At 43.2% G+C, this 72,089-nt stretch overlaps 3 protein-coding genes and 1 long non-coding RNA gene across 13 annotated transcripts; 2 read left to right on the forward strand and 2 right to left on the reverse strand.

The window, feature by feature from the left end:
• Positions 1-15,024: 15,024 nt before the first annotated feature.
• Positions 15,025-22,044, reverse strand: LOC108701216 (BUB3-interacting and GLEBS motif-containing protein ZNF207-like). 2 transcript variants are annotated; one of them, XM_018235546.2, is made up of 11 exons: positions 21,890-22,044; positions 20,729-20,855; positions 20,178-20,316; positions 19,806-19,973; positions 19,278-19,356; positions 18,711-18,784; positions 18,326-18,483; positions 17,709-17,801; positions 16,792-17,034; positions 16,299-16,449; positions 15,025-15,725 (listed from the first exon to the last, which is right to left on the reverse strand). In XM_018235546.2, the coding sequence occupies exons 1-11, from the start codon at positions 21,928-21,930 to the stop codon at positions 15,565-15,567; spliced, it is 1,434 nt and encodes a 477-aa protein (XP_018091035.1). In that variant the 5' UTR covers positions 21,931-22,044; the 3' UTR covers positions 15,025-15,564. The 2 variants fall into 2 exon arrangements, with proteins under 2 accessions (XP_018091035.1, XP_018091034.1); XM_018235545.2 differs by lacking the exon at positions 17,709-17,801.
• A 2,397-nt stretch (positions 22,045-24,441) lies between these two features.
• Positions 24,442-31,180, forward strand: c17orf75.L (chromosome 17 open reading frame 75 L homeolog). The gene is made up of 10 exons (XM_018235547.1): positions 24,442-24,731; positions 25,592-25,672; positions 26,406-26,531; positions 26,960-27,100; positions 27,564-27,621; positions 27,835-27,954; positions 28,174-28,238; positions 28,439-28,575; positions 29,059-29,162; positions 29,667-31,180. Exons 1-10 carry the CDS (start codon positions 24,457-24,459, stop codon positions 29,886-29,888), a joined length of 1,329 nt encoding a protein of 442 aa, XP_018091036.1. The 5' UTR covers positions 24,442-24,456; the 3' UTR covers positions 29,889-31,180.
• A 242-nt stretch (positions 31,181-31,422) lies between these two features.
• On the reverse strand, positions 31,423-53,928 carry LOC108701217 (rhomboid-related protein 3). 9 transcript variants are annotated; one of them, XM_018235548.2, is made up of 9 exons: positions 52,596-53,928; positions 49,674-49,697; positions 43,722-43,880; positions 40,852-41,076; positions 39,721-39,872; positions 37,134-37,246; positions 35,199-35,299; positions 34,560-34,620; positions 31,423-32,655 (listed from the first exon to the last, which is right to left on the reverse strand). In XM_018235548.2, the coding sequence occupies exons 1-9, from the start codon at positions 52,710-52,712 to the stop codon at positions 32,366-32,368; spliced, it is 1,242 nt and encodes a 413-aa protein (XP_018091037.1). In that variant the 5' UTR covers positions 52,713-53,928; the 3' UTR covers positions 31,423-32,365. The 9 variants fall into 9 exon arrangements, with proteins under 9 accessions (XP_018091037.1, XP_041433265.1, XP_018091038.1 ...); XM_041577331.1 differs by having other exon boundaries at positions 52,588-52,723; XM_018235549.2 differs by lacking the exon at positions 49,674-49,697.
• Positions 53,887-57,944, forward strand: LOC121398291. The gene is made up of 2 exons (XR_005964224.1): positions 53,887-54,021; positions 57,331-57,944. It is a non-coding gene; the product is annotated as an uncharacterized LOC121398291 (long non-coding RNA).
• Positions 57,945-72,089: the final 14,145 nt, after the last annotated feature.

The raw sequence follows: 72,089 nt of genomic DNA on the forward strand, positions 1-72,089 counted from the left end.
TGTGCATTTATATGGTCATATAAGCAAACACTTTGTGAATGAGATGCTACCAGTTTAAAGCTCTGTTCTTTAGCTCAGCTACTATTTAAAATAGCCGAGAAACTTGAGAAACCTCATACCATAAAGCTGTAATATGATGGGTCTGTATCCCTTTGCATTGACCTCTGTGGGTCAGGAAAACAACAGTAGAGAAGGTTAGGCTTTGCTTAAAGGAGCACTTGGTCCACTATATTACTATCTCTCTTGCAACACTATATTACTATCTCTCTTGCATCACTATATTACTACCTCTCTTGCATATATAGCATTCACTATGATGAGAAAACTCCATGCCCCTGTACCTTTGCCTACACTGGGAAAGATGGAATCCCAGTCATTGAGCTCTTGCTCTAGCAGTGCTGCTGGTTTGGAAGCAACACCAAGAATATTTGTGGATGCACAGAAATTATGGACAATGCTCAATAATAATTACCAGAAGACTTCGTATTTATGCACCAATAAAAAGGTTTATTTGGATGACAGGGTCTCTTTAAAAACATTCCTCTGTACAAACAATGAAGTACAATAAGTCACATGCAACAGTGAAAGAGGGTGAAGTGGAAGTAAAAGGGGGCACAACAGGAGTTAAAAGGACATCAGCTATATTAGTAGAAAATTACCTTGCTGAAGGCCACTCAAATAGGTTTCTAGGGGCTGCACTATGTGGCCAGAGACCTTAACCAGAAATGGACCTTAGATCATACATACCTGTGACACTTATTGCCTCAGAATAAACTGTGCTTTGTCATTCTATGTATTGTACTATTGTAAGTTTCATAACGGAACCCACTCCATGAAACAAATAAAATGGTCCGAGATCAGTTGCACCAGGGATTACTCCATCTAAATACACTTTTTGGGTTCATAATGTACAGCTAGTTACTCTATAGGAACTAGCATATAACAAGAATACACTAATAAAAATCTTACCTATTTCAGACGCACAGAACATATCGCTGTACTGGCCAGCTTCTCATGCATATCATACCCAAAGCATTGCACCAGTTTAAGGACTCTTCCTTGAATAGACATGAATTAACAGGTAAATAAAATGCACATAAACATATTTCAGCCCTAAAAAAAGATGTCTTGTCCCATATCAGGTGGACGGTGACTGTGTCACACACCATGTTCAGACACTTGCAGAGAAGACTGCTCTCCTGTCCAGTCCTGATTTTATTCAGGGCACAGTGGCATCATCTTGGGGTAACGGAACACGCATACGTGTGTGTGTACGTGTCAGATGCACCTCTTGCTCTTACATGTATGGGATCCGGAAACACGTTATCCAGAAAGCTCAGAATTACGGAAAGGCTGTCTCCCATAGACTCCATTATAATCAAAAATTTTAAAAATTATTTCCTTTTTGTCTGTAATACTAAAACAGTACCTTGTACTTGATCCAAACAAAGATATAATTAATCATTATTGAAAGCAGAACCAGCCTATTGAGTTTATTTAACGTTTCCAAGATTTTATAGTAGATTTAAGGTATGAAGATCCGTTATCCAGATCCCGAGCATTCTGATTAATAGGTTCCATACCTGTACTGGCTTATGAACATACTGGGGCTTATTTATAAACACTGGGGCAAATTTGCACCTGGGCAGTAACCCAAAGCAACTAATCAGTCAGCTTTTTTTCATCCAGCTGCAGGTTGAACAGTGAAAGCAATTATCTGATTGGTGTTCATGGGTTACTGTTCAGGTGCAAATGTGCCCAGTGTTTAGAAATAAAATGAGCCTTAGTGTGCACCTCCCCAGTGCAAGTGAAAGCTTTAAAGACAGCAATGGTCACCTGATCTCTGTGCTAATACTACAAACAGTGCTCGAATAGAATAACGGGCTCCACTGTGGGCAATCTCCATGGCTCTGACTTGGCATAGCTGCAGGGGCTAGCTATGACTCAGGGTGATGCAAAATTAAGCTTTAAATCTGTAAAGTTATAGTGAGGATAACTTTGCCTTTAATCATGGTAACGTGGAACTGCTCTGAAGATATAAGACTGACTTGCCTGCTAAATTTCCTAGGCCAGAGATCTACTTGGCAAAAATGCTCCCAGGTTTAAAGAGAATCTATCCTTAAGAAGAACCCCCTATTCCACAACGGGTATACCTACACCCTATGCTCCCATGAGAATAACTTCAGGAAACAAAACGGGTAACTAGTCACTACCTCTACACCTGACTAAAGAGCCAGGGAAATTGCCCTACAGCTGGCTAATAGGGCAAATAATGTATGGTAACCTTCTTCTCTGTTTGCCTTAAAACTTGCCATTCAGACAATGATTACAACAGAACAGACTGAATGGTTTGACAATGGGTTCTGGTTAAGTCAACCCTCGATTTTATATCCCGATTTTATGTATTCCTGTATTTAACAGTACCTTCATGTTCTAATAGATTTCAATGGGAGCATTTCACATTATAATTATGGACCATTTTCATTAAAAATCCATTCCTTCCGTCAATGCTAGTTTCCCCATATTTAAAAAAAAAAAAAAAAAAAGTTTACACTATTTTTACAAGAAATCCCTAGTTTTACATACCCTAATTTTAAGTTTTTCCCCCTGGAAGGGTTTGACACACACTCAATATTGCAGAGGTAACATACATCCATGAGCTCAAACACATAGGCGAGTCACCATCTGGCACTGCACTAGGCAGAAGGAATGTCTGACACTGTACTGCCAGTAAAAGTAATAATATTCCTTCCCACGTACTAGAATCCTTGGCATGGATGATGGGCAGATAGTACTGTTTTAGTGCTCTTTCTTAGCTTCAGTAAGTTTCTGGGGGGAAGGGGTTATCATACATACTGGCACGTAGTGAGTAGCAGAAGAGCTGTGAAGAGTCAATGCTTAGAGCGCAGAAACAAACAGCGGAAGGAACAAAAAGGCTACAAGTGCAACGAGAGACAGACAACATGCAGATGTTAAGGACACTCACTCCTGTCACACAGCCTACACTGCCCACTGGCTGTGAGTGAGATGGGGCACACTCTTTAGGGGTACTCAAAGTCATTAGGTGTAGCAGTGACACTGCAGAACAGACTGTCGTGTTTCAGCAAGACCCAGAGTTTAGGTTAGTTATAATAAAATAAAAATGAAGAAGGAACATGAGTACTTACAGGTAACAACTAACCTGCACTGGCAGTTCTGGGTACTGTCGCCTCTACCAGTGAGTAGCGGACATGCTGTTTGCTAGTTAACAGAAAAATAAATTGAATTAACTGAAGAGCAGCATCCATGGGTTCCCTGTAAAGCAACCCAGTTTTAACCAATCACAAAATACAATTGCCCAGTTTCAGCAACAGGACAGAATTTGTCCCCTCCCAAAATAAATTCCTTGACATGTAGCTTAAAGAGGAAACATTTTAATGCCCCACTTAAAAAATATTATAAATATGGCTGTTGCCAGATAACTGGATACCCAGCTCATCTTGCATTCATGATACCCTAGTGACCATCAGAAGAATATCTCCTCGAAGTGCAGGTTTCCACAGGTGTAACTGCATGGCCATGCTAACTGGGGCTTGCAGACTAGCTACATCATCATTGGCATCTAACACCATCAAATTCATACACAATGACCAACTAGAAACCACCAATCTGAGGGGGCAGGTTTAGGTCACAAGAAATGCATGATAAGGATAAATAGCACAGCTAGCGCAACACTCATATTAGGTCATTTCTGTGAGCCTACAATAAACGGAGGGATGCAGTTATGCACAGTCAGGGCAGTATTTTCCAGAACCACATTGATCTCAATTTCTAGTTAAGTAGAATGTGTTATATATGTTATATGATAAAAACCACTGACCCATCAGACTCCCATCTAAACATCAAAGAAGCGGCAACAATGCTTCCTTTCACTCTGATAACTGCCCCATTTGCAGATATAATATAACAGCTACCAATGGTCCATTGGAGCAAAGGTTCCATGGCAGCTGCAGGCTGGCACCTATCTAATGTGTGCCCACACCATTGTTTTAATCATCTGCATGATAAACCCTCCCTCTTCTTTCAGGGGTTTCAGACTCCTGTACAATATTGAGTGCAGTTTAGCAACTGAAAGTATAAAGATACAAGAAGGCAACATAAGTAGAGGTAATGCACATAATAAAGTGAATAAAGTACCCCTTAATGTAAAATATAAAGATATTATAAGTCACAGAGGAGTTCCATGACCATATAAAAGCATGACGCCGATGGCGGAGTGCTTTTATACAGGTCATGGAACTCCGAGGATACTTCTAATATCCTCATTTTCCAACAAGGGGTACTTTATTATAATACACAAGTTTTAGTGGGTCATGTGACAAAAATGACCACTTCTCACGGTTTATAATTGATGACATCACTAGTCACAGTTTATAAGGATACAATTTACAGGATATTTATGGCTTTTGTGTATTATAAAGGGATTTTGTACTCAACCAATATGTCTGCACTGACAGTTTGGACATGTCCAGGTTCACCTCTGGGTAGGACAGAAGAATTGGTTCTTGGCCCCTCCCTCGGGATATATTGTCTGGCTCCACCTCTGAAAAATTGATAAGGATATGAGGAGACAGCAAAGGAGGAAGGAAGGTCAAGAGACAACAGAATAGTGATAGAGAGATAAGATGGATACAGTCCTTTTACCCATACTAAAATCAGCCTGGATGGGACTAACTGCACTGACAGTTTGGGCCTACTAGAAAAGTATTTTCCGGTGAGTACAAAATCCCTTTTTCTCCAGTCAGCCCACCTGTCAAAGTGCAGACAAATGGGGACATCCAAAAGCTGCTATTATCTAATCCGGCTTTATTTAATATCAGAGGTACATTAGTGGGTAAAAACTAACGTGTTGTGCCTGCTAACCTGTGCAAACATCACATGTAGAATGATTAAGGGTAAGGCCACACTGGACGTTTTGGGGAGATTTGGTCGCCTGGCAACTAATCGCCTTGTTTTTGCGGCTACCAATCTCCCCAAACGCCTTCCCTGACTGCGCCAGCTAAAATGAAAAACTTTTTCCTTTTAGCCGGTGCAGAGTGAGGGAAGGCGTTTGGGGAGATTGGTCGCCGCAAAGACAAGTGTGGCCTTACCCTTAGTAGTGTCAGAAGTGCATATCATTATCACTTAAAGGTAAACTGGTACAAGAGGTGAATATCATTTACATTTAAAAGTAAAGATTAAACATGTCAAGTGATGTGTAAATATAAATTAATAGAATAAATGACTATATATCCATATTAATCCAGCATGTGCACTACTAAGAAAGAATTCATCATTATACATAATTTTATATATATATATATATATATATATATATATATATATATATATATATATATATATATATATATATATATATATATATATATATATAAAGAAGAACAATCAATATAATGTGTAAACAAACACTAGGTAAATTTCTTTGAAGTAATCCAAATAAATTTTTACACTCATTTTCTATATTATTCTGATACTTATCTAAAATAGGTTATTCATCCCTTTGTTAATATTTTTTATTTCAATATTACCTATAATGATTTAGTAAAACACGTCACATAATAGTTAATTCATAAAGCCATAAAAAGATGGATTATTTCATATAGCGCAATCCTCCAATTTCCCATATTAATTAAATTGTATTTATTTAATCTATGATTTAATTGATCAATTCCAGTTATCAATTTGAATTCTTAATATTTATGATTTTTAATTTTTTACATTCCACCAATCTATAATCCTTAACACTATTTAAAATTTACAGTAAATTAAACTAATTTATTATTTCTTATTTCTAGATGTTTTTCAACTATTTTGTTTCTTATTTCTAGATGTTTTTCAACTATTTTGTTTTAAGTATTTATAATTTGTTTTAATTCTTCAAAATGTTATTTTAGATTTTTTGTAAATTTTTTTACTCATTTCTTATAATTGGTCTTTTTGTTTGTTTCCATCCCCACAGTATTATTCATGTCCCCAGTATTGAGCACACCTCTAATCTCCACAATATTGTTACATGTCTATAATCCTCCCAATATTTCACATTGGTACAGCTCCTTTCTGATACCCATTAAAAAAGCATCCCTACCCTGCTTTATGGCTGAGATTATAGCTTGTTTATAGCATTCGTTCAAATTGGCATATTTACTCTTTGATCCCCATTATGAGCAACTGTGGAGGGGAGGGTTAAATATACTAATTGAATGATAATGTTAAACTACAATCCCTATAATTCATTGTAAATGGCAGGCTTCTGAAAAAGGGCATGTCTTTATGACATCAACTTTGGTGTGGGGGGAGAGGATCAACAGGATTGACTCCTCCAGGGGGATGCAGATCTGAAGTCATGCCAGGGGGCTGGACTTTGTCAGGAAGGAGGAACATACTGGGAGCCGATTATGATGACACCTTGTCACAGACTATGCTGCTTTTGAGTTTGGCTACACAGGATTAGCAAAAGCTCGGTTGAGGATGCAGAGATGAGATAAGGCTATTGTTTCACTATGTTATAGGTTTAACTCTGAAAAAACACTACTTTTTTTATTGTTAACTTTACTATGTAATACTTAAGAGATAGAGAACCCTATCTCATGACAGTTTTAATTTGGATTACTTCAAAGAAATTGACCTAGTGTTTGTTTACACATGATATTAATGATTGTTTGTTTTTCTTTCTATATATTTGATTATGTATAATGATATATTCTATCTTAATAGTAGAGATGCAGATGTTCCGCACACCATAAGTGGCAAAAGACCTGGGTGCTAATCCAAAAGATAAATGGATACAGGTGCAGGGTGGGACAGCACTCCAAGGATTTGAAGACAAGGATATAATGTCAAGAAAGTGAGCAGGTTTATTCAATCCGACGTTTCAGTTCCACACAGGAACTTTCTTCCCTGAAGAAAGTTCCTGTGTGGAACTGAAACGTCGGATTGAATAAACCTGCTCACTTTCTTGACATTATATCCTTGTCTTCAAATCCTTGGAGTGCTGTCCCACCCTGCACCTCTATCTTAATAGTACACATGATGGATTAATATATATATAGTCATATTTATTCTATTAATTTATATTATTTACACACCACTTGACATGTTTAACTTTACCTTTTAAATGTGAAGTATATGCATCTCTGGCATCAGTTTACCTTCAAATGTTAATATGCACTTCTAAAACTACTTAATCGTTTAACATGTGATGTTTGCACAACTCTGAGGAAGTGCCTAGCTTAGCAGGCACGAAACACTCGTTTTTACCCACTAATGTAGCTTTGATATTAAATAAAGCCATATTGGATAATAGCACGACTTGTGTCCATTGATCAGCGCCCAGAAGCAAGCGATATGAGGAGGAGGAGTTTGTGGTCGATATGGAACTTCAATATCACCTTTGATAAGAAGCCCGAACAGTCCGAAGGACTACTTTATCACTGTGGATGATTAGCCATGGTTCCTTATGTGAAAGGGCCGCTATTTCGGAAACTCTTTAGGCCGACTTTTAGGGTTAGCTACTTCAGGTTGCAGGATTGCATGGATTCAAAGGGTACACGCTGCATGGCCGATAGCACTAGTGTTAGGTCCCATGGTGGTGTGAGGGTCATGGAAGGGGGGTCCGAGTCAGAGAGCCCCTTTTAAGAATTGCTGAATATCTGGGTTTTCAGACCATTTGACCTGCGATAGCATGGACATGGCCAAAACTTGAGTCTTGACGGTGCTGGGTACCAGGCCTTTCTCAAATCCTAAATCTGAAGTGAGGAATTTGGTTATCATCTGTGATAGGCTATGTTACCAGGTTAGCCGATGCGCATAAAGAGTGGAAGGCTTGCCAGACCTTGTGGTAGGCTTTGCTGTGGACATTTTATGAGCCCGAATGAGGATGTTTACTGCTGGAGGCAAAAATCCCCTCTGGGTCCATAGCTTGGTCTCAAGTGCCAGGCCGTCAAACGAAGCATGGTTAGATTGGGGTGTCAAGCTGGCTCCTGGAGCAGGAGGTCTGGGCGTAGAGGGAGCCGCCATGGTCTGGATATGGACATGTTCACTAAATCCTTATACCACAGTCTGTTGGGGCAGTCTGGGGCAATCAGAATTGCCGTTACCTGTTGCCGTTTTATCTTGGCAATGATTCTGAGAAATATTGCCAGTAAAAAATGCATATACTGTCTTGAAGTTCCATGGGGGGGGCATGGTGTATGTGAATGCTGCCCTTGGGTCTCTGGTTCTGGAGCAGTAGCAGGGGACTTTGAAATTGAGCCTGGATGCCAGCATGTCTATGTCCAGCAATCCCCATTTTTTACCATCTTGGAGAAGAGCTCTTGATGAAGGCTCCGATGTCGCTTTAAAGGAGTTCACCAAGATAGGATAGCACATAGATTCCCATGGTCCTCAGGTGGGCTGCATGCCAGCATGTCTATGTCCAGCAATCCCCATTTTTTACCATCTTGGAGAAGAGCTCTTGATGAAGGCTCCGATGTCGCTTTAAAGGAGTTCACCAAGATATGATAGCACATAGATTCCCATGGTCCTCAGGTGGGCTGCTATAGGTGTCAGGATCTTCGTGAACACTCACGAAGCCGTGCACAGGCCAAAGGGTTAAGCCATGAACTGGAAATGTTGGTCTCCTGCTGTGAAACAGAAACGTTTGCGAACTTGGATGCATGGGTACATGGAGGTATGCGTCTTGAAGATTGATTGAGTTCATAAAGCTTTCAGGTTCCATGAAGCCTATGGTTGACCGGATTCCATTTTGAACTTTTGGTTGTGGATGAAGACATTCAGTTTTTTTTAAATCAAGTACTGGACAAAAAGTACCCTCCTTTTTTGTTACTAGGAACAGGTTGTTCTAGAACTGATGTAATGACTCCCGCTTGCCAGAGGGATTTTACAGTCTGGTGTAGTATGTGTTTTTGAGGAGTACTATTGAGGGAACAAATCGTCTTGGCAGAAGGGTGGTGAAGTGTATTTTGTAGCCTTCTTGAATTATTTGTAAAACCCAATTGTCCGCAGTAGAGGAATCTGGAGAGTCAACCTCCTACTTTGGGACTTGGGTTTTGTGGAGGGCAGTCATGTAGAAGTTCGGCTTTGTCGTGGGGACTTTCCTCGGTCTAATGGGTTGCTGCCACTGTTGTCTATTTCGCCTAGTAGTCTGGTCTGTGTTAGAGCTGGAAAAGTTGGTCAAGCAAAAGGATCGAAAGCTTGTTAGGTGTAGACCTGTTTGGTTGATCAATACTGCCGTTCTTTCCTTGCGGAAGGAAGGTACTCTTCCCTCCTGTTACCTCTGTGATAATTTGTTTGAGGCGCAGGCCAAACAAAGATTCCCCCATGTAGCATAAATGTAGCAGTTTATTCTTTGATGCTGTATCTCCCAACCAGTGACGTAGGCAGAGGGCGCGTCTAGCAAACACTGAATTGGCAGTAGACTTTGCCACTAGTCTGGCTTTTTCTAAAATGGAGGTGTCGGGAAGGAAAGTGTTGTATTCGGTCTATTGATGTCCCATGATAGTTCTTCAGCTGAAGAGGGTGGGTGGTGGGTGATCTATTGCACCCAATGTTTTGCTGTGCGGGCTAAGCCTGCTGCTGCTGGTCGCAGGATTGCCTTGGTCTGAGGGTTGCAGCTCAGAATCTTGAATTGATAGGGCATCAAGATTAGACGCAGGGCCTTCCTCAGGGTCCGAGAGGTCAGACAATGCTACGTTTTGTAGTCTGAGACTGTGGGTGAGATGACTGAAAAGTAGTCTTAATCCAAATTCCGTATTGGAGGATGGAGTTGTGGAGCGATTGGCTGATCTGAAGCAGTCATGTGCACTTTGTAACAGTCTTTTTGGACTGTAGGTAGCACCACATACCTATTTACTGTCTAGTATAAGTGCTATGAACATTTTGGGCATAACAGTAGCTCAGCATACTCTGCCCTTGGTTTAGTCAGAAGTCCAGGGAATGGTCGAAGCGTCGGGAGACAGCTCAGCATGCTTCCTACCCTGCGATCGTAGAATTTACAATAATAATGTTAGGGGGGAAAAAATTGGGAAGAAGAGATTTCTATCCTTCAGCTCCAAGGCAGGACAAATAATCTGGGAAACAGAGGTGGAGCCAGCCAATATATCCGGAGGGAGGGGCCAAGAGACCAATTCTACTGTCCAGCCTACAGAGGTGAACCTGGACATAACTCATATGTCTGCACTGACAGGAGGGCTGACTAGAAAAACTACAGGATATATTCACTGGCTGCTAAGGTTAATGCTTTTGAAGACTCTTGAGATAACTCCCGCCACTGAATGGGTTTATCATGGTGCTTATTGTATTGTACTGGGGGTGAAATTCCCACTGGTGGGTTGGAAGCACAAAACAATCCCTGCATGTGGCTCTTAAGAATATAAAAGGCTGAAAAGCCATCAGTGCTGCCCTGTGCTTTATATTCTACAGAATCCCTGGCACCCCTAACATGTTGTTCCTGGTTTGAAGCACTCATCTTTTCACAGAGTGGGAGTCTGGGAAAAAAAGCAAGTATGGTTTTATCAGCAATTACCTCCACACACAGTCCATTTCACAAGGAAAAACTAATCAACACTTAAAACATTGCATCCAGGCAGCCAAATGTATCTACATGTGTATGCCAGGAGATGCAGGAAGGAATATATTAACAGACAGCACATCCTATAAGCTACCAAAGGCAAAAGCGAGAAAAGTTACAAATAATAAAGGATTGGTACCTAGAAACCCAATCTGGGAATCTGATCCAGATATGGTAAGAGGCTGGTTGGCTGAGGATGTTACACGATGCATCTGTGAGCTTTGTAAGAGGCTGGTTGGCTGAGGATGTTACACGATGCATCTGTGAGCTAAAGGCACACTCCCTGCTCTGTCTTCAAACAGACCGCCACCCTAGCTGCACCTGCTCAAATGGAATCCAGTCCAGGTTTATGATCGCACTTGGCCTATAGTCCATTTTTATATGGTTTATTCAAGCATAAACTGTATAAAAATGGACTATAGGTCAAAAACTTCAGAGTTGAGATGTAGGAGCACGAGAAGCCTGTTGTCACTACATATAAAAACCCACCACATATGGGCACACAGGGCACTGGATGCTCATTATATATTCAGTAGGCCAGCCAAAGAGGGACCATATTTGTGGTCAATGCAATAATAAACTAAAGGCAATTTGAATGTCTGTCATCTAGTTTGCTATTAGCCAAAGAGAAAGGGCAGATTTCCAACCACACATGGCAATGTACACTTTGTCTGTAACATTTGGCTAGTGGCTTAAACACGCCGATTTTATCAGTCACAGGAATGCTCTGTGGTGCCTCTCGCTTCCATATCTTCCACTGCTTCATTCACATTCCTAGAAGGACAATCTCCTGTCCGTATAGACTGCCTGTGAGCAAAGTGGACTGTGTCAGTCTGTTCAAACTGCTTCACCAAGCCCAACAACTGCACAGATGTTCAGGCTATACCAGTCACACCACATATCCATAGTTTTTTTTTATATGTAAAACCAATTCAGTGTTCTCTCCAGGCTGTTTTGGACCAGCATGAAACACATTAGGCTTTTTTTGTGGGGACAAATGGGTTTAACGTTTATAGATGTGAGTTTTTAACTATAAATGCATGAGTATATTTTTGTGGTTTAATACATGCAGAGATATTGGTAGCTGAAATAAATCTTTTAACCTGTCTGATCAACTGAACGACCTATTGCACAAAAAATGTTGGGACACTCCATACACAACATACTCCAAAAATCATACAAACCTTTGTTTAGGATGGCATCTTTGCGTCTATGGCCAGGGCCAGTTTAAGAGCAAAGGAGGAAGTTGGGTTCTGGCTTTTATTTTAGACATCTGTCCACTCCAGCCTTTATAGATTACATGATGGTTGCTGCTTTATCTACCGGGCTTACATCACTGTGCAAAGGCAATCTTAAATTACACTGTAGAAAATATACCATCTTTCCCTCACCTATAAAGATCTGGTTCTTTTAACTGCCCCTTAAGTTCAGGTTCAAACACTGAAATAAAGTCTGAAATATTTTGAGGTTCTGGGCTCAATTGTTATGGACAAAAAATTAAAACAACCCCCCCACCCCAAATAACCAGATTCTTGGTTCAACCTTTATAAACAGAAAATGAACCTCATCCCCAAATCACCAAAGGGAGAAATAACTATATTCATTGCAGTTTAGCTTCTGGCAGCTGCTAGTTTGAATGAACCTGATGTGAGTGGAGCAGGAGTGGAGCAGGACACCCATTTCATATGGAATGGGTGTCAATGTATAACTAGAAGGGAAAAAGTTTGGATAGTTACTATAAAAATGAAGCACCCATAAGTATTTTTTTGGGGGTGGCCCAAACATACAAGGCTTCTGCCTACCATGGGAAAACTACAGGAATACAAGCAGACTTAAAATAAACATGGAATATCCTCAACCGCCCCCAAATCTGGTCTTAAACAATTAGTATACTATATAAATATAATAAGAACTGTATCCCAAGGGATGAAGTACTAGATTAGTGCTGGACCTATTATCTGAACCCGGATGTGAAAATGAAATATCACAAAGTAAAAGTAAGATGCCTAGAGGAGCACAGCAAACACACCAGTCTACAATTGGATAGCCCTGTTTCAGCACCCCCCTGCAGTCAGACAACACTACACAGCAATGAACTGAAATGTCCCTAAATGAAATAAAAGGGGCTTTCACCAAACTTGCTGCAAGTTTGGGGACATATATATCCAACAGCTAAAGCTGTGAAAGCCCCGGAAAGAAAAGAAAATAAATCCCACTTGCCTCAAACTGAACAGGGCAACACTGAGACTCAGCCTCAGCCTGTCCCATGGCAGTGCTATAAGGAGAAGAAAAATGTATATTTTAGAACAGGTCCTATATTGTTTTATCTGATACACATGCAAATGTCATTTTTTTCCAGGTCCATTAACAAAAGTCGAATCAATAGGATCTTATAACATCTAGAGACAGAGACTCATCAGTGGAACAGGAGCACTTCCTACCTACCTACACATATATAGCTGCCTTATCAGAAAAGGAAAATAAAATGTAAAACAAAATCAATAATTTTAAAGGGATACTACCACTACATTGTTGGCTTCCAACAGAAGCAGACCAAGTAAATAGGTTACGGCTGTACAAACAGCCCTACGATTCACAAGAAGCAGCTGCTATACTGGACTCTGCTTCAGGCAACTATACGATCGAGCCGAGGCCAGTTCGTAAAAATATCATTCAATGCGGTGCCTTACACAGCTCAGCAAGGGCAGCGATCAGAGACGAGAGGCCTAGAGCTAGGGTTGGGCCATAAAAATTTACAGTTCAGACTGTGATTGGTCTATACTAGACAATGCACCCAAGCAAATCATATTTACGAAAATGATTAGAAACATCATTTATGTCAGGACTGGAGGTTACATCAGGAGCTGTTGTTGCATCCAGGCCACAATATAGAAATAGTGTTCTAGCAGATACATAGGGATATGTAGTAAAAAGAGGGTAAAGCAACCAGATGCTTTCTTTAAAAACTCAACTAGTAAATGCTACCTGCTGATTTGTGGCTATGCGCTGCTAGCCTTATTACTGGCCCCCAGTGATCAGCACTGAATAATACCTCTATGAGAGAGCCCCAAATAAAAGGGTGTGCAGCTGAATAAATCACTTGTTTTGCTTCTGTTCGATCCCCATTTATGGTTTGGAATGGCAGAATCCCTTTACTCTTGCAAAGCAGCCAGACCTGTACACATATTCAATGGCTTGATTTGGGCAATCTAAGATATTGGAATGGCAGAATCCCTTTACTCTTGCAAAGCAGCCAGACCTGTACACATATTCAATGGCTTGATTTGGGCAATCTAAGATAGGGCTCTCTTTACCAACTTCATGCAAAGTCATTCCTTCATTTACAATGAAGTGACCAAAGCAACAGACAGTAGGAGCCATCAGGTTAACCTGAATAAACTTGCTAGTTCCAAGCACACTAAATAGTGACACAGTCACACAGACAACACACCACCACTGGCAGTTTGTACAGTGCAGCCTCTGGCAAATTACAATGCCACGGAACCCCAAATGTGTTTCTTTAATATATTCCCAGCCCCAAAACTCTGTCAGTCTGTATCAGGGCCACAATTACAAAATTCCACAGCTGCTTAGCGGAAAAAGTATCACCAAAAATAGATCAGGCTTAATACAACCGATAAATGCACCCTGGACTTCCCTGCTGTCTGTGCTCTTGTTCAGAATGAGGGTCCCTATTGGCTCACCAAGGAAAACGTGTGTACACCGATTGCTTTCACAATAGGAAGCTGTTTCTGGTAATGTGTTTTTCTATATCATAAAACAGTAATATTATAAAGAGGACAGACACCACTACATACCCTACACACGTTATCTAGCGGGGTTAATGAGGTTTGGGGGCTGGATTTGGCCCCTCCAAGATTTATGGGTCATGTAGTAGTGAATTATCAAGAGTACTAAATAGAAAAAGTTGGACAGCGCCGGTCTACAGCACTCTGCTTTAATTAGTATTAGTTAACAAATGAACAGCCAGCAGTTAAGTGCAGAAAATGTGACAGAATACAATAGACTTTAAATGGGGCAAGTTTGAAATATTTCTGTTTTGGTGATTTTTCCCTTTAAGAAACAAGTCTCCATGAATACATTGCAGGTGAGCCCAAGAATCACCAATCACAGAGTTAACCAATCATTGCTAAGGCACAACCACAGCAGCGCTAAGGTACACTTCATTCAGAAATGTGATAAACATTATTTTAAAAAAATTCAACGTGGGCAGGTCTGGCAACTTTGCACAAGATTTACAGGAAACATTTGCATGCAACTAAAGCATCATTTAAAAAGAAAAAAGTATTTAGAGCAGCTGCAGTTATGCAGCATATGTTACAGCAAAAATAGTGTGGCATGCATTGGTACAAACCTCACAGAGCTGCTCCACAGCTGGTAATGAATAAGAAGTCAGAAAGGTTTCGCTTGTTTTATTACACAATGAAGTTCTTTACATAACACATAAATTGGCTGAACTTTAGCAGGTGGGGAGTCAGAGACCTAAATACAGTAACTTAGGTGCAACAGATACAGCCCTCACCAACCACTGTTGGGGACCAAAGTCCAACAGCACCCTAGAATGCTGTGAAGGCGTTATAATACAGAGAGCAAAGTAACATTACAGAACTTGCCTTTAAGGTGGTATTTGGCGCCTTCACATTTAAACGAACCATATTTACTATACGCCACTTCTAAAAACCTAGATGAAACATGAAAAAGAAGCCATACAGTATAAATTGCAATATCAAGGATATTTCTGGTTTATTTTCCCACAAACTCCTGCCCACAAATAAAAATAACCCTCCCACAAGTAAAACAAAATGTCCAAAAGTTCCGGGTATGTAGGGGACACGTTTTAGTCACAATGAAGATCTAAGTGACGGAAGCTTGGCTATATACACAGCACAAGATGAGAAAAGGTTTAATCTCCAAACCTATTTATTGGTGCAGAAACATCAGTAACGGCCACCTTGAGACATTACAGGAGGTCTTATCCCCATGAGAGGCCTAGGGGGCCCACCTTGATAGGGTGGAACCATGGGGGGTCCTTGTCCATAGGGAGGCATTGCACCAGGATGATAACCGGCCATTCCTTGATGTGGGGCACCATACTGACCTGCAGAGATAAATAATACATTACATTTTCAATATAAAACCTAGAGTCAATATCTAGCGCTAGTAAAATTTTTTAAGGGCAAAAACTATAACAGTTGTCTAGTAATCTTCTATAGAAATAGAGCATATAAGCATGCAAACCCAAAATGATAATTGATATCTGAATAATCAAGTCACAACTGCAGCCCTGAAAGATACAGAGACCTATGAGAGGCACGGCTGTGGAGTCGGTACATAAAGCCTTCAGCTCTTGACTCCTCAGTTTATGGTACCTCAGACTCCTCTTTTTAAAGGAACAGTAACACCAAAAGCTGAAAGTATATCAGCTGTGCACTGGTAAAAGCTTTGTGTTTGATTCAGAAAAACTACTATAGTTTATATAATCAAGCTGTTGTGCAGCATAGGGGGCAGACATTCAAGCTGGAAATAAAGGAGAAAAAGCAGGGTGACTGTGAATTTGAAAGATTGAATTAGTAAAGCTCAGCTATGCTATGAGTATAAACATCTTTGCTTAGCTCACAATTTCCCCCCGGCTTTTGAAGACAGTAGACTAACACTAGCACAAGATACTAACCGTGGGGTGGCAATGGATGCCTCATTCCAGGCTGAGGAGCCATCATGGCTCCCAAAGGCCCTACTGCTGCACTACCCAGATTATTGATGGGAACCTGACCAGGCCTGGGTAGGTTACGATGATATTTTGGAAGCTGAGCACGCTTCTCCTCCTATGAAATGACAAGAAAGAAATGTGCACACATAAAAATTTACAGCAACTAGAACATGCTTTCACATTTGCACCTATTACTGATGATACCAATGTCTACTAACAGCATCTTAGTAACAAACTAAGGGCAAGTACTGCATCGGTCAGCCATTTACTAGAGCTAAGCATCATGGGAAAATAAAGCTACTCTAACATCTATCATTCAATTTGGGTGCTGGGCATACAATGACATGACAAAGAGTGCAAACACTGTGGAGCAGTACAATTCTTAGAACATCATACAGACAATAATAACTGTTCAGTAATAACCCACCACATTTGAATATTTCCTCTCACTACTTACCAGTGATATATCCTCATCTGGGTGCACCAACTTACTAGTGGCACTAGTCGTTGTCAGGGTGGCAGGCTTACTTGTTATGGAAGTGGATGGTTTAGAAGCAGTGCTATTTGTTGTGCTAGTGGTTGACATAGTAGACTGTGTGTAAGCAGGGAATGTTGGTTTAGGAGGTTCTGCAGAGGTAGCAGGGACATTGTTCAAGGGTTTGAAATCCGTTCCCACAGGTCCAGCAATGGCTGCCTGAGCCTGGCAAGAAAAGGAAACCCATAAAAACCAGTCTAAGAGATACAATCAACAACATTACTCAAAGCAATGACTGCATTACAACTGCCAGCAGAAGCAAGACACAAAGCAAAGAGCTACCACTCTGCATATAACTAAGCTAGGATACATATTACACCTAGGTGGACTTGATTCTATAACAGTTCCTCCCAAATCAATGTGAAGATTCCAGCACTGCAATGGCAGATGCACTGGGGAGGCATAACAACTCGAAAGTTCAAAAGAGAGCTATTTTCCTATAGAATAAGCTTCCGGAGCTCCCATCATTGGTTCCACCTGGCCCTACTACTACAGTGCTTTTGTTTATGAATTTGCTCCTCCACAAAGGGATTGAAGCAGATTTCATGATCTTGCATATAAATACTAATCACACAAATAGTATCCATGCAAAAACTAATACTGGAGCACTCAAATGCACAGCACGTTACACACATTAACCCTTTAGATGAACAGACAAACTTAGGGGACATTTCCATGATTTGAGGTAAGGGCACAGCTGTAGGGTAATTAACAGCAAGGCCACAAGGAGTTTGTATCTGCAGCTCACAATGGAACATGAGATATAGTTTTAATAGTGATAGGCGAGTCCAAAGGGTTAATGTGAGAAGCGAATGAGAATGCCGGTATTTGCTGCCTACTTGCGCTGTGCTAGGAAACAGAGCTTTAGAAGGTGCAGACAGGCTTTCTGAATTGGAGGCCGCTGTACTTGAGTTTGTGACAGGAGATGCCATCTGCAGCACAAAAAGAGGAAAAGATGAAAGAGACTAGAAGTGGTAGCTCTGAACCTGTGCTAAGGAACAGAGGGTTTGAGTTATAAATGCACATAGAAAATATATGTTATAGCAAATTGTGCATCAAAACCAAGAGAATGGCCAGTCTGGGCTTCACAGGCAAGTACCTACGTCTATGCAGATTTTCTATAGCGTATTTTTCCAAAGACAGTAGTATAAAATCTGTAAGGGGACAAACCTGTCTCCTATGTGCTTGCCACATCATTTACACCCAACAACAGGGTAGGCAATTCATTAACATACTATCCATAGTTATTGTTCCAAAGGCAGGGAGAGCTGTGTAAAGGGGACAAACCTGTCCAACATCTTCCTGCCAAATCATTTACATCAGTAGCAGAAGGATATTTATTCACATACTAGCCATAATTATGATTCCACAAAATTGTGTCAAAAGACACATATGCCTTTATATGCCTCCTGTGTTATGTATATCAGATGCTGAGCAGTTGGGTATTCAATCTTACCTGTCCAGCGCTAGGGAAGAGGGGTTTGGGGACAGTCTGCAGAGCTGGGGCAGAAGTGCTAGGGGCAGGTAATCTGCTGACAACAGCTGGAGACAATGCAGGTTGCACTTGTGTCACAGAAGGAATACCTAGGCGAGGCCCAACAGGAGGCGGCACACCTAAAAATAAGTAAATACACATACTTAATTTACAGCATTCTGCAAATGTTCAAAATCAGCATAACTGCCTCTTACATGTGAGATTAAATGGAAGCCATGCTGCCAAGAGAGAGCAATAGGTCTTGGTCCTTGCCCAGCTATACATATCTACACACGACAGTGCACCCTCATGAATTGTGGTTAATCTGCACATCATTATCTTTATTGCCAGAGCAATCACATCATACCTGGAGGCAATCCAGCCATCATAGGGGGGATACCAGGCCCATGTGGATGCATCATTCCACCCATTGGCATCAACCTGATTAGAAAGAAAAGGTTACAACATATTGCATGGAAGGCAAATGTATGACAAAATAATCTATTCTGTTAAAGGAACAGTAACATCAAAAAAGGAAATTTTTTAAAGTAATAAAAATATAATGCAGTGTTGTCCTGCACTGGTAAAACTGCTGTGTTTGCTTCAGAAACACTACTATTGTTTATATAAATAAGCTGCTGTGTAGCCATGGGGGCAGCTATTCAAAGGAGAAAAGGCTCAAGTTACACAGCAGATAGCAGATAAGCTCTGTAGAACATAATGCTATTTGTTATCCATTATTTATCCTGTGCCATATAGCCGTTTTTCAATTTCTGCCATTGCTACTCAGCAGCTTGTTTACATGAACTATAGTAGTGTTTCTGAAACAAACACATCCGTTTTACCAGTGCAGGGCAACACTACATGATATTTTCATTACTTTAAAACACTCAGTTTTTGGTGTTACGGTTCCTTTATATGGAATGGTGCTTACCCATGTGGGTGCATCCCTGCCATTACAGGTGGTATTCCAGGGATGAGAGGGGACACTGCTGGCATTAGAGGTGGAATGCCTACGAAGGAAACATGACATTATCACTACCAGGTAACAGTGATCTAATGCACAGAATCAAGGGGCAAGTGGGTTCAGAGTCCCATTATAACACAGAAACGGACATTTAAACTGTTTATTACCTTATGCATGCCGTAATAACTCTGAGGAGGACAGACACGAGGCCTAAGATCATTGGTGGCATTATTGAAAGCCAGCAGCCAACACACCTGAGCTTGTTTACAGCCATATAACATGAATGGCCAGCCTGGGCTTCACCCTCTCTGGGCGGGTGGCCTAGCACTCATCGGGTAGCATTTTTTGGATTATAGATGCCCTTTAAATCATAGTGGCAAGTCAAATAGGTAACTAATAAAAGAAGAAATACCCAACCTGGTGTTTCAATGTGTACACTAATAGGAAACTGCAGCAATATTAAGTCAATAGCTATAGCGCCAATAGAGTATTTACCCGGGGGCATTCCTGGGGCACCAGGTAAGCCAGGAATTCCAGGCTGTCCCATTGTAGGCATAAATCCCTGCTGTGTCTGCATCTGTTGAAATGAAGTGGATGGTGCTGTGTCATCATCGTCATCATAATCAGAATCATCCTGGTTGGTTTTCTTCTTCTGACTATCAACTGCACAAGAGAAAGCCCAAATGCATTAGGCTTATCTAGCCACCCTAGTAGCACATGACATGACTGCTCCCGACCAATCACGCTATATATTCTATCTTTAACTTCAGACTTGAAAAAGTGTCTACATTAATAAGAGTGTCAATCAGATTTTAAAAAGGGGGTGCTCACTATATCATTTAGGTATGTTCCAATAAGAAATCTCACCTTGTGTCTTTTGTTCAAGTATTCGTCTCCTTTCTTCCATGTCTTTTTCAGGGATCCCTTCCATGCCATATATTTCCAGTTCAATGTCTGTCCTTCCAGGGATAGCATTTGGCACAGCATCTATGGTCTCTTTGTGTACCTACAGAGGAAGTAAATGGCAGTCTATCATCCCAAATACATTCATGATCAATCAATTATCATGCAGTTATACACTGCCCATTACCCACAAGAGATGAATCAAGTGAGATTTAGGTCTTCTCACTTCTGGTACCTCCCCCAACCCCTTATCTATGTGCCAACACATTATCTCTCGATATCGAAGGGACCTTTTGAAATTTTCCCAAGAAATTGAATAATTTGATTATAAAGCAGGAATTAACTAAAGCTCCTACCTATATATTTATGGTCACCTTAAATCTTTGATACATACTATTTTACAGTCAGTGTTTAAAACAGGGCATATGTGCTAAATGCAGTCTGACAGGCCCACCACACTGGCTATACATGCAACTAACAACTCAACCCCCTCCCTGCAAAGCTGGAGTACGTACCTGCATGCAATGGATGGCTAAGCCTGGGCCTGTGTAAAGCTTCTTGTGACAGATGTGACATTTAAAATGTTTTGCCTTTTGATGCTGAATCAGGATTTTCTCATCATCAAAGTCTCTGTTGCAATACCTGTTGTGTAGTTAAGGGACTATACAAACATATAAATCCTCCCTCCGCCCCCGCGTATCAATATTTCACATTGACACCTCAATATAACACGCTGACAAAGTGCACACTTACTATATACACTGTCAAGCTTAGATAAACACTAGATTATCATTAATAACTCTGTATAAACACAAACACATAGCGCAGTTCAACTAATGGGTATACACATGCATACAATTTACACACAAATACAGACCTGCCTGATCCCCGTGTCTGGGGGGGGGGTGTCACCCCATCACACAACCCTGATCCCTGCATGTGGGTGTGGGGGGGGGTCACCCTAACAGCCATCCTGACCACACAGTTCAGTAACCCATAGCAAACAGATATATGCTTTTGAACATGCAGTCAAAACAGATTAGATTGGTTACTATAGGTTACTATCTGGGATTATGACTTGTGTTATATCTGCGAAACGCCAAGTATAAGGTACCATCACACTACACATATTGCCACTCGGGGTGCACTTGTGAATAGCACGGATTAACCCTCACCTGGAATACACTGCCCCCCATTTTACAGGTCACTGTCTCAAACTTCAACACTCTCCAAAAAACAACATCGGACCCCACACACAGACGCCTCTCATGACTCCTATGCATATTATACAACCAGACTCGTATAAAAACATATAACAACCACTCCCACATACTCACCAAACACTTCCCCTAGACACATAGGGAGCCACACACACTCCCGCCCCTCAACTTCTACACTGCTCCACGGGGCTACACCGTGCCCCCATAACTCATATTCAACTTACATTCAGCCCATATTTCCCACTTAGAACCTTCCCACGCACAACAAACCCTTCCTTACCCCAAAAGTCCCCATACACAGCCGGCCCTACTGAACCTTATACTACCGGTGCCTCTTATGTTACCCCCCCGACCACCTTTTTCTCTTTAGACAAGGGCCCGACACAATGGACGGTGCCTTTGGCCTCGCTCTAACCGCCACAGGGGCCAAACAGCTGACGGGTGGGAAAAGGATACCAGCACCATGGCTTGAGCTGCTTCTTCTTCTTTCTCCCCATTGTACGAGTCGGGCCTCCGTGCTATAGTCTCCCTATCTCTCTCTGGAAGAACAAGATGGCGCCGACAACAGGCTCTGATTCCTCCTACTCCCAGGGGGCAGCGCGGCAATGGAGGGAGGAAAGAGCGGAGGGAGGTGTTCGAGCCTGACACTGCCATTTTGGTTCCTGGCAAGTCCATTCTAATACGTATCAGATCCGGATGGAAGGGGTGGGATTTAGCACTGGCACAGACTTATTGTACAATTACCAACCTCTCCTGTCTGGGATACACTGGCATGGATGTGTAAAAGACATACTTCCCAACATTTTGGAAATAAAACCCGCAGCCGCCTGTTTTTGTGGTAGCACTCCCTAATTACCATGTTCATTTTACAAAATGTTGCAGTTTATGAAAGTTTGAACATGTTTCTGTGTGTTTTTTCCAGTTATTACAGATTTGCCAATGAAGGTGAATTGCCCTTTAAGCTGTGAGTCTAACTTTTCCCAAGGGACCACCTTATCTAAATTGTTACAATTATTTATTTGCTTTTCTCAAAATTGTTACAAAGCATCTTAACTGCACCTTGTGTAGGGTTGCCACCTTTAAAAAAAATCTTCACCGGCATGTGGAGGGGGTGGGGTTAAAAGGGCGGGCTGTGACACTGAAGGGGGCTGTGCGTTGACGCGCTAAAGGGGGTGGAGCCAAATGCACACATTTGGCAAGAAGCCCAGGCAGTGGCATAACTAGATGTTACTGGGCCCCACAGCAAATTAATTTTAGGGCCCCCAACATAACCAGAGGTTGTCCCAATATAGGTTGAAATTGTTCGTTATTTTGGGCGTCATGGGGCCCCTATACCTCCAGGGTCTGCTTCCTCTGTAGTTGCACCCCCGGAACAACAACACCCTTTTCAACAATGTTTATCTCCATCTGATAAACTATGTATATACACTTACGGCGCCCACATATATATCATGTTCTCATCTCTAATAATGAAATGTATTTATAGGTGGTGCGCATGAATATAACAACCTCCAGCTTCCTAGGACAGCTGCAAGTAATGCGCTATGGTTCCAAACAAGCTACCAAGAGCGCAGAAAAATCGCAAGCGCAATACTATGGTTACTGTGTGTAACCAGCGCATTTTCCGATCTTTGCCTTTCCGCCGTTTTACCTTCCCTCTCATTATAGCCCCATGTCTCCACACGAAAGCTGGAACCCTTACTTTCCCATAGAGTACCCAACCCCAACCAAACACAGAGGCTGTAGGTACCCCACACTTTTCCATATCACTCTATCATACTGTAAAGACAGGAACCATGCTCTCAGCCAATGAATGCTGGTCCTGGTTGCTCGGTGACAGGTGAAAGCTCCGCCTCGTGACGCAGGCGACCAAGAACTGCTTAAGAACTGCTTGAGAAGGGCTGCGGAGACAGTGGAAGTAGCAAAACGAAGTAGACACTGAGGTTGTTGAAGCACACTAGTTACGGAAAGCCATGAGACAACAAATATACTGGATGTTAGACATGGAAATTTGACGCATGCTTGTGTGAAAGGCGGAGGACATCAATTTCGGCTGGGCCCCCTCTCCTCTCGGGCCCCTCTGTCGTTGCGGGGTCTGCTTCCTCCCTAGTTACGCCACTGAGCCCAGGAAAAAATGGTGAGTTTGGAGCAGGCTGGGAGCAGGCCACGGGCTTTTTTTAGGTGTATTACAAATTTACCGGCAGCTACATTGCCAGTAAATTTGTAATACTGGCCCGGCCTTGGCTGGTGCTTTACCGGCTAGGCCGGTAAAATACCGGCCGGGTGGCAACACTAACCTGGTGGCTGTTCTGGGCTCTATGCCAAAGCCAATTAAGTTAGAATCTTAAACTTTTCCCAAGGGACCTGTTATCTCGTATTGTTACAATACCTTATCTAGAAATTGTTACAATTACTTACTTGCTTATCTCAAAATTGTTACAAAAGTATCTTATAAGCAGCTGTGGCTGTTCTGGACTCTGCCAAAACATTGTTTCTTTTTCTAGCTGTTCCGTGCAGTGAAAAACTGGACTATCCAGTACAAATGAGGGACTGCGGGTTGAGCTGGCAAAAGAGGGACTGTCCCTCTAAAAACGGGACAGTTGGAAGGTATGAACCTACATCCCCGTCAACCTTGCGGGACTACAACTCACAGCATTCCACTGACAGCTACCATGCATCTTGTATAGGACTTCAATTTCTAGCCCAGTGGCCCTGGCCGGTACATCTTTGGACAACAACTCTCAGCCAAAGTTCCCTCTAATCTGGGGCATAACTACAGAGGAAGCAGACCCTGCATCTGCAGGCGGGCCCAGGAGGTATAGGGGCCCCATGAGACCCTAAGTCATATACAATCTCAATAAATATTGGTACTCACTGTACCTCATATCACATGGTGTTTTACATTACAATGCTTATCCTCCATGTGGGTACATACACACATTTTTACAGAAGCCTCTCAGTGATTACTGGTATGTTGAACTCCCCAATTCCGTGTGGAAAAAAGGACTCCCGTCTGGGGGGTAATGTGTGCATATGGCCAACAGGTGGCGCCGAGTCTGCGGGACTCGAAGGCCCTGGAACGTTTCTCTCCTGGTCCAGCGCTTGGGGGGAAGGGATTTCCTGCGGACCCATTTTGTTTACTGCCACCTGGCTGGGAGATGCTACAGACACAGAGCTCCCTGGCTGAGTCCGCTGATGGGGAGGAACTGAGGGTCGAGGAGGGGATCTTGGATGGGAACAAGGATCAGAGACCCAGCAGCACTGCTTTCCACTCTCTGTATATTTACCTGCCCGGAGGGTGAGTGTTACTGCCTGACTCTACATAATTATCATTGCGCTTTGTATTTGCAGACTAATTCCTTCTCCTACTCTTTCTCAAGTCATATTTTCTATATGGCAACCAACTCCTACTGTGAGTAAGGTAGTTAGCTCCCCAGCAGCAGCAGCAGCAGCAGCAGCATATACTCGCTTTGCCTGTAGTATGACAGCAGCTGCACCCTCCCTTCTCTTCTCTCTGCAATATGGCGCCACTGCCCTCCTACTATATGTCTATATAATACTATGCAATGCAGGGTTGTCTGGTCTCATTAAATAGCCAAAAGCAATTTTAGAATAGCCCAATCTGTACAGTGATAACGATTAGAATAATATACCTGAGACCCAACCTTCTCTTAGCCCTCACCAACCTGGAGTCCATGCCCATTGCCCAACCCCAAAATAATCTATATCTGTTGCACACAAAAATGACATGCCTCTGCACCCAGTTCATACAGGTTGCTGTAGTTTTACTTCATGCCCTGCTTACCATAATTTACATCATGCCGTTGTGTTGCTGTATATTGTGCCAGGAAAGCCTCACTGGTTTTATAGTTATTTGTAAATGTTATTGATATTTTCTGTCAGCCTGTCTCTTACTGTTCTATCCTCTGCTTTCCCTGACTACTGGTAACATTGAAACGTATCAATAGTCAACTCTTCAAGGCTCCAGTTCCCAAAGTGCCTTGCATGTTCTGTAAGTACAGACCTGAGAAGAAGGAAACTTACCAAAGCGTGCAAGGCATTGTGGGGTACTGGAGTCTTATCTCAGTGCTGTATTCTCTGTAGTAAGTGCCCCCCCATAGGACTTGTATTACATGACTGCTTTTGTTCCCTTTGTAGTGGCTCCCAGTCTGGCACCGACACAGAGGATGGCAGCTCTGCAAGTGCGGCGGGAGATGCAGTCTCCATTGAGGACTTCAGGTGCCATAATTAAGAAGAAAATAATAAGTGTTGCTGTTTGTTCAGCATTATTAGCTTATTGTGTCCAGCCCTCCTCTGATGTCATATTTTTGACACAAGTGGGGTAGCTAGGTAACTTCTCAACCTTGGGGGGTGTAGGATGGCCAGTTACTCAGTACATCTCCAGCTGCACTTACATGCCCCCAACCCTCAAAGACCTCGATCTGACTGTCACTTGGAACTTACCAGCTGAGCTTGCAAGAGAACAAACTAAAGAATAAGTAATAGTGGAAAGAGAAGGTCATTTTGGGAAGGAGCACTGACCAACAGTTGAGAGATAGATCAGGGATGATATCAAAAAGCAGAACAGAAAGCAGCTGAAGGGCAGAACACAAAAGATGTCTAGAAGAGGGCACTTGAGTATGGGTTACATTCTCTACAACAAGGTAAAAGCTCATTAAGTGTTGAAGAGAAGCAAGATGGAGTGATAAAGAATGGGAAGTAAGGAATGTAGAAGTGAGGAGGCAATATTAGGAGCAAATGCAACAATATAATAAACCGGCGAAACAAACAACAAAAAAAACAGTTTTTTTATTCAAATACCCCCCTTTTGTCTGTTCATTACTGTCAGCACATATTGATAAGATACACGGGTTGGTAGTTGGGAGCTAGGATTGAGGTGGGAGTCATAATACAAAGGGATGGGTGTAAGTTTAGGGTTCTAACTCTCCTGTACATTGCGGCTGCTTTTCAGTCTGTCGCTGGTGGACACAAACTTACCAGACGAGTCAGAGTTGGAGTTGCGGAGCTTCATTGCCAAGCGTCTGTCCCGTGGAGCCTTGTTTGAGGGGATGGGAAATGTTGCTTCTCTGGAATTGAGGTGAGGGGTTAAGTACAATATATCAGTCATCGTTTCCTCTACTGCTCTATGTGCCCCTACCTACCTACCCATCCCACGGGGGGGGAGGGGGGCTTCTCTATATAAACTTCTATGTACCCCCAAAACCTTACATCATCTATTTTTATTCACTTGTGGGTTCCATATAAAATGTAGGAGTCAGTGTAGTGGGGGCTGTGGATTTGGGTTTGCAAATGGAAATCGGGAATCAGTGTAACAGAGGGGTTCCATATGCAGTTGGGTAATCCATGTAACAGGGAGGGGGAGTGAGAATTGCAGGAATCCATATGGCATTCAAGACTCCGTGTAACAGGGCCTATGGAATGTAGGAGTTGAGTAATGAAGAGGAGATGATTATGGGTTTATTCTGTGTACGTGAATTGTGGGTTAATTCCCTGTTTTCTCTCCAGCTCCCCAGAATATTCCCTGGGATGTTTTTATTGCCTCTTGCAACCAGACAAAGAGGGGGAAGCAGCAGACCCGGAGCTCAATACACGCTCCCCAGAATATGTTGTCTGCTTTCTAGGAGGTTCTGAAAAAGGACTTGACTTATATCCTTTCCTGTTCTGAAGATTTTTTTTTACCAAAGTAAGCATTATCTGCATTTTGTTCTGGGGTACTATAGCTTTGTTAGGGATACCCAAACCTGACTCTCAGTGGGAACTGTAATCCCAGCCATGGTTTTAATGTAACTGATAGATAGAGATGCAGTCATAGTAGTAACATTACTGATGGTTGACGAGGCAGTGATACTTATAATGTTACTGATGGATGGAAAAGCTGCCATATTGATAGTTATTTATGGTTGGAGAAGCAGCCATATTAATAATATTCAGTTTGCTCCCCTGCCAATTAAGCCACATGTAGCAATGTTGGGGGGCCCTAAAGGTGATTCAGCTGACCCCAGCACGTTTGGTAGCTTCTGCTGCACCGTGTTGCAGTTGTGGCACAGGGATGCACTGTATATTTTGCCAAGTTGTAATGCTCACTGCAGTTTTTTCCTTAATAACAAACATTCCGATTGGAGCTGGACAAACACGCTGAAGCTCTGAAGGCTAAACTTGATCCCCAGGTGAGAATGGGACCTTACAATGCTTTTGTGGCTTTAGACCTTTTTGGGTGTGTTTCATGCTTCATTTTCTGTAAACTGCAGTGTTATTCAGCAGATTGTGTGCTGATTTGTTAGGCAGTCACCTTTCTGTCCCAAACAACTCCTGCTCCTATTCTAGTGCAGGTATTTGACTAATGGCATGTGGTACATTGCTAAGTGTTTTTCCACCTGTAGCTGAGCAATCTGGAGACTGATATCAGGCCTCACCTCAGCAGCTGGTTTGAATCATCCGTGCAGCCAATCCAGAGAATCGTACACCTATTCCAGGAGAAGCTGGCCTACTTATTGTATGCGGTGAGTATAAATCTAGGGCAGGAAAGAGTAGGATGGGGAATATCCCCAAAGTTATGCAGCCAATCCTGAGAGTTGTGCACCTGTTCCAAGAAACACTAGTCTGTTTCATGCATGGGGTGGGTTGCAGGAAGAATCTCTCTCTAGTGCAGCCAATCCAGAGAGTTGTATGCCTATTGAAAAGAAGTGAGGGAACCTTACACACTATCTCCTTACCTTTAGGCGCTGAGTTACACTCCAGTAGAAGTGAAAAATGCAGATGACAGAACCCAGTGTGACATCAACAGGTAAGTAGAACAGTAGATAAGTATCATGCAGAGACAGCTGCTTACACTGAATAAAGAGCCAATAGTGGTAACACAAGGTGCATTTCACAATCACTTGTAGGTGGGCATGAGATGACACGCAAATGTACACTGTGTGGTTGCACAAAGCTCCCAGTTCTTGTGTTCTCTATTTATCACTGACCTGGTGTTTATACTGGCAGGTTCATGAGATTGGCCAGTCTCCAGGGTTTGGTTCAGGAGGGGACTATGACGTCTCTGTGTATTGCAATGACTGAGGAGCAGAAGAGATCGCTCATTGTAGACTGCAGTGATAGACAACCAAAGATACTTAATGCTGGTGAGTGCTCCATTTCCCTCGAGCTTTCAGTTTGCCACATTTTTTTCTCTGTACCTCCACAGGAGTGGGTTTAACCCAAGTATAATCTCATTAATACATTGTTTGTTTTCTGCACTGGAAGCTGATGGTTCTGGTCAGCCAAACATTTAGCATACAATGGATGGGCCTATCCTTAGAAGCTTTTCGATTGAGCTTTGTTATTTATTTAAATTTAATAGCCTTCCAATTATGCCTTTTCTGGGCTGCAAGTGAAAATACTATCTGTTTTCATGAGAGGGTGTCCCTGAACCGAGCAAATTAAAATACATATTGACTGCAAGGCTTATATTTCTATTAAGGCCCTGTATAGGTTAATAACTGGCGCACAAGGCTATAGCGGGGGAGCTGCAACAGCTATAGCTAGTCACATGATGTTATTCTTTCAGGTTGACAAGTGGAAGGAGTAGGGAAAAAACAATCATTTGTGTACTTTTATCTATACAGTGAGTAACAAGTTCTGTGAAGACTGGATGCAGATTGTTATAAACAGCCCTGATGGGGGCAATCCCTTCCTTTTCCACCAGAAACTGGAGAATTTTAAGCTGAAGGTATTGCCACTATGTAATCTAATGCAAACCCATAATGCTCTTCTTTCTGCCACCGGTGAAATTGGTGTAGGTATAGTGGGGAGGTAGACTTAGACTTAATGAATCTAGTCTTCCTACCGATACTAGTACTAGATTTAATGCTTTAGTGCAGAGTATGTATGGGGCTTTAAGAGAATACAACTATCAATACTCCTATAGTGTAAAGCATAGTAGGGAGTTAAAGAGAGTATGACCTTGGGAAAAAGAGCAGCCGATGAGCATAAAGTACAGAGAATAAGAGCTCTATATCCAGGTAGGTAGTGGGGGAGAATGGATTTGTTTACCCAGCAGCAAGTTTCTGTCTGACCATGGGAAGAGAGCAGCCCAATGGCTAGAAATTATGCACAGAGATAGGTACTGAGGTGGGATTAGTGGGCTAATGTAAATTGGTGCAAGTAGAATTAAAGTGTAGATGTTCAGTAAGAGAACTCTGAAAAGGCCTCATTAATTCTCCTTGCTGAGCAGGCAATCCAGGATATGAACAACCTGAAGCGCCTGATCCGCCAGGCAGAAATGAACCACTACGCCCTATTTAAATGCTACATGTTCCTGAGAAACTGCGGCAATGGCGATATCCTGCTGAAGATTGTGAAGGTTGAACACGCGGAGATGCCTGAAGCCAGCAGTGTCCTGAGGGTCCTGGAAGAGTTTATCCAGGAGGGTGGGTTTTCTGCTCATAACTGCTGATTCATTCCTAGAGTGCCAGATGTTAGTAGTCACTGGCTAGCTTACGTCAGTCCAGCTCTCTTGTTTTAATGACCACAGGCAGCAGTACCTTGGATCCTGCACTTTCATGAACTTGCCAGGGCAGCATGCTTATTACACTAAATACAAAGCCCCCCGGGCCAGTCTCATAGCACAGCTGCAAACTCAACAGGAGCCCAAAATGCCCAAGGTTCTCTGCATTCAATGTTTATATTTTGCACATCTCCTGTTTGTGGTTTTGTCACCTTCATGCCTCGCTCTAGGGATTAGCATCTCATACTAGGAGCAGTCGCAGGCGCCCCAAAGATTGATTTATCATACTGGGAGCAATCACACAAGCCCCGTAGATTGGTGATCTGTACTGAGATCAGCCACAGGAGCCCTGGCAATTGGTGTCTCATATTGGGAACAGTCCTAGAAACCCTGGGTATTTGTGCCTCTTATTGAGGGGCACCAGTTTCTGGAGTCTCTCATATGGAACAGTCACAGGAACCCAGAGGATTTGAATCTCGCACAACGAGCATTTATGGGGCCCATGGGTTGGTGGGTCCCAGTACTGTAACTTTACAGAATTTTATGGTGCAACAAAACGATGATGACTTTACCTAATCACTAACATTTACTTACAATACTTCAGTATTGGATTTAACATTAATCTTTAACTTGGCCTTTTTGTGGGTAGATATCTTTAGTGTAAATAAGGATTTTATAGAAATGTACAAGATGAAATGTTAGGTCCAGGGCCGGGTTTAGTGACCAGGGTCTAAAGCAGTGTTTGTAGCCCCTGGAAAAATATATTGCCCTTGCCCCCTGCTGGATGCAGAAACATGTCACTTTACAGCTGTTAAAAGTTGCAGCAATATGGTTAATGCTCCTCTACTTCCCAGACAGGCTCCTCAATACTACTGTTTGTTGTACAGTAAATTAGGAGCAGCAGAGTAGTATCAAGTATTTCCAATATGATTGGTCTTTCAAAGCCAATTAACCAGAGACTGGTTGAAAAGTCAAGCGGGGTCATAACGTAGCGCACATAGGTATGCAAGGTGCTCGATGTGTCTGCCCCTAGAGTTGCCCTGTGAATTTTGTTTCTTATCCAAGGCTGAAGCTTTCCCTCTGTGCAGACTGAACACTGTCTTAGTAATGTCCTATTGATGGGCAACCTCCATTGCCTGACTCCTTCCTCATACTTGTGACATTTCATATCAGATCTATGTCTGATTTTGTGCAATCTCCTTATTGTACTTGGTTCTCAATAAAATGCTGATTGATACCTAGCCATTGTGTGCCTGGCCATGAGAAGCAACTTTTTACCTTCTAATTTGATTTATGCTCTGGGCACTTTCATTTGTGTTATGTGTGCGCTGCTTTGTGTTAAGTGATACCAGTGTATTTACCCCTGTAGCCTTCCCCAACTGAGCAGGAATGGAACTCAGACCCAGCCACACAACTTGTTTCACATCCCTGGTCTCAGTTTTGTTGCTCTGTTTGCAATGTGTGGAATAAGTGACCTGCCGGCTAGCATTGGCAAAATAGATTTAATGAGCATCATGTAATTATTGCCAGTAAACAAAATATGTCTACTATATAGAGCAGTACAAAAATATCAATGGCACATCCTCTGTGGCATCAAATTGTGCAGTGATATGGTGAAAGTTCCACCATTGTACTGTGTGGGTAACCCCAGCAGCGAGGCATGGGTTTATGCCAGGGAGTGTTACAGTGTGTGTAATTTCTAGTGCTGCCCTGTGGGCGGGTATCCCCACACTGTAAGAATATAGCGATATTTTGACTTGCATAATGCCAGCTCAGAGACACAACTTAATGGTATAAGCTCCAGTGCTGTGTCTGTAGTTCTCCCACCATGAAGTCTGAGCCAGTGGCAAGTACCATCCTTCAAGCAGAGCAATGCAGAGGGATTTATGGGATTATGGTTGGCTCACTGAGTGTTCCCAGCAAATGGAATGTCACTTAGCATGAGATATAGGCTGTGTGGATGGGTAGGGGTGGTTGTGGTACCATTGCACACACAGTGTATGCATTAAATGGGCAGAGGAAGGAAGTGGGACATGGGTAAAAACACCTTGACCTTACTTACTGGGCAGATATATTTATTACTGGTGTTAAAACCCATGCATTGCCCTAGCCCTGTTTCCTATGGACTCCCAGTAGGAAACAAGGCTAGGAGTGGAACCAATGAAATGTAACTCCTCCTATTGCATGAGGTGTCTGCAGGTGTATATACTTGTGTCTGCTGGAACCAATGAAATGTAACTCCTTCCTAGAAACTGAAAATTGGAGCCATACATCTGCTTGCTGGGGCTGGAACCAATGACATGTCACTCCAGTCCCAGAGTCTGTACAAAAATATTCAATGTGCACTGAATCAGGAGAGGTGGCTGATTTGCACAATATTATCCATACTTCCACCTGAATGCTTGTGAATACAGTGGGGTAGCCACTCAAATCCACGGAGGCTTCCTTGGAGCAGTGGGCAGCCTCACGCCAAGGAGACTGAAAGCAAAAATGTTCCACAAGATGGCAAACGTCACAAAGAAAATGTAGATGGCAAGAAAAATCCACCAGAGAGACTGGTCCTGAAGTCTTTGCTCATAGTTCCTAAGGATAACAACCCCCAATGTGATGCCAACCAGCACTCCCCCAAGGTGAGCCACAAAACTGGGGTGAGGGCATGGGGGGTATGAAGACGGGTAGAACCTCAACCAGACGGCCCGACCAAATTCAAAGCTCACTGTAAGGATAAAGCAGAATGAGGGCAGGGAACATGCATGATATTCTTACCTTGGGCTTTTAATTAAATGGGAACATATCAATACTTTGTTATACCTTCAGAACAACGAATGCCAGGGGACCTTTTTTTATGCTTCAGAGCTGGGTTTTTGTTTTTTAAGACTAGTATTTTACATGTACTGCATACAGAATACAAAGTTAGCTACCCAAGTTTGGTTGGGATAAAACCTATTTGTTTTAGCCCATGCATTTTAATAAACAGCAGGGCTCACAGAATAGGAAGGTTCCCTAGAACAAAAGCAGAGTGGGGGTATGGTGGGATAAATGGAGGAGCCAGAAGCCGACAGTGTTAGGTCGTGGGCGGGGAGAGCAGAAGGAACCACTCAACTCTAACTCGCCCATGATCCGAAGATTTGATGTGGCAGCCGGCCCGACGCACATGTCCCGCAGGTTTTGGGCTGCTCTGCACTAACACAAGAAAAGCCAGGCTTCAGTCCTCTATCAGGTCAGCCTTGCTGCTGACTGGTTCCTATACTACAGTGCAGTTTGCTAAGAGCCGATGGCTCCCCTGCTTATCCTGGGAAAGGAGGTAGTCGGAAGTGGAATAGATGGGAGGGACTAGTAGGATTTTTTAAGAAATTTTCAAGAAATGAGCCAGAAAACACATTTTTTTTTAGTATTTTCCTTCTAAGAATGTAATGCACTGGCACATTCTTGTTTTTCACGCAATATATCTCCTTTAGCACATAACATGGAAATATTTTTGTATATATAGTAACTATCGGTGCCTTGGGCTATCCTAGATTCTGCCCTGTCATTCACTCCTCATATCCAGTCACTTATTAAATCATGTCACTTCCACCTAAGGAACATATCCAAAATATGATCATTTATCACCCAAGATGCTGCCAAAATTCTTATTCACTCTCTCATCATATCACGTCTAGGCTACTGTAACTCTCTTTTAATTGGCCTTCCCCTCCAGAGACTGTCACCTCTCCAGTCCATAATGAACACTGCTGCGAGGCTCATACACCTCAGCAACCGCTCTTCCTCTGCCTCGCCATTCTGTCAATCCCTGCACTGGCTTCCATTACCTTTCAGAATCAAATTCAAATGAATGACACTGACTTTCAAAGAACTTCATAACTCTGCCCCACCCTACATCTCTGAACTCATCTCTATATACTCACCCAACCGCTTACTACACTCCTCTACTGATCTGCTACTCAACTCTTACCTCTCATTACCTCCTCACATACTCGCATTCAAGACTTTGCAAGGGCTGCACCCCTCCTCTGGAACTCTCTCCCATGGTCTGTCCGACTTTCTCCCAACCTTTCTGCTTTCAAGAAATCTCTTAAAACACACTTCTTTCGAGAAGCCTACCCTCACTCTGCTTAACTACCAAATGCAACACCACATACAGTACCACATTTCTCACCCACTTAATTCGATCTTGCCCACTCCCACACCTTGTGTATTACTCCCTTCCCTTTAGACTGTATGCCTATGCATAGGGCCTTCCTAACCCTTTTGTACCTGTATTGATTGTGATGTATGTAACTCCATATGTTCTATGTATATAATTCATGTGATTTAGTTGTACAGTTTTTGTACATTTACTTTACAGTGCTACGCAATATGTTGGCGCTATATAAATCCATTTTAATAATAATATTCCATTCAAGTAAGTAGTGGATTCCTGTCCTACATTATACAAAACTCAATCGTACTGTCCAGATGCCATTAACATGCAAACTCTAACAATATCTGTACAACGTTATCAGTAACACTACCAGCAGTATCGCACACATGCTGACGTATTAAGCAACTGGCATTGGTTAGCTCAATGGAAAACAATGCTGTCACTAACACAAGTCACAGCTGTGGCTCATTACTTACTACAGATCAGTGCAAAGGCGGTACGCAGCAGCTTGAACTGACACTTCATCCCTGACCAGTTCTGAAAGAGGGAAAAGGGAAAATTGTAAGAAATAACAAAAATCCCCCCATTTTACTGTATTGCTAACCAATCTCCCTTTGTTACTGACTATGAGCCCTCTGTTGCTGCCTTGCCTGAGCCCTCCATGCTACTGACCGCATCTCCATGTTACTAATACCCCAGTATTAATGATTAATGCTCTCTGCTAATGACCAATTCCTGTGTTGCTGCCTTGCATTACCCCTTTGTGTTTCTAACTTAATGACACCCCCATGTTACTGACTGATAGCCAGTGTCGTAACTAGATATTACTGGACTGGATTATTTTTCAGGCTCTCAAAATGTCTAGACATTGACCTGTTTTACCAATATTTATTGGAATTCTATATGAATTAGGGCCTCAGGGGGCCCCTATACCTTGTTTCTGACATCCCTGTGTTACTGACTGATACCCCTGTGTTATTGACAAACTCTTGTGTTACTGACTGATTGACCAGTGTTGCTGCCGTGTTCAATCCCTCTGTTTTTGTAACCATGTGTTTGTGAGTGAAGGTTCTGTGTTACCAACTGATCACCCCTGTATTCACATGAGATCTTACCATGACAATATTAGCCAAATGAGCAGAAACAAGGGCATACACTCCACCAGAAGCTCCCACCACAGGGGCACTCATATCTGCAACTGACACAGCCAGCGACCCTTGGAAAGACAGAGGGTTTTCAGTTAGACTTTGTCCATAATATAGGAATTCAATAAGTTGGCCACATAACAGTCCATCAAAGTCAACCTTCCCAAAATATTCTAGAAATTGGGGGTGGGTGGGAGTAGTCTCAATTGAGTAGATTTAAGACCTTAGTTGCCATTTGCCAGTCAGTGGTTTGGGGACTTGGCTGATTTGTCTCAAATAATATACATTTTCTAGTGTCAGGTATACAGGCTGAGTATGATATAATTTTACTTTTTGGAATCGGATATGTGTGTGTATAGTCAAGGGTTGCACATCGGATTGCGGTTAGTGTGGTACTATTATATTATAGTAATGTTCAAGTATGGGAAAACACAGGCCCTGGGGCCAAATAGGTCCTTAAAGTCTACAGCCTGTGCTTTCCTGAATGAATAGATGGGGAGCCTTAGTGGCTACTACTTGAAACTCATAGGCACCCTGCACAGCCTGTAGCTTGTCTGACACCTCCCCTCATGCCTCCCACCAGCAGCACTTTGGTGGTAACATCAAACAAATACGATCAAGAGTAAGGCACCAATATGCTGTTCTGAGCTAGTGGCTCTGCCAAACCATTAGAGAATATGGGGGTTTCTACAACCCCCCCCCCCTCCCCAGTGCTCTCCCTGCTGTCTCACTTGGCATGGAACTATATAACCATCCCACAGCACAATCTTTCTTTTAATTAGATATTGATCACCTGCCACTGGTTATGTCTCTGCCTATTCAAAGATACCTGTGTTTCTCCAGAGATAAGATGCTGGCTGTTGGTGGATATGCTAACCTCTCAGCTCCACATTCCCCCCAATTGCTCAGTGGGAGGGGGGTAAGTCCCAGGGAACTCTGATGCTCACATGGTGTATGATTCCCAGGACAAAATGCAATGAATAGGCTGAGCAGCGAAAGGGCCATCTGTTGTACCCTGGGAAGAGGTAAGACCATTCTAAACTGTTTAGAAGTGCTGCTTAAAGGGCATGTAAAGGCAAAAAAATAAAATCCCATTTTTACTTTCTTTAATGAAAAAGAAACCTATCTCCAATATACTTTAATTAAAAAATGTGTACCGTTTTTATAAGAAACCTGACTGTATGCAGTGAAATTCTCCCTTCATTTACTGCTGTGGATAGGAATTGTCAGATGGTCCCTAACTGCTGAGCAGGGAAACAATCATACGTATGAACAGCTGGGGGAGCCCCTGCATTACTTCCCAGCCATGCAGAACTCTAAGCAGCTTTGTTTATGACGATCCCTAAGCAGCCCACACTGAGCATGTGCACAGTCTTAAGGTGGCCATAGACTCAAAGATCCGCTCGTTTGGCGACATCGCCAAATGAGCGGATCTTTCCCCGATATGCCACTAAACTGCGTGGCTATATCGGGGGTAATTCGAGCGTTCGGCCGTCGAATTACGATGCGCCAAGCGGCTTCGACGGGTCGGTCGGGTAAAAATCCAACCTTCCCGATCGATATCGTGGCCAGATATCGATCGAGATGACCCGTCGGAAGCCCCCATACACGGGCAGATAAGCTGTCAAATCGGTCCAAACGACCGATATCGGCAGCTTTATCTGCCCGTGTATGGCCACCTTTAGTCTTGCAAAGATTTTTAACAAAGTCACAAGATGGTGACCCCCTGTAGCCAACTTTGAAAGCATAAATTATTTGTTTGATTAGGCCTGTGGTGCAGTAAGTTCATGTTTATATTTAGTATACAAAATACAGCATTTCTAGCCTTATTCTATTTTAGACTTTACATGCCCTTTAACTGCCATCCCTCATCCCTTTTTATAGAGCTGGAGAGCAAAGCTTTACCTGCCAGTATGCCTGCAATGTACACAAAACTGATCCGCAGAGCACCATGCACCATCTCTAGTGGCACCCCAACCAGCAATTGCAGGGCCACATTCACCCCCAAATGTTCAATCCTAAAGAGAAAGCAAAGTTACAGAGGGAAAACATTTACAAAGACAAATATATAGGGGGAGGCACACACCATTGCACTTACTTATTCTATTCTGATGATCATGTGGTCAGAACCTGTTTAGTAACATTCTCCACTTTTCTAACCACCACACATGAGCACACACACACACACACACACACACACATGCCCAAGCACAGCTGCAAACCAGAGTCCCTTTAGTACAGGTCAATTATACTGTACAATGTTACTAGCAATTCTGCTAGTTCTGGGCCTAGGATGTACCATTTCCCTATGGCTGTAGCTCCCAGTGCAACACTTAATTGTAACACATACAATACAGATATACAGAGCCATGTTTTACTGGGCTGCCCATGGATACATTTCTGCCATGTTCCTTGCTAAAGCTTAAAGGAACAGTAACACCAAAAAATCTAAGTGTGTTAAATAAATGAAAATATCACGTACTGCACTTGTAAAACTGATCTGTTTGCGTCAGAAACACTACTATAGTTCATAGAAACGAGCTGCTGTGTAGCAATGTCGGAAAAAAAGGCTGTATGGTACAGGTTAAATAGTGGATAACAGATAACACCATTATGTTCTACAGAGCTTATCTGCTATTTGCTGGATTATATTCGTATTACTTTAAAACACTTTAATTTTTTGATGTTACTGTTCTTTTAATTGCAAGATGATTTTCTGATATACCCCAATTCTCCTAATGATCCTCCTCTATTCTGTCCTAAATCTACTCTACTTTAAGCTTCCTTATGCTCTTCCTCTGCTGTCTTCTACACTGCCCAGATTCTTCTCATGCTCTACCTCCACTGTCCTACATCTTCTCTCTCTAATCTTCCTAATGATCTAATGATCGTCTTTACTCTGTCCTTTATCTACACTACCCCAAGCCTCCTTAGACTATTGCTGTAGTTTGTCATTTATATTCTCTACTGAATTCTCCTAAATACTCTACTGTTATACATCTACTCTAACTTCTCTATTATCTATTCTACCCTAAGCCTCTTAATGCGCATCCTTTGTTGCCTTTCTTTTACTCTGCCTCAAGCCTCCTAATGATCTTCCTCTACTGTGTGCTTCATCTACTCTGCCCCAAGCTTCATCCTATTGCTCTACTTTGTATTTGTCTACCTTATAGTTCAACATTCCTGTGTTTTATCAATCCGTTATTTAAGTGGGTAGCAAAATGTCCTGTATTCAATTGCTCAGATCCTCATGTAGCCTAATCCCTAGCTGACTGTACCTGCTTTCCTCTCCAGTTAACCCATTCTGAACATGCCATACTGCCATTTTCTTTCTTAATATCTTAAAATTTAGCTGTACTCCGCCCACTATAATCAGCTAGTTTTCCCTTGCTGATTACCCTATTCCACCAACCCTTTCTTTCTGTATCTTGTTTATACCTTTGCTGCTTCCTTTCACACATCTGATTCTCCATCAGTTCTGTCTCTTTGTCCCAAGCCCCATTAATTTCATATAAGCACATTTACGCAGCAAAGTATATTACATTTCTCTCTTGCTACTGTATATCTCCCTTCCTGATGTAAACTTATGGACAAAGGACAAAACAGGGAACTGCATAATATAGTGCATGGCAGAGCCCCTTAGAGATTTGCCTTTAGCCCTCCAGCTACCAGACCCATAACCAACCCAAATTCCATAGGGGAGCAGGCTGAACAATCTTGGAAAGTGCTGATGGTGAAGAATCCACTTTAGGTGACCTTGGGAGACCTTCCTTCCCAGAGCTTTTCCAGCTGCAGTATCAGTATGTATATATATATATTTATTTATTTGTTTTTTCCAACACAGCATCATTTCCCACAGCTAAATTCTTGCTGCAGCAAGTGAATTGCAAATGGTGCTCAGCCCAGCACTACCTTTCATACAGTCCACAATTCTACCCCCATCTGCCTTTGTGTTTTCCCAGCAGGAAGCCCCAATGCCACAGACGGGAGAGAGTCTCAGCCTAATGTGTGTGGCACCACCTGCTATTGGCTCCTAAATCTAGCCAGCAATAAATCTCATTATCATTACTGGAGAAGGGGGGTCTTGTCTTTATACTGTCTATTCTTTCCATGTAGAAAAAGATAGTGTCCCTTAGAGAAATGCAACTGCTGCAGAGCCTCAGAATATGCTAAATACAACGTGCTTATAAAGGCCACACACGCTGGACAATTGGTACACCCCCTAAATCCCCCCCTAATTCTAGGAACAGTCCTAATTCCTAAATTAATTTCTCTTACGCATCCCACTGCTAAAATAAAGTTATTTCACAAAAAATGTTGCTTTTTTGTGCGCAGGTGTCAGGTTGTAGAAACTGGACAAAAACTTACTGGATCATTTATTTCTGATCTACTAGGATTAATACACAAATACTAATAAAGAAACCATTTCTACATATAGTGGCATATTCTCTGGCCAGTTTAACTGTGCTGCAGGGACACCAATGATACTCACCCAGCATGCATAAACATGTAGCTGAGATATCGCCAGGCTTGAACACGAAGTTGTGGGTGGTATACTAATGGGTTGCTCTTCAGGTACCCGGGATGGGTGGCTTGCAGAACAAATCTGTCCAGGACCAGCCCATAGTAGACAAAGAAAGCAACCTGGGACAGAATAACATATTAAAACATATAACATATTTAACATAACATATTTACACTAAAAATATGCTACCACCTTATAGTATTATTTGATTAAACATTCTAAAATGTTTAATTTTTTTAGGACTTTAAGTATAATCTACGCCCTACTGTAAATTATAAGGAAATTAGAAGTCGTTGAGGGGTTCTGTGACCATATAAAGGCACAAGGCTGCAGGCTGAGTTATACAGGGAACTTTGAGGATCATTTTAAGGCATAATTTACCTCCCTACTGTCAATTATAAGGATATTAGACCTTGAGGGTCAAATAATTTTATACAAGGAACGTATGACTTCAAATATCCTCACATTTTACATCATGGGCTACATTATTTTTTGCAATACACAAGTGTAAATGAGTCATATGCAGAAGTGACATCACTAGGCACAATTTTTAAAGATATATTGTACAGGTCACTCATGACTCTTGTGTATTATAGAAATATTTGGGAGGTGCAGGGTATCAAACCATGCCCTGATCCCTACATTTAAAGGGGTGGATCACCTTAAAGTAAGAATGGCCACGTCTAATCAATTTTTCAATGCATTATTTATTTTCTATAGTTTTTTTAATTATTTGCCTTTTTCTGACTCTTGCCAGCTTTCGAATGGAAAATAAATGCTCTGTAAGGCTACACATATTTATCGCTTTTGCTACTTTTAATTACATGTCTTTCTATTCAGGCCCTCCCATATTCATATTCCATTTTTTATTGAAATCAATGCATGGTTGCTAGGGAAATTTGCAACCAGATTGCTAAAATTGCAAACTGGAGAGCTGTTGACTAAGAGGCTAAAAAAACACAAATAATAAAAAATGCAACCCAATTGTAAATTGTCTCAGAATGCCACTCTCTACATCATAATAAAAGTTAACTCAAAAGGGGAATAACCCCTTTCATTTGGTTAACAGATGCAAAGCAGCAGTTTCTATGGACTTGCCTCCACTATTGTCACAGTGATGATAAACCAGGGTGGGGGGCATCCTGTGTAGTTATCGTAAAACCACTTGCGATCAATCTCGCGGGGTAGCGTTTCGTAGGCCATGTGGCGGATGAGGCGCTGGGCAACACTCAGACCTGACTCCTCCAGAAGGCCCTTATTGCACAACCTACGGTTCCCCTGGAGAATGGCACGCCGAAAACTGTTGGATCGCTTGTTGCTCATCTGAAAGACAAACAGAGGAGTATATTCAATTATGGATCTTAGTACCGGAACTGCTCTGTGTCTGCCAAACTGGTATTTTGTCAAAAGACCTACAAACTGGCTCTTTAAATAGAACAGGGGCTGTTGTATTCATATTTACTTATTTAATAACAAGTTAGAGCAGCCAGCAACTATGCAACATGACTGAATTGTTTAGATTATACAGTGTAAATGCCAGCAATAGGCACATCCAAGCTACAGCCCATAAACTACATCTCCCAGCATGCCCAGACAGCCAGTGACAGGATTGTACTGTATTGGTTCCATTAACAGCTTTGTCCAACCTGGAACGTTTATACAGTTCATTTAAATATCTGCTCCCTCTGAATGTAGAATTCTTACAGAACATTTCTGCCACATTCTGTCTGATTTTTCAGCCTTTTCCAACCTTATAGCTATTAATAGAGCAGGAGGCCTGGGGTGAGTTGAGGAAGAGAGCAGGGATGGTCACTATTCTGTAAGGAGTATGGCTCTAACAGAAGACCGTTCTTGCACATATAATTATGTTCAGTATATATGTAATCGGCTCATTACTGATACCTACAAGGTGATTAGTGATAAAAGCCATTTTCATTTAATAAAGCCGAGCTGCTGGAGCTGTTATTTTGCACTCAATAACAAGGAAAGAGTGGGCGAGATTCCTGTGCCATGCTCAGCTGGCAGAGTACAGAATAGAAATGAAAGCATCACATTTTTGTACATAGAAGTGATGGCTCTGTTTGGTAAGTGGTACACGCATATACTCCACACTAACAGACAGCTTTAATAGGAGCCACTGTGTCAGTCCCACTACTCACCCCTGGTTTATGCAAGTGAAATTAGACAGGGGGTCTGCACAACCCTAAAAGAAGGGTAAGTGCACTGCTGCCATCTGTTCTAATTAGTTCATAGGTGAAGCTCAGAACAAAGCTGATTCTAATAGAAGAGCACTGACTCATCTTGTTCATGTGACATGTAGCAGCTAGCCTTCCACTAATTTACCCTCAGGGTCCTTCTTCCCTGTATTCCAGGGATCCCCAACCTTTTGAACCCATGAGCAACATTCAGAAGTAAAAGGAGTTGGGGAGCAACACTAGCATAAAAAATGTTCCTGGGGTGCCAAATAAGGGCTGTGATTAGTCATTTAGTAGCCCCTATGTGGATTTTCAACCTACATGTAGGCTATATTTGGCAGTGCATCTGGTTTTTATGCAGCCAAAACTTGTCTCCAAGCCAAAAATTCAAAAACAAGCACTTCTTTTGAGGTCACCGGGAGCAACATCCAAGGAGTTCGAGAGCAACATGTTGCTCACAAGCTACTGGTTATGGGTCACTGCTATTCTATTAGGCCCTACCCCACCTAGGATTGCCACTTGGTAGATATATTACTGTCTCTGCCTGTAAAAAATTATACTTATATAGCCAAAAACAATAATATCGAAGAAGGATAAAAGTGAACCTTACCCCCCTCTAGACTAGTGCCTACCCTACCCCAAACTCTCAGCCCATCCATCCTCTTCCAAAGAGAGACAAAGATGACCCCACTGTGTTATACAGCTATAGCGGAAACCACCTGACATTCTTATACCAGTGAGGAATCCTAATTCACTCACAGGCTACACTTATGAATGGGGAGACACCATCTTCTCACCCATGCCTAACACAGACCAGTCCTCAGCCTAGTAAGGCCACAAATCTGTACAGAGAACTGACAACAGCACGGCAAGGTGAAATCCCTACTCCTCCCACATACCTATACTGCTAAGAGCCAACAAGTAAAATAGAGCCCCAATAAAAAATAATATCCCTGTTGATGCATGGATTCAGTTAGGCACACCCCATTATTGCATATATGCCCATGATCCTCTCTAACCCTGCCTACTTCCCCACAATCTCTGCCCTCTTCATAAAATTGCATCACCCCTCTGCCATGGGGCCCCTGAATGGATTGCCCCTTTGTAAGTGGACCTATGTCAGATACCATGTTTAGAGTTCAGCAATAGTTCTTGATCAGTAGGTTTTATTGGCACTGCTGCTAGCATATGGGTTTTGCTGGGTGCCGCAGGACATTTTGGCAGAGGCAAACAATAATGACTACAGCGTTGCACATGCCAGGGCTATATTGTGCGCACATTCTGTTTGATAAAGAGCTTCAGTGCCTGTGGCAGACGCTTGGCTGATGGGGAGACAGAAGGAATAATGTCATTGTAATTGCTGTTCTTCTCAGCTGTGAAGGCTGCATTCTCAGGGAAATTATCTTTATCTCTTTCTCCGTCCTTTCCAGTCCCATGAACAGTGGGGGCAGAGGCACTTACAGACACAAATAGATGGGAGGCTTGCATGACTCCCACGAGCAACCAAGGCACTACTGGGCACATCCCTTACAATGGCTACCATGTTCTCTGTTTGGCACATGCAAAGGTGGGCTGCATAGCAAAGCAGCACAATTATGGCCACCCCAATGGTAAAGACAGAATAAAACAGGGCTGTGATTTGGCTGCTATGTTACTGGCCTGATAAAATACAATACTTGGTGCAAACATTATTAATTGGGGTGTGAGCCCATTTATCAGTAGGCCCTGACCATCAAGCACATTAGCAAAAGAAGCAGGACAGCATTTTCTCACCAGATTGATAAAATCCTGGTAGCCAATCATCCCATCAGCCTTACTGTCTGCCAGAGCGAGCAGGACGTCCAGCTTGTGTGGGTCCAGATCTGAGCCGTGTTTGTGCAACAAGGTCCAGAACTGCTGGGTGCTGATATAGCCAGTGTTCTTGGCATCAAACTAGGGAAAGGGCAGAGACAAGTGTGAAAATCATCATATGTGCCCTTTACTGCTGTGCCAACGTTAAGAGGATAGTGCTAGTAAATAATGACCCCCTTTTATATTCCCTTTTCACGCATGCAGACAGAATATTAGTTCGTTGTCAATTGTTTTTTGTTTTGTTTTTTATATCTAGCTAGCTAAATCAGAGCAGGCATACCTAACTAGCAGTGCTGTAGCTGTAAATGAGTGATTCTGAGTGTAAAACCTCTGGCATAAAGCAAACCAGAATGGCTGTTTTTGCCAGAAAGTACTTCATACTGTTTACTTGCACATGTGAAGGATTTGTTTTCACTGACAGTGTCTCTACACTGAACTCTAAGCACAGACAGTGCCAGCTACACTCCCCAGTACAAACCTGCATAGTGTTCCATACTACAATGCTGACAAACCAGAAACACTGGGTGGGATCATAAAGATCCAAACCTGAGTTTGCTGCTGGCAGCTTTCTCTACATGTACTCTGTCCCACCCACGATAAACATACCATGCTACACTCATACTGTAACTATCTATCTGTCACCTGGCATTGGCAGCCATGGTGCAGAGAGCACTAACCTGCTAGTTCTGCTTCAGCCCTAGAAGAAAGAAAGTAATCTGGAGTATGAGAATTCCCTAACCCCAGGCAGAATGTGTGAGCATGTGGGGTAGGTTACGGCTTCCTATTAAAGATGACCCCATTCCCCTGTAAGACATCCTGCTGGGGGAATACAAAGCCCCCCATGCTAATGGGCACTGACACAGGAGCATTTTTTGCCCCTCATTAGTAGGTTTCTTACTGGGAGTGGATAGCAATCTCTACATCTGCTGAACCAGAGGAACAGTAAAGTGTAAAACTGCCCAATGTACCAGAAGCATGGGGAGATACAATAACAGCCTTCATGGTCCCTTGTCACTGCAGGAAAAGTCAATACCCAACACTATATAAAATGCAAATTGTCCTGGAGTGCACCATTACCTGAATCATGATGTGGGATGTGTACAGCCAATTTATTATAATTATTGTAACTGGTCTGATGCTGCCTCACTGATGTACTATAGAACTGCAGGAGACGGTGGCGCTATATTTATGATATTATAACTACAGTCTCCATATAGAGGTACAACTGCTTGTACAACTTAGTCTATGCAGAGCTGCAGGGGTGGCGCTATATAATTAATAAAGTCACTATATAAATGCACAAATGCCCCATATTCCAATTGCAGCCTCCCCCTCTCCCAGTACTCTGGCCTTTTTTCTGGACCCCTGCGCCAAACCCCATAAATTACACAGACAAACAAAGGACCATTGTGTTGGTGCATGTGATGACCCCTCAATGCCCCAAGCAGCCGGCAGACCAGGGTAAAGTGCCCTGAATGAGATGCACCCAGATGGCACAGACACTTAACCCCCCCCCCCCAGTAAAACTCAATAATCCCTTTATGCAAAGGAGGTGGAAACAAGCGAGCGACAAGATCTTTAATCTCAACACAAAGAGCCTTTCTCTGAGAAATCCCCCAACAAATACAGGGCAGCATGCCCGTTCTACCCAGGCATATTATACTCATGGCAAGGGGAAGCAGGTGTGAACAGCACAGGGGCAAATCCATTCTTCTATTCATTTAAATGCCCTTCTCTGTCCAAAGCAAAGAGATTAGGCTACGCAAAAGCTGCAATATGCATCTACTTTTTTTCATCCAGCATTCCCACTGCTGTCCCATGGGTAATCTCCCCCCATACTCCTTATAAACTGTACAGTTGCTGAACTCTGCCCCCGAACAATAAGTTATATCCTCATTCTGTACTGATTACCATAGGTATAAATACAAATATACAGAGAAGGAATGTTAAGACTGTTCAATAAACTGCCTTTAAAGAACTGACCCACTGAGTAAAGCAAACAGAACTACTACATAGCCCCATCTGCTGGCTGAAGTAAGGCAGGATGTGGGCAAGCCCATTGGTTGCATCTCTCTTGGGAGTATTTTACACACCTGTAATCCATCTGATGAAGATCACATTGCCCTTCTATAGGTTGGAAATGTATGTAAGTCCCGGTTGCCTGAGGCTGAGCACACATACCCCATTGGAAAGCTGTTGAACCAGGAGATGTTTCTGCACAAATAGTGAGGGGCACTGGGTTATTGAGTTGCTAGGGACAGATGAACCAGTCTTTGGTTCAATTACGGAGACCACAGATCACTGGTTCTGTAACCATCAACCTTCATAATGTGCTCGGGGGCACCCAAAAAGCATTTGCTACACCCTCAATAAGCACTCAAATAATGAAGGCAGCCACTTAGGCCAGGCCATGGCTTATTATTAGGTTAGCACTAAGATACAGCCGATATGTTATGGTTATGCAAACTGTTTATCTATGATCACCAATCAAACCTTTGCTATCATTACTCTAACTGCACCAACCCAATTGCAAGTTATGAATGACTGGCTCAGGAGTAACCAAACAACTAGTTTCGGATTAGGCCAAACCCTGAATCCTTTGTGAAAGATTCAGCTGAATACCAAAACCATGATACAAATCAGAACAAGGAAGGTTGAAAGAGAATTGTTTTTTTTACTTCATTCTTTGTGTGATGAAAAATCAAATATTTGGATTTGGTTCACCAGACAATCCTGCTGAAAAAAAGCTGAATACCAAACAAAATTCTGCATTCTGTGCATCCCTACCCAAAACCTATGGTTCGATATGGAAAGAGAGCAGCATTTATAGGGAAGGGGCTCTGTGGCAACTCATAGGGGTGCCAGTTACCCCCAGTCCTTTACCATTTTCCATCATATCCTGCACTCACAGAACCAGCAGAACCCTTGCACTCTTGGCTAGTGACCTTGTAGCCTGTGTGCTTTGCTAGTGACCTTGTGGCTAAAAATTATCTCTGGCAGAAGCTTTAGAGTGGTTTCATGTGAGACTATTAGCCCCCATTAATAATTTTTCTTCTCATCAATATACACACATTATGGTACAAGGATTGTACCCCTGTTCCTGGTGCTATATCTACCCACAAAGGACCAGGGTATGGTAAAAATGCCAACACAATCCCTCTGTGCACTATGGAAGATGCACAGAACATTGCCAGCTGCTCAGACACCTCTGCAAGCCTGTTTGATCTATAAAAAGCCCGAGATGTGAAATGACAAAATGACGACATCTCCGGATCTGACTCCCACAGTCTGCTGCAGCCTGGCCCAGCACAAGCACCATGGCACAACACTACTCCCCAGTAGTTACCTGAACTGATCCTCTGCTGGGAACCCCTAGGCTAAGATCTGGAGGGTTATACTGGAGCCCTAGCACTACATGTTTCTCTTACTTGTTCATAACAGCACATACCATAAGTGGTTACAAAATTAAGCACACTCTTTGAAGCTGCTGCCGGCCTGCGGGGGCTCAAATCCATGCTTGGGGTGCCCAGTGTGAAAGTCACCATACGTAGAATTTGTAGGTTTATGTTCTAGAACTATAATATCGTGGCCATGTATTTATGTCTAAAACACAATGGATCAGTCAGCTAAGTCATAGACTGAATAAAGAAGGAGGCTTGATCCCCCAAAAGATTGAAAACCACTGTTCTACATAACTTCTTAGCCTTTTTCACTGTCAATGTCACCTCTATAGAGCGGCTATTCTTTGCAAAATCTTGGGGGGTTAACATAGCATTGCTGTCAATAGCTTTGTAGGTGCTACAACCAGCGGGTTCTGCACAAATGAAAGCACACAGCGAAAATGGTGTTTGTTTAAAAGAAATGCAGTGCCCAATCTATACCCATACATCTCACACTGCAGACCCACGTCTCACTGAGGCACATGCTCCCTCCCAGCGTCTGGCATTGTAATGCCTCTGTGCACTTTATAGCACCGCTGACCGTTTGTACCTCTGGCACAGCCCCAAAGCACATAAACTTGAATTGTGATTATTACTCGGAGCTGCAATGAGGATACACCATGCCCTGAATCACTTCCCTCAGCTCACTGTGAGCTGGACCCAGGACTACATTAAATATCAGTGCTTCTTTAGACGCACAAGAGAAATATCTACTGGTATGAATAACCCCCTGGGGGTTATTCATTCCACATTCCACTGTTCCCGTCTACCTGGCAGGCTGAGGCACATGTGTGCAGACCCCAATCAGAGATTTCCTTCCCAGGCTGCTGTGTGGTCTCTATAAAGGGAAAAGCTGTGCCCTTAATCACAGCTGGCAGGGACTGTATGGAGACCAAAAGGATTCCCTTATTTAACTGACAGAAGCCCTGGCTCTGCAAATTATCTACCCAGCTGCTCTTTAATTGACTGGAAAAACTATTCAGTGCATCCCTTCATCTGATCCCAAGCCCCTCGGCCAAGTGGGACATGTTTCAGAAGGGTGGCTACTTGAAGGCACGGGGGGTGCAAAGGGCCAGTGTCCCTTTCTGCATGCCAGTTGGCACTCTATGATGGAGATCATGTAATAGACAGTAAAAAACCTCCAGGCACGGGGGGGGGGGGCGTAATAGGGTAAGGTAGGGTATTTCCCTGTATGGAAAGATCTGAATGCCATTGAATAGGGAAGAAAACAGTAGCTAGATTATTTTACAACAGTGGAGTATGTGACCACATTATGTGCTGGGTGGATCCCTGGGAGATATATGAGAGGGCATGGGTGCTGTAGGAATGCCAGGACTTGCCTTGCATTGTTCCAGGGCACTGGGAGACAACACTTCTGGATTTTACACCATTCTGCCTGCTGGTTGCTATTCCTGAAATGCTATTGCCCTGGCGACTCATTTTTGACAATGGCTGGAATGCTAATGATTCAGAAAAACCCTTTATCTTGTTCCACATGGAGACAACAGTCTGTGCCATTGTATTGGGAGTGGTGCGGGAAGCAGTGTCACATTACAAAGGCCCTTAACGGTGTTCATTATTTAGCAAACAAGTATGATGCTGGCAAGAAGAGCTCTACGGGGCCACACGCAAGCCCAAAGTGTCCATCTAAGCAGCACATTAGCACTTCCAGAGATTTGTACTGGTGAGGGCTGAAAGAAAATCCAGCTCCAGAAATGGGCATGCACCCAACAGTACAGTCTCCCAATAATCCATATCACACACAACATATTCAGGTACAGGTCTGGGTGTCCCAACAGAAGGCCAGTCAGGATCCACAGAGAGTCTTCAGATACAAAGACTCATCCCAAACATTCCAAATCAACAGGCACGTTATCATGTGCCAAACGGAATGTCCAAATGGAATATAAGGAGCATAGTTCAATATACAGTCAGTGCCCAGGTTACGTACAAAAAAGGGTCTGTAGGTTTGTTCTTACATTGAATTTGTATGTAAGTTGAAACATATACATTTACTCAAATGCAACAAGACAGATGTCTTTATTTTTACCTTTATGTGCTCTGCAGTAGACAACACATGCTAGAGGGGATTGGGGCAGGTGGTTGCTAATAAAGGCCAAGGAAACCATAGTACATTATTGTAATAGCCTCTGTTTGTAAGTTGTATGTAAGTCGGGTGTATGTAACTTGAGGATTCCCTGTAATGATTTCTATAAGACTATGTGCAGCAACTCACCCATAAGCAAGGGAAAGTAAAGGAGTGGAAAAGGTAGCTGGGGCTGGGGGCAGATACACATAGTGCAACAGAGAGGAGAAACAAGGCACAAGAGTAGAAGCTATATACAGTATATATTTATAGATATATAGATATAAACAGTTAAGCACATAAGAAAGATAATTACATGCCATGACACCCCCAGACCATGGTACATACCTGATCAAACAGTGATTTCCAGTGCTGGTTGGAAGCAGGGAAAGTAAAGAAAAAAGATAAATGGAGACAGTCATATTGATATATATAAATATATATATTAAGGCTGTCCTGAATGGCACATGGCATTTCATTCTGAGCATTTCCTTAGGAAACCAATAAATAATTAACGGGGTTTTGCTTTGCTGACATAAGTGACCTTAGTATCATTTTCATTTAAAGGGACAGAATGCTTGTAATTTACATTCAAACGATAGAGAAAAGAGAAAGATAAAGGTTCCAAAAGACAGACACAAAGACAGGCACATATGAATCCTGGCTGCTGCCCACCAAGATACATGCACCTCCAGGTTCATGATCACTTCCCAGGGACAATAAGTATACACTCAGGTTCAAGCAAATGTCTCACAACGCACATGGCAGATCTGTACCCCCCAAGTTAAAATCCTAATTGAAATATACAGCACTGCTGGTTGAGATGCCTCTGTCAAGTTTAGCTAGAAGAGTGAGAGAAATCAGAAAGCTTGACTGACATAGAGGAAACAAAACCATATGACTTTTACTAGACAAACCTATATGTGAATGACAGGGGAGTCTCAATTTGGAATGCTCTGTTATACAGATAGCTAGAATCTCAGCCATAAATCAGGGCATTGGTAACAGAAAGGAATTGTGGCACTGTGCATATCTAATCCAAGTCCAAACCCCTGATCCAAGTCCAAACACACTTGACACTGGGAGGTGGTATTTTTAAAATGATGCTTTGGGGGGGGGGGGATTTTTGAGGATGGAGAGAAAGTGATATAGGAACAGGCATGTATAGTGCAGCTCCATGTACATTCAGTGCCAGAATCCTCCAGCCTCCAGATACTATCAGATAGGGATGCACTGAATCCACTATTTTGAACCCCCGAATCCTTTGTGAAAGATTTGGCCGAATACCGAACCGAATCCGAACCCTAATTTGCATATGAAGGGGAAAATGTTTTACTTCCTTGTTTTCTGACAAAAAGTCATGTGATTTCCCTCAACGCCCCTAATTTGCATATGAAAATTAGGGTTTGGATTCGGTTCGGCTTGGCAGAAGGATTCGGCCGATTTCGAAATCCTGCTGAAAAAGGCCAAATCCTGGCCGAATCCCGAACCGAATCCTGGATTCGGTGCATCCCTACTATCAGACCTTACATCACTGATACTACTAGCTATCCCATAACCCAGTCCTTGAATGCACCAGCCAGAGAGTACCGGGCGAATAATATACTGTACAGGAATTTGTTTATAAAGGCATCGCCCCTACAACACTGATACTCGCATCAATTTCCTAACTCAATGCCTGAATACACCAACACACAGTACCAGGGGAATGCTGTATTTACTTACATACCTAAAAAGCTATCAGATGCTACATCAGTGATACTGCCAGCAATTTCCTAACTCAATGCTTGCTGAATGCACCAGCAAGACATTTCTGGGGGAATGATGTATATACAGTATGTATTTATTAAAGTTATCAGCCCCCAGAACTAATATTTTCAAGAATTGCATAGCACAATGCCTGAATGCACCATCAGGACAGTACTAGGGGAATGTTGTAATAATATATAATTCAACCTTCCAGCCTCTACAGCCCTGACACTCACAGCTATTTCCTAACACTGACCCTAAATGTACTAGCCAGACAGTATTTGGGGGATATTTTACTTATAATTATGTAGCAGTCCCTACACTACTGAATTCTGAATTCAACACCCGAGAAGAACATCAAAAATGTTGTCGTTGTCTATAGAGCACAGTGTCGGACTGGCCCACCGGGATACCAGGAAAAGTCCCGGTGGGCCCAGGTGTCAGTGGGCTCTCATACTGCTAAACATTTGGCTTATTTCACGGTCATTCCATATTTCTATGAGAACAAAGAGGCTAAATAGATAGAATAATGGATTATAGTATGTAAAGAAAAGATACTAGGAGAATAGAGGTTGGGTGAGGAAAGGAAGAATAATAGTACTGAGAGTGGGCCCCTGGTCTAAGGTTTTTGGGTGGGCCCCTGGTCTAAAGTTTTTGGGTGGGCCCCTGGAGTCCCAGTCTGACACTGATAGAGCAGTTCAGTTCATACATCCTATGGAAGAAGTGGGTTATACTGTATGTGGATAATGTTTCAGGGCTGCCTTTAGAGTAGGATGGGGAGTTAATGTGCTCTAGGTCTCCTAGCACAAAATGCTTTGGGGTAATGCTTCAAATGGTACAGTAATAAATCTAAAGGTCACCATAGACGCGACGATTCTTCTTGCCGAACGACTGATTTTAGGGAAGCCCGACCAATCCTTCGAAATTATCGTGCGGTTAGTGGGATTCGAACGATCGTACATCTTACGGTTTTTCGGCCGACATCTGTCAGGAAATTGATCGGCCAGGACGCCAGGTCAAAAAATCTTTGTCAGTCCCAGTGCAAACTATCTATGTTTGCAGGGCCAAGCAGGCAGCTCCCCTTTGTTTTCCTGGCAAATTGGTCTTTTTAGTTGATGGTCAATTCGTACGATCGTACAATCGTTCTGAGAAGATCGTGGTCTCGCGATCAGGATCTGATCTTTTAAAAATCTCAACATCTATGGCCAGCTTTAGGAAGGGAATCTTCCTACCCTCTGTGGTAACTACTAGTAACGTTTTCTAATGAAGTAAATATGTGCCTGGTCCAACTGAGAAGGAAGCCAGTGTTTCTGAGCACGGGGAAGTGGGGAAGGAGTTACTGCATTTAGAAGGGCACGAGTAGAGACTAAAGACAGCAGGGGAAATAGCCGTGGCTGCAACTGACAGTTGAGAGTTAAAAGGCAGCAGCCCTCTCCTCCAGCACAGTTTAGCGAAACTTAGTAAATAAATAGTATATAAATAGACATAGACACTTAGGTAGAAGGAACAAAACCTATTTACGTCTTCCGCAGCCATTGGCAACGCATCCACTGACTCCAGGACCTCGATGTGATCTGCTTGGGATCCGCTGAGCACTGCGGGGGATGAGCTGTGCCCGGGATCATTCAGCTCCCCCATCCTCGCGCAGGAAAGCGTTTGTCGCCGGCGGATTTCAGGAGCGATGGCACAAGTTCACCCGGCAAAGTTTCAGACGTGGTACAGTCCGAAGCCCCCTTCCTTGTGGCAGTCGCGTGAAAGCCACAAATCTCTTGTTGTTGTTGTTGTTGTTGTCATATTCCTCCTGAGGAGAGATGCGCGGCGACTGGGGGAAAGCGAAGAGGCTCCATATCCATCTGCGCCGCTCCTCACCCTGCGGATCTGTCAGGGAGGGGGGAACATTGCAGGACTTTCCCTCAGTCAGGACAATTGCACTGACATCATGGTTCTCTGACGAGGATCCCGGGAACGAACCTTTTTCCGCCAGAGTCGAGCAATGCAATGACTCTCAACTCTCTTCAGGGAAAGGCTATTGATTTCACGGTGTGGGGAGAAGGGCAGGGAGCCGCAGCTGTTTATTACGCTTCTGTTCTGTGTTGCCCGCAGCCCACCCAATGGGCGGATTCTGCCACTATCACCGCTATGGGGCTAATTATGTTGTGCCGGGATCTTCTATTTCTCACAGGAGCACTGAACACATGCAAACACTGGCAACAACCCTCCTGCTGCTTATAAAGAACTGCCCAGTTGCCCCTGAACTTTATAGATATAACTCATGCCCTGAAGCCCACCCACCAGCTTGTGTTTAGTTACAACTCTCTGCAACCTCCAGACACAATGCAACACCCCCATCACTGACTGGTCTACTGAGTAAAGCAAGGCCAGCACCTATGTCCCCTATAACTAGCAGGCAATTTATATACAGACATAAAAGGCTGAACTTGAGGGACTTGTGTCTTTTTTCAATCTAACTTACTATGTTACTATACAGCCTCCTATCAGTAGAGGCAAATAGCTCTGGTGTATTAGTAAGACAAAAAGTTAGTAGAGAATTGAGCTGCATGTTGGTGGTGGCTATTCTCAATTAATTCTCAATTCTATGTGAGCAGCTCAGCCCCCAGACAGCTTAATCAGCATAGGAGCCAAGATGGGGGCCATAGGCATACAAAATGTGGGCAAGGATCAGGAGTGGTGTCTGCAGTTCAACAGGGGCCATCCTTGACTCCTGACATTAATGAAGGGAACATGCTGGAGGGATACTCGCAACTGTCACTATTTGGTTGCCAGATGCTGCACGGCCAGTTGGGTGCAAAGAAGACCGGGAGCAGGAAGGATGGAGGGGACGGGTTGTTTACATTACGTATGTTCTTCTGCCCTACCCAAGCACAGTCTGAGCAAGAATTTATTACACATGTACCAGCTGACTGTCTCATTATTGGCTGAAATTGAGGTAATGGGTGGGACACCTGCCACAGGCCCTTCCCACAGATCTTGGTTAAAGGATCTCACATTCCCTGTGTTAAAATTAATCAAGGCAGTAGACAGCAAGAAAGAGGGGGCAGGATCTTGCAGAGTAATTATATTTGCCTCTTAAGGTGGCCACACACGGGCAGATTAAAGCTGTGGATATCGGTCCTTTAGACCGTTTTGGCAGCTTATCTGCCCGTGAGTGGGGGCTCCCGACGGGTCCTTCAGATCAATATCAGGCCAAAAATTAGGCGGATATTTATCGCGAAGTTCGATTTTTTTCCGCAATCCAGGACCGCATTGGCTAGTTGATGCGGTTCTGCGACTGGTCGGCTGTTAGTGGGCATATCAGGTTAAGATCCACTTTTTAGGCGACCTTGGCCACCTTTACACGCAAACAACTCAACTCAGGCATGCGGTGGCATGTTTCATCACTAACGTATTAATGCCAATGATGGGTTCTCCTAGCATATATATGTGTGTGTGTGTTCCAAGGAATGACGCACTCCAGGACTTCATAGTGAGATCAAGCAAAGTGAAGTTTGTTTGTCAAATAAACTTCACTTTGCTTGATCTCATTATGAAGTCCTGAAGTGCGTCATTCCTTGGAACACGACTATCTGCACTATATATGACAGCACCCAGGCAGTAAAACTCTGCTGGATTGGAGTGCACCACAGCCTGAACTGTGTATATATACAGGTATATATATATATATATATATATATATATATATATATATATACACTCCAAAAAGCTGACGCACACCAGGATTTTTCTTCAAAAAATGCTTAGTTTATTAGATCGACGTTTCGATCCCCAGAGGGATCTTTATCAAGATCCCTCTGGGGATCGAAACGTCGATCTAATAAACTAAGCATTTTTTGAAGAAAAATCCTGGTGTGCGTCAGCTTTTTGGAGTGGATATACAATTTTCCTGTACAGCACCTAGGTAATTGTTCAAGCAGTGTGTGCCTAAGCCTTTGTACATATATTTATATATATATATATATATATATACACCCAAATACCAAAGAAACCGCACTCCCAGGTCTTTTAATGTGAAAAAAAATCAAATCATATTTATTTCCGACATTTCGGCTCCTAACTCAATGGCGGAACTACCGGGGGAGCAGGGGGTACGAGCGGGCCAGGGCCCGCACCCCCTTTATTCCCCCCCAGGCAGCTCACACGCCACTGCCAAATGCGGCCAAATACGGCCGTACGGAGGGGGCGGGGCCCGGCTGCGCGTCACGCACCAGGGCCCGCCCCCCTCCAGTGACGCTACTGTCCTAACTCAAGCTGATTTGAGTTTCAAGATTTGATTTTTTCACCTTAAAAGACCTGGAGTGTGGTTTCTTTGCTATTTGGATGTATATTATATAACCTGCACTCAGGCGTTTGACATATTTTTGGAGTACTCCAGGTGGATAGTGTTGTTATGTGTATATATATATATATATCATATAAAGGCACAAGGCTATTATACAACTCTGAGAAGCACTCCTAAGGTTAATGTACCTCCTGTCGGGCATAAAATCTGCACATCTATGGCCAGTTTAAGAGAATACAGAACATCGGTACTTACTGTAGGTGATGTTATGCAACTTCTAAATCTGCACTGCCATCTAGTGACTGCTTTGAACCATCCATCGAAACCAGCATAAGTACTATGTCCCAGTACAAAGAGGACAAAGTGCAGAAACATGGGGCTTTGTGCAAGTTTTTTGCAATTTGCCTTGAAACAGAAAACGAGTTTTCATGACAGGCCTGGACTGGTATTTTAAGTACAGGCCCAAATAGTTCCCCACAGGCTTTCTGACTTTCTGTGGAACCTCACAGCAGCCCTTCTGGCATTTGCCAGAACCCACAGATTGCCAGTCCGGATCAGCTTCATCAATTTAAAGATGAATCCAGCAGTTACAACTGTGAGCTTATAAGCACCAACATCAGTGCAGTTGCCTGTGTATATTTGGTACATTACCAGACCATTTTTGAGGTGAGGTTATCATTGTAGTTCTCACTCACTAATGATACAACACCTGCCAGTGAATAAAATGAATGTTCAGTACACCACATTTCCCCATCTCTATTCAAACCTTTATCATAAGTCTGAATACTGCCCTAATCAGGATGCAATGATAGATGTAACCAGGACAACAGATCCAAAAAGGTACAAAAATGGCATGGTAATACCTTCACCTACTGAAGTCACGCATTTTCATGCTACTTCATCCTGGGCAAGTGATTGTTGTCTTCCCAGCTACAGAACTCTGATTCCCTTTGCTTCCTGCTCCTGTTTGCACATGAAGAAGGAAACTAGATTCATTTAGCCAGGGGTAGTTCGTGATGGTGGTGGAAATTTCATCCAAAGGAATCCACTGCCTATAAGCACTGCTAGTGTTGGTCCACTGTCTCCAAAAGCCTTGGGGACATGGGCGTCAGCAGAAAATTTTACAGGGGGGGGGCCTTAAGGAAGAAAACATATTACACAAATTACTTGCACCCATATTTTGGTTTCCACACAAACCTAACAACAGCTTTTCTATAAATATATAAAGTAGGAAGTGTTGCACATGAATAGCAAACTCCTTGTTTGCCAGGACATCACTTGATCTTTTCAACTTTTTTAGCACAATTACTAGCCAGTGGTTTGTAGAATGTTATTCCCTCTAGAGATCTAGTAACAGCTGGATACATACAGTGAAGCCTCCATTTTACATACCCTCATTCTAAGTTTTCCCATATGTTATACCATTTTTTGTGGTCCCACCAATATATAATGCATAATACAGATTTATTTTGTTTAATAAATACCAAAGGATGTGGTTTATATTTTTGAGCTTTGGCAGTGATATAGTGCCTTGTATGTTGTGCATTTAACTTCTTTCAGTCATATATAAACTATAGTAGTCTTTCTGATGCAAACACAAAGCTTTTACCAGTGCAGAGCAACATTACATTACTTTGATATACCTTCAGCTTTTGGTGTTATTGTTCCTTTAAAAAGAGAGGAGTCTGAGGTACCATAAACTGAGGAGTGAGAGTTGAAGGATTTATGTGCCTTGCCTCTCATAGGTCTCTGCATCTTTCAGGGCTGCGGTTGTAACTTGATTATTCAGATATAGGATCATTTTGGGTTTGCATGCTTACTGTATATGCTCTGATTCTATAGACTGAGTGAGGATTACTAGACAACTGTTATAGTTTTTGCCCTAAAAAAATGTTACTGGCACTAGATATTGACTCTAGGTTTTATATTGAAAATGTATTGTATTATTTATCTCTGCAGGTCAGTATGGTGCCCCACATCAAGGAATGGCCGACTATCATCCTGGTGTAATGCCTCCCTATGGACAAGGACCCCCCATGGTATCAAGGTGGGCCCCCTAGGCCTCTCATGGGGATAAGACCTCCTGTAATGTCTCAAGGTGGCCGTTACTGATGTTTCTGCACTAATAAATAGATTTGGAGATTAAACCTTTTCTCATATTGTGCTGTGTATATAGCCAAGCTTCCGTCACTTAGATCTTCATTGTGACTTAAACGTGTCCCCTACATACCCGGAACTTTTGGACATTTTGTTTTACTTGTGGGAGGGTTATTTTTATTTGTGGGAAATAAACCAGGAATAACCTTGAGATTGCAATTTATACTGTATGGCTTCTTTTTCATGTTTTATCTATGTTTTTAGAAGTGGCATATAGCAAATGTGGTTAGTTTAAATGTGAAGGCGCCAAATACCACCTTAAAGGCAAGTTCTGTAATGTTACTTCGCTCTCTGCATTATAACGCCTTCACAGCATCCTAGGGTGCTGTTGGACTTTGGTCCCCAACAGTGGTTGGTGAGGGCTGTATCTGTTGCACCTAAGTTACTGTATTTAGGTCTCTGACTCCCCACCTGCTTCAGTGTGAGTTCAGCCAATTTATGTGTAATGTAAAGACTTACATGACCCCAAAATTGTCATCTAAAGAAATCAGTGACACTTTAAAACATCTTGGAGAGCCACTTCTAGCCCCCAACCTGATTAACCTGCTAGATGACTTATGAAGTGTAGGGTATGTAACCTCTAGGGGTGTCTATCCCCTATATAATATTACTGTTTCATCATAAATAAAAACACAATACCAGAAACAGCTCCCTATTGTGAAACAATCAGGGTACATAAGTGAGCCAATAGATGCCTTGTAATGCAGCTGTTTGTCTCCCCTCCCCCCCCAAAAAAAGAAAAAAAAATACTTATGAGTGCTTTATTTTTAAGTAACAAAAACTTCTTCCCTTCTAGTTTTGCATTGACACCCATTCCATTTGCCACATTTTAGTTGTCCTACTCCACTCCCATCAGGTTGGTTACCCAAACTAGCTGCTGCCAGAAGCTAAACAACTGCTATGAACAGAGTTATAGCTCCTTTTAGTGATTTATGGATGAGGTTAATTTTCTGTTTACAAAGATTGAACCAAGAATCTGGTTATTTAGTGGGGTTGGGGGGGGGGTTGGTTTCATTTTCTGTCCATAAAAATTGAACCCAGAACCTCAAAATATTTCAGACCTTTTTTTATTCCAGTGCTGTTCGAACCTGAATATAAAGGACACTTAAAAGGACCAGATCTTTATAGGGGAGGCATTTAGCTTGCCTTTGCACAGTCATGTAAGCCTGGTAGATAAGGCAGCAGCCATCGTTTTCAATATACAGTAGTTAGCCAGAAATATAATCTATAAAGCCTGGAGTGGACAGAAAATAATAGCCAGCACCCAACTTCCTCCTTTGCTGCTCTCTTAACTCTTTAGCTGGCCATAGACCCTCTGGAGAGAACACTGAATCAGTTCTACATAAAAAACTATGGATGTGCGGTGTGACTGGTACAGCCTGACCATCTATGCAGCTGTTGAGCATGGTGTAAGGGCCCGAAGGCACAGTAGGAGTGCGGACCAAGGAGGAGGCAGGTAACAGCCGAGTTCGAGGTAACAGAAGGATAAGGCAATAGAATAGTCGAAGTTCAGGCAAAAGGTTCAGTCCAGGCAGCAAAGGGTCAATCCGAATAACAGGCAAGGTAGGTACACAGGAAATCAGTCAATAATATCACACCCAGGAATTCACGAAGATAAACCTATACTTGGGCAATGTCTGTAGTGTCCAGAGGGCTTTATATAGGCCAGGTTTGGCGCCAAAGTTTGGGCGCAATGACGTCATGACGCTGGCATCCTGGCGCTGACGCTCTGATGCCGGCGCCCATTCTGACGCCGGCGACCATTCCGTCGCCGGCGACCAATCGGCAAGCGGGAGGACGCAGGCGTCATAGTGCTGCGACCAGCAGGATCCACATGGTGGGGCCAGGAGTCGCCATCTTGGACGCCGTCGCCATCTTGGACGCCATCGCCATCTTGGGAAGAAACCTCTATTTCCATTACAGTACCCCCTTCCTTAGGGGGGGCCTCAGGACCACCATGACTAGGACTGGATGGAAACTGTTTGTGAAATCTTCGGATAAGAAGGGGAGCATGGACGTCCGAACTTTTCACCCAGGAGCACTCCTCAGGACCAAACCCCTTCCACTCAATCAGATACTATAACACACCCCTGGAAATCCGAGAGTCCAGAATCCTCTTGACTTCAAACTCCTGGTGCCCATCAACAAGAACAGGAGTAGGAGAGGAAGAAGAAGAAGAAGAAGAATTTGTTGCAGGCTTGAGGAGAGACACATGGAAGACATTAGGAACCCGCATTTCGGGGGGAAGCTGAAGACGAACCGCCACAGGATTAATAATCTCAATAATAGGAAAAGGACCGATGAACTTGCGGCCAAGTTTGGGAGTAGGGACTCTGAGACGGATGTTTCGTGTAGAAAGCCAGACTTTGTCACCAAGGTTATATTGAGGAGACAAAATTCTTTTCTTGTCAGCGAATTTCTCCTGAGAAAGAGAACTCTTTTCCAAATTAGCCTTAGTGGCGACCCAGATAGCAAGCATGTGAGCGGCTTGATCATTGGCTGCAGGAACGTCTGTGAGAAGAAGGTCTTGAGGAAATGCTAGAGTATTCAACCCATAGACACAAAAGAATGGAGATTTCTCAGAAGAAGCGTGCATAGCATTATTGTGAGCAAATTCCGCCCAAGGGAGAAGATCTGCCCAGTCGTCCTGGCACAAAGACACATGGCAACGAAGAAATTGCTCCAAAGCTTAGTTGACTCTCTCTGCAGCTCTATTGGATTGAGGGTGGTAGGCAGAGGAAAACTGGAGAGAGATATGAAGTGCTTTACATAAGGATCTCCAAAATTTGGAAACGAATTGGGAACCTCTGTCGGATACCACTTCAGCCGGGAATCCATGAAGGCGAAAGATATGCTGAATAAATAATTTAGAAAGTTCTTGAGCAGAAGGCAGCTTGTGTAGAGGAATGAAATGGGCCATCTTGCTGAATCTATCAATCACGACCCAGATGACCGTATGACCGAGGGAGACAGGTAAATCCACAATGAAATCCATCGCCAAATGAGTCCATGGACGGAAGGGAATGGGCAAAGGTAGAAGCAATCCCTTAGGAGGAGAGTGACCGGACTTGGAAGCAGCACAAATGGAACAAGAAGAGATAAAGTCTTTGACGTCCTTTTGAAGAGAAGGCCACCATACCAGGCGAGACAGAAGTTCAGTAGTCTTCTTGATTCCAGGGTGGCCGACCTGTTTGGAATTATGGGACTGAGAAAGGATGGAGTGACGAAGATCTGGAGAAACAAATGCGACTCCCAAAAGAGTATCACCAGGAGCAGAGGACTGTGCAGATAACAACTGGGAAGCCATGGTAGGAAATAAGGCAGCAATAATCTTGATGGGAGGCACAATGGGTTCAGGATCTTCGGAACTAGTATCTTCGGGAATGAAGCTTCTAGAAAGAGTGTCTGCTTTCTTATTTCTGGACCCTGGACGAAATGTGATAATGAAGTTGAATTTAGAGAAGAAGAGTGCCCATCTAGCTTGCCTGGGATTAAGACGTTTGAGAGACTGGATGAATTCAAGGTTTTTGTGATCAGTAAAGATAGACACAGCCACAGAAGAACCTTCCAACAAATGTCTCCACTCTTCAAGCGCCTGTTTGACAGCCAACAGTTCACGATTTCCCACGTCATAGTTCTGCTCAGGAGAAGAAAACTTTTTAGAAAAGAAAGCACAAGGATGCAATTTCCCATCGTTAGAAGACCTTTGGGACAAAACAGCTCCGGCCCCGACATCAGATGCATCCACTTCAATGAAAAATGGTAGAAGAGGATCAGGGTGTCTAAGGATTGGAGCCAAACAAAAAGAATCTTTGAGAATCTTGAAGGCTTCTAAAGCTTGAGGAGTCCAGCATTGAGGTCTTCCACCTTTCCGGATGAGGGACAGGATAGGAGAAATTTTGGACGAGAAGCCCTTGATGAACTGTCTGTAATAATTGGCAAAACCAATAAACCTCTGGATAGCTTTAGTGCTGGTGGGGAGGGGCCAATCCTGGATTTCCGAAACTTTAGCTGGATCCATCTTGAAGCCTTGTTGGGAAATGATGTACCCCAAAAAAGGAATAGAGGAGACTTCAAAGGAGCATTTTTCCAGCTTGGCGAAAAGATTATTTTTCCTTAGACGAGATAAGACTTCCCGCACTTGGACCCGATGTTCGGTAAGGTTTGAAGAAAAAATTAGAATGTCGTCTAAGTACACGACCACACTTAGGCCAAGTAAGTCCCGAAAAACATCGTTAACAAGTTCTTGAAAAACCGCAGGAGCGTTACAAAGTCCAAAGGGCATCACGAGATACTCGTAATGCCCATCCCGAGTATTAAATGCGGTTTTCCATTCATCTCCCTCTCTGTTCCGGATGAGATTATAGGCCCCACGAAGATCTAACTTGGTAAAAATGCTGACACCCTTGAGCTGGTCAGATAACTCGGAAATGAGGGGAAGAGGGTAGCGGTTTTTCACAGTTATCTTGTTCAATCCGCGATAATCGATGCACGGTCGTAAACTGCCATCTTTCTTTTCAACGAAGAAGAACCCTGCCCCAGCAGGAGAAGAAGATGGACGAATGAAGCCCCTCAGGAGATTTTCCTGGATGTACTCTTTCATCGCTGTGGTTTCAGATGGAGAGAGCAGATAAGTACGTCCTCGAGGAGGCATAGTACCAGGAAGAAGTTCAATAGGGCAATCATAAGACCGATGAGGAGGTAGAGTTTCAGCAGAGTTTTTGTTGAAAACATCAGAGAAATCTTGATAGGTAGGAGGAATTGCGGGATTTGGAACAACAGAAGATACCTTGACCAGGGACTGGGCCGGAAGACATTTGAGTTGCAGACCAGTCAATGACAGGATTATGGATGCGCAACCAAGGAAGTCCTAGGACTACAGGAGTCGATGGGCAATCAATTAGCAGAAACGAGAGTCTCTCAGTATGCAAGGTGCCCACTTTGAAAGATAACTCCTGAGAAGACTTGAAGATGAAGGCAGAAGAAAGAGGCCGGTCATCAATGGCTAGGACTCGAGTGGAACTGCCAGACTTTGAAGAGGAATAGAATGACTTTCTGCAAAGGCTTTGTCCAAGAGGTTTCCAGCTGCGCCGGAGTCAAGGAAGGCTTGAGTAGAGATGGTCTTGGAAGCAAACTGGAACTGTACTGGAAGAAGAAAGCGATGAGCAGAGGATTGGGGAAGATGATCAACTCCGCCCAGGTAAGTTTCCCCAAACTTACCTAGGCATTGGCGTTTCCCGACTTCACAGGGCACTCATGGGCAAAGTGGGATTTGCCCCCACAATATAAGCAGAGTCCCGCAGCCCTTCTCCGCAACTTTTCCTGTTCGGAAAGACGAGCGCGACCAATCTGCATAGGCTCTTCAGTGGTAGTGGGAGAAGGAACCGGAGCCGAGGAGGAAGATGAGGCAGTGCTGGGAAGAACCGGTCTCTGGAAGCGAGGAGCCAGGGGAGGTTGAAACTTTCTCACTCGTTCTTTAACAACTTGGTGTTCTCTTTGACGAGTATCCACCTTGACTGCCAAGGCCACAAGATCCTCCCAGCGTGTAGGTAACTCTCGTGAGACCAAATCGTCCTTGAGGCGCATGGACAACCCATTGTAGAAGGCAGCATGATAACTGTCGTTGTTCCAGTTGGTCTCGGCAACCAGTGTGCGGAATTCGATAGCATATTCGGGCACAGAACGTGTTCCCTGACGAATCTGGAACAGGGAAGAGGCAGACGCTGCCCGGCCGGGAGCATCAAATACGGTGCGCAGATCACGGATAAAGGCCTTTGAGTCATCAATCAGGGGATCCTCTTTCTCCCACAGCGGAGATGCCCATTCCAAAGCTTTACCAGTCAAGCGGGTAATGATGTATCTATCCCACCTTGGCACGTTCAGAGACATATTGATGGGGTAGCAGTATGAACTGGATCTTACATTGATTGATGAACCCTCTACAAGCCTCAGAATCACCACTGAAGGGCGGAGGTGCTGGAATGCGAGGTTCAGAGACATGAACCGGCGCCACTGGAATAGTGGCCGAAGCGGAGGCAGGAACCTGAACAGTAGGAGAGAGCGCAGACAATTTCTCCAAAATGGCCACAAGGGCTTGGCCAAAGTGAGTCTCCCGAGCTTCATAGGCCTCCATGCGTGAGGCTATCCCACGAAAAGCTCTTCCGAAGTCTGGTTGAGCCGAGGCCTCCTCAGATGGGTCCATGGCCCAAGTATAATGTAAGGGCCCGAAGGCACAGTAGGAGTGCGGACCAAGGAGGAGGCAGGTAACAGCCGAGTTCGAGGTAACAGAAGGATAAGGCAATAGAATAGTCGAAGTTCAGGCAAAAGGTTCAGTCCAGGCAGCAAAGGGTCAATCTGAATAACAGGCAAGGTAGGTACACAGGAAATCAGTCAATAATATCACACCCAGGAATTCACGAAGATAAACCTATACTTGGGCAATGTCTGTAGTGTCCAGAGGGCTTTATATAGGCCAGGTTTGGCGCCAAAGTTTGGGCGCAATGGCGTCATGACGCTGGCGTCCTGGCGCTGACGCTCTGACGCCGGCGCCCATTCTGACGCCGGCGACCATTCCGTCGCCGGCGACCAATCGGCAAGCAGGAGGACGCAGGCGTCATAGTGCTGCGACCAGCAGGATCCACATGGTGGGGCCAGGAGTCGCCATCTTGGACGCCGTCGCCATCTTGGACGCCGTCGCCATCTTGGACGCCGTCGCCATCTTGGGAAGAAACCTCTATTTCCATTACACATGGTGAGGCACTTTGAACAGACTGACACATAGTCCAGTTTGGTCACAGGTAGTCTCTATGGACTGCAGATTGTGTCCCTTCTAGGAATGTGAATGAAGCAGTGGAAGATATGGAAGTGAGAGGCACCACAGAGCATTCCTGTGACTGATCCAATCAAAGTGTTTGAGCCAATAGCCAAATGTTGCAGACAAAGTGTACATTGCCGTGTGTGGTTGGAAATCTGCACTTTCTTGGGCTAACAGCAAATCAGATGAGGTAGCAATGGCACTTCTGTGTCTTTAGCACAGACATTCAAATTGGCTTCAGTTTCTTATTGCATTGGCCACAAATATGGTCCCACTTTGGCTGGCCTACTGAATATATAATGGACATTCAGTGTCTGTGTGCCCATATGTGGTGGGTTTTTATATGTAGTGGAAACATCTGAACTCTGAGAAGTGTTTGAAGCATAAACCATGGAACCTTTGCTCCAATGGACCGCTGGTAGCTGTTATATTATATCTGCAAATGGGGCAGTTACCAGAGTGAGAGGAAACATTGTTGCCGCTTCTTTAAAGTTTAGATGGAGTCCGATGGGTCAGTGGTTTTTAACATATAAGATATATAACATATCTAACACATTCCACTTAACTAGAAAGTGGGATCAATATGATTCTCGAAAATACTGCCCTCCGTTTATTGAAGGCTCACAGAAGTGACCTAATATATGAGTGTTCTGGGTGGCTGTGCTATTTATCCTTATCATACATTACTTGTGACCTAAACCCTGCCCTCTCAGATTGGTGGTGCCTAACGGGTTATTCTGTAGGAATTTGATAAAGTTAGATGCCATTGATGATGTCGCTGGTCTGCAAGCCCCAGTTAGCATGGCCATGCAGTTAAACCTGTGGAAACCTGAGTAAGGATGCACTTTGGGGAGATATTCTTGTGGTGATTAGTAGGGCACATCATGGACGCAAGATGAGCTGGGTATCCAGTTATCTGGCAACAGCCATATTTATAATGTACTTAATTTGATACGGTGGAACTCGCACAACACCTATTTAAGTGGGGCATCAACATGTTTCCTCTTTACGCTACATGGTCGGGAATTTATTTTGGGACGGGGACAATTGTATTTTGTGATTGGTTAAAACTGGGTTGCTTTACAGGGAACCCATGGATGCTGCTCTTCAGTTAATTCAATTTATGTTTCTGTTAACTAGCAAACAGCATGTCGGCTACTTACTGGTAGAGGCGACAGTACCCAGAACTGCCAGTGCAGGTTACTTGTTACCTGTAAGTACTAATGTTGCTTCTTATTTCATGATAAATAACATAAACTCTGGGTCTTGCTGAAAAGCGACAGTCTGTTCTGCAGTGTCGCTGCTACACCCATTGACTTTGAGTACCCCTAAAGAGTGTGCCCCTTCTCACTCACAGCCAGTGGGCAGTTTAGGCTGTGTGTGACAGGAGTGAGTGTCCTTAACATCTGCATGTTGTCTGTCTCTCGTTGCACTTGTAGCCTTTTTGTTCCTTCCGCTGTTTGTTTCTGCGCTCTAAGCAGTGACTCCTCACAGCTGCTAACTATGTGCCAGTATATATGGTAACCCCCTCCCCAGAGACTTAATGGAGGGAAGTAAGAGTACTACCTGCCCATTATCCATGCCAATGATTTTTGGGCAGAAGCTGTGGAACGTGGGAAGGAATAGTATTATTTTACCTGGCAGTTCAGTGTCTGACATTCCTTCTGCTGCCTGGTGCAGTGCCAGGTGTTTGGGTGCATGGATATATATTATCTCTGGAATTGTATGTATGTGTGTGTCAGACCCCGATTTTATGTTTTCCAGAGCACTGGGGAAAAATTTAAAATTATAGCCAGTTAAATGGAGAAGCCTAACCACTGATGTCTTATTCTGCAGTGCATATATAGGCTTATCTGCCAACAAGGAACACCATAAGTCTATGCTTCCCTGTAGCAGGCAAGTCAGTCGTATATCTTCAAAGCAGTCCCATGTTTGGCAGTTGCAATAACATGATTAAAGGCAAAGTTAACCTCACTATAACTTTACAGATCTCAAGCTTAATGTTGCATGATCATGAGTCATAGCTAACCCCTACAGCTATGCCAAGTCTTAACATGTGAGAGCCATGGAGATTGCCCACAGTTAAGCCCGTTGTTCTATTTGAGCACTGTGTGCAGTATTAGCACAGAAATCAGGTGACCATTGCTCTCTTTAAAGTTTTTAAGTTAATGACTGATTAGTTGCTATGGGTTACTGCCCAGATGCAAATTCGCCCAGTGTTTATAAATAAGCTCCAGTGTGTTCATAAGCCAGTACAGGTGTGGGACCTATTATCCAGAATGCTCCGGATCCAGATAACAGATCTTTCCATAATTTAGGTCTTCATACCTTAAATCTACTAGAAAATCTTGTTAACATTGAATAAACCCAATAGGCTGGTTCCGCTTTCAACAATGGTTGATTAAATCTTAGTTTGGATCAAGTACAAGGTGCCGTTTTAGTATTACAGAGAAAAATAAATAATTTAAAAAAGTTTGATTATAATTGAGTCTATGGGAGATAGTCTTTCCGTAAATCGGAGCTTTCTGAATAACAGGTTTGCGGATAATGGATCTTATACCTGTACATGCAAGCGCAAGAGGGGCATCTGGCACACACTTGTTCCGTTACCCCAAGATGATGCCACTGTGCCCTGAATAAAATCAGGACTGGACAGGAGAGCAGTCTTCTCTGTAAGTGTCTGAACATGGTGTGTGACACAGTCACTGTCTACCTGATATGGGACAAGACATTTTTTTTAGGGCTGAAATATGTTTATGTGCATTTTATTTACCTGTTAATTCATGTCTATTCAAAGCCCTGGTGCAATGCTTTGGGTATGATATGCATGAGAAGCCGGCCAGTACAGCGATATGTTCTGTGCGTCTGAAATAGGTAAGATTTTTATTAGTGTATTCTCTTGTTATATGCTAGTTCCTACAGAGTAACTAGCTGTACATTATGGACCCCAAAAGTGTATTTAGATGGAGTAATCCCTTGCGCAATTCATCTCGGACCATTTTATTTGTTTCATGGAGTGGGTTCTGTTATGAAACTTACAATAGTACAATACATAGAAAGCAGATTAGCAGGGGCTGCATTTTGCAGTCATGACAAAGCACAGTTTATTCTGAGGCAATAAGTGTCACAGGTATGTATGATATAAGGTCCCTTTCTGGTTAAGGTCTCTGGCCACATAGTGCAGCCCCTAGAAAAATATTTGAGTGGCCTTCAGCAAGGTAATTTTCTACTAATATCGCTGATGTCCTTTTAACTCCTGTTGTGCCCCCTGTTACTCCCACTTCACCCTCTTTCACTGTTGCATGTGACTTATTGTACTTTGCTTTCATTGTTTATACAGAGGAATGTTTTTAACGGGACACTGTCATCCAAATAAACCTGGTTTATTGTGCATTAATACAAAGTCTTCTGGTAATTATTATTGCACATTGTCCATCATTTCCGTGCATCCACAGATATTCTTGCTGTTGCTTCCAAACCAGCAGCACTGCTAGAGAAAGAGTTTTATGACTGGGATTCCATCTTTCCCAGTGTTTAGACAAAGGTACAGGGGCATGGAGTTTTCTCATCACAGTGAGTGCTATATATGCAAGAGAGAGTAATATAGTGGACCAAAAGCTCTTTAAGCAAAGCCTAACCTTGTTGTTAACCTGTTGTTTTCCTGACCCACAGAGATCAATGCAAAGGGATACAGACTCATTTGGTATAATGATGTCTCTCAGTTTTCTTGACTATGTTACATAGTAGCTGAGCTAAAGAACAGAGCTTTAAACTGATAGCATCTCATTAAACTAAAGTCAGGTAAAAAAAAAAACAGGGCATATTATAGGTACCTATGAGGCAAGGGCAACACTGTGTCTTAGTGGGTAGCACACCCTACTGTGTGTGAATGTGAGAGGGACCTTAGATTGTAAACTCACTGGGGCAGGGATTTATGGGTTTGTATAGGGACCTTAGATTGTAAGCTTACTGTGACAGAGACTGATGGGCCTTTGATTGTAAGCTCCAATGATACAGGGACTGATGGGAATGATACACTTTCTCTGTTATATAAATACCAGAGAATATTAGTGTTAAGATGCAACTGACAGGGAGAAATCTGTATCCAAATGAGAACTAGCCCTCAAATTGCACCACTCCCTGCCCTCTTAGCCGTTAGCATCCTACATTACTTTCTGCAGGTAAGTTACTAAGCCTGAGTTGGCATTTAGGATGCAGAAATTGGCAGAAAGAGCAGATTGGTGCAACCCACAGCAACAGAACAGCAACCCAAGGGGGAACAAAAGGCAACTCATCAGTCACAACAGAAGGAACTCATGGCACTGGGTGGGACATTGTCTCAGTTCTTCACTAAATTATGTTATGTGAAGTGCTGAGACAATGGGGTTGTGCTGTATAGATTAGTGTGTAACTGAACTCTGTACTGCACTGTCTTGCCCTTCTCTTCCATTGCCCCTGCCTGCCACTGACAAACCAATACTGTGGACTCTGTACCAGCCCCTAAGAGAGAAGTGCTCAGCAGACATACATAGACTGTCTGCACTTGGCTACTGACAGCACAGGACATGGGCAATGGTAAAGGCAACTTGTGCCAGTGTCTCTTCTTACTACTTTTATTGAAACTCATAGCCAAAGACTTGTGGGTGCTTCATATGGGACCTGGGCATGTGCCTCACTGCCCACATCTTATGGTGCCAGTTCATCCTGGGCAACAGCTAGTGCTGGTTAAAGAGAAAATGACCTCACAATGGCAGTTAGATTTGCCCATATCCCAACATCCCCTGGTATAAGAGTGTAGAAAATAGATAGAGACAGACACAATAATAGTTACACTTAACTATAAACACAGTGAGAATGAGGAAAGAATGGATATTGGGAAGTTGATTTAGGAGTCAGAGCCAGCAGTGCAAGAAACAGAAAGTGACACACAGGCACAATGACAATTACACATAATTATAAACCCACTCATTATAAACTATATTTTATTTTATTAGGTAAAGTTCCCCTTTAATATCACATGATTTTAATGCAAACCAGAGGGAGCAATTTTCTGCTTACAGCAGGGAAATTATTATTTATTGAGCTTATATTTGAATATGCAAATTAGGGGTTTGATTTTGGCTCTGTATTCTGTTGCTTCCAGACATGATGGTGTCATTCCCAGGTACCATGTCTATAGTGATTGTAGGTCTTCTGAGAATTGGACTCCCAGCAGCCCCTGCTTTGGCTCTTTCATAAACACTGGCACTACCCACCCAAGCTGCTTGTATATACTGTACTTACTCCCCCTATTGGTAACTGTTTGCCCTGCACCATCTGTGACTTGGGCTCACCCTGTGTGTGAGGGCAGAAATATGAAAATTTCCTGGTATCAGTACTGCAGTGCTTATTTGGAACCTCTGCTCCTCACCCCCATTCACACATAATATCAAGTGCACCCCATCAGCCCTCCCGCCCTAATACAGCTGAAAGTGCCCCATGTGGGGGATATCTTAGGGCTCTTACACATGAGCGTTTTTACCTGCGCTCCCCTGCGTTCCGTTTTTCGGCATTCAGCCACAGGGGAGCGCAGGAATAGACGCATTTCATTATTTCAAATGGGGCTGTACTCACACAGGCGCGCGTAGGCGCCAAACGCAGGAAAAATGCAGCATGTTGCGTCTCAGCCTGCGTTGGCGCCTACATGCGCCTGTGTGAGTACAGCCCCATTTGAAATAATGAAATGCGTCTATTCCTGCGCTCCCCTGCGGCTGAACGCCGCAAAAACGGAACGCAGGGGAGCGCAGGTAAAAACGCTCATGTGTAAGAGCCCTTAGAAGGGATGGGATCAATTTCAGCACAAGCTGCACAGGTAATAGAGGGTCCAAACAAACACACTGCACCTGATCATTAACTCTAAATTAAGATCTGTGCTGCAGACTGCAGATGTATTGGAGCAGCCATGCAATAGGCACATAAATCAAATAACTTTCCCTTTAGCTTGTTTAAAGGGGTGAAGTTGTAATATTAACATTAGCCAAGCCTCCTCTTTCTTAAAGGGGAATGTAGGCACATATTAGGTAGGTACATGGTTTCACCAGTTTATATGGAGCATACAATATGGGCTCTATACAGTAGCACAGACTGAGCACCTGGGCAATAAAGAACTGGTCCCAAGGTCCCTGTGTGGCACTTTTCTTAGTGGGGCAGTTATTTATCTTTTGGTGTTGATAAACTTGCCACTATTGCCCCCCCCCATAACACCAGGCTGCTCACACTCCATTCAGTATGGCCACATGTCCTGCTGCAGGCTACACTTATTTTCTCTGGAGCCATAGGGAAAGTCTCTCAATAGGGACAGTTATATTTGTCTGGCAGTATCATTGGCTGGAGAATTTACTGTCCGACTTATGGCTCTGACCCATTCGCTCTTTTTTTTATGCATTTGACACACAGGTTTGAGTGCACCTAAACACATCAGTTGATTGGAACGTTTAGGGCAGGACTCCATGGATGATTCTGGCAAGATCCGACGCGCTGCGCAAAAATGCGACTGAAATATTGTTGATTAACGCTGCAACACGATCCAGCAATAGAATTACTTATTACAGTCGCATCTGACGTGACATCTGCGTTTTTGTGCAGAGCGTCGGATCGCGCCGGAATCGTCCGTGGAGTCCTGCCCTAAAGGTATGATTGGCTGGAACAGTATCTGCCCCTCAACCTGTACTGTTTCCCACTCAAATCTATCCCCTGCCCTGAAAGTGATATCATCATAAACACAAAAGTGATGTCATCCAGTAACATAACTAGATGGGGACAGGCCCTGGTGCGGGCCGTGAACCCGGGCCACCACCCCCTCCACGCCGATTTTCTTTGCTGCTGCAGTCGACTGCAGCCGGCTACATAGGGGCGAGATCTGCTGGGGGCCCTGTGGGCGTGCTGGCCCTGGACCAATTGCATCCCCTGCTTCCTCAGTCGTTACGCCACTGATGTCATCCAATTGTGGGCACAGGTCAGAATGTGGCAAAGCTGCTAAATTTCTAACTTGTACTGTCCTCCAGGGTTATAATGATCATTGGAGCAGAGCTCACCCCTGGCACAGTGATCTGATTCTGTATTTTACTGCTCCTGGGCTGCTCTCGTTGTAAATTAAAGGAACAGTAACACCAAAATTATTTTAAGGTAATGAAAATATCATGTAGTGTTACCCTGCACTGGTACAACTGATCTGTTTGTTTCAGAAACACTACTATGGTTCATATAAACAAGCTGCTGTGTAGCAATGGCACAAATTAAAAAAAAGGTTATATGGCACAGGTTAAATAGTGGATAACAGATAACACCATTATGTTCTACAGAGCTTATCTGCTATCTGCTGTGTTACCTGAGCCTTTTCTTCTTTCAATGGCTGCCCCCCATTGCTACACAGCAGCTTATTTATATAAACAATAGTAGTGTTTCTGAAGCAAACATAGCAGTTTTATCAGTGCAGGGCAACACTGTTCCTTGAGTGACAGTCCACACGAGCAGATTCGGGGAGATTATTCGCCCCAGCGACAAATTGTCTCTTGTTCAGGGAGACAATCTCCCCGAACTGCTTTCCCCCTGCCCTCCACTGGCTAAAATGAAAATTGCCCATGGCAATTCACACTCGGCGCTTTGTTGTCTGAAGTCACCCAAAGTTTCCTCGTGAGGCAAAGAAAAGTTGGCACCAGGTTTAAAAAAAACATTGGTGGCAGGGGCCTATAGAGTTTTAAAATAATAC

The sequence above is a fragment of the Xenopus laevis genome, chromosome 9_10L, assembly GCF_017654675.1.
Source record: "Xenopus laevis strain J_2021 chromosome 9_10L, Xenopus_laevis_v10.1, whole genome shotgun sequence".
Lineage (NCBI taxonomy): Eukaryota > Metazoa > Chordata > Amphibia > Anura > Pipidae > Xenopus > Xenopus laevis.

Coding starts and splice junctions, on each gene's coding strand:
- LOC108701216 (XM_018235546.2), bottom strand. CDS start 21,930: ATGGGGAGAAAGAAGAAGAAGCAGCTCAAGCCATGGTGCTG. Junction 18,785..19,277: donor GCAGGGATGCACCCACATGG/GTAAGCACCATT, acceptor CTTTCTAATCAG/GTTGATGCCAATGGGTGGAA. Junction 18,484..18,710: donor GATGGCTGGATTGCCTCCAG/GTATGATGTGAT, acceptor ACTTATTTTTAG/GTGTGCCGCCTCCTGTTGGG.
- LOC108701217 (XM_018235548.2), bottom strand. CDS start 52,712: ATGGGGGAGCTGAATGATCCCGGGCACAGCTCATCCCCCGCAGTGCTC. Junction 39,873..40,851: donor TCACTGTGACAATAGTGGAG/GCAAGTCCATAG, acceptor ATTCTGTCCCAG/GTTGCTTTCTTTGTCTACTA. Junction 37,247..39,720: donor TACATGTTTATGCATGCTGG/GTGAGTATCATT, acceptor CTTTCTCTTTAG/GATTGAACATTTGGGGGTGA.
- c17orf75.L (XM_018235547.1), top strand. CDS start 24,457: ATGTGTGCATATGGCCAACAGGTGGCGCCGAGTCTGCGGGACTCGAAG. Junction 25,673..26,405: donor GTCTCCATTGAGGACTTCAG/GTGCCATAATTA, acceptor GCTGCTTTTCAG/TCTGTCGCTGGTGGACACAA. Junction 27,101..27,563: donor TCTGAAAAAGGACTTGACTT/ATATCCTTTCCT, acceptor TTAATAACAAAC/ATTCCGATTGGAGCTGGACA.